Genomic DNA, 72089 nt, shown 5'->3' with positions numbered 1-72089 from the left:
CATTGTCGATAATGAACTATAGCAGAGTACCCTTTACCCACATCTGGGAGTGGAAGAGGTGCTCCTCCTCCTCTAGATATTTTGGTTCCTCCTTCTAGATCTTCATTGTGGCAACAGTGGCATTGGGCTCTGCATCAATAATCTGCTTCCCTTTGTCATTTCCCTTGTCAAGTTCTGGCTCAGAGTCAGAACAAGCATCTGATTCTGAAGCCTTCAGCTCGACCACTAGTGACTGCTTGGCCTGACACTCACTTGTGTTGTGAGTGGAGCTCTTATGGAACTCACTCCACTTTCCCGTGTCCTTCTTCGGTTTCGTGGTGTTGTTCTTTACTTATGGCTTTGGCAAGTTGTCCTAGGTTGCCCTGCCTTGGATTTGTCCTTTGTTCTGCGATTTGGGGGCAACTTTCCCTTACTTCGGATTCACAGATCCAAAGTCTCGATTCTTCTGTTTAAAATTCTTCTCGATCTTGACGGTGTATCGATACGCCGTGCCAAGCAAGGAGATGTCCAGGAACTCCATCTCGTCCTAGATGTACCTGTGTAGGTAACCACGATACTTGAGTACCAAATGTTTCTCAGAATCCTTGATACCCAACCTCGTGCGAAGGGTATGAAAAACATTGGTAAATTCTGGCACATCTTGGTCCCTTCCCTACCATAGCTTTGTCCACTTTATGTATTTATCCTCATAGCTCCCGAAATGGTAGTACTACTCCTTGGTGGCATCCTAGAATAAATTCCAGGTGAGTGCGGCTGAAAAAAGTGAGGTTGTACTTCATCCTTCTACTCACAGTAGGTTTCCCACCAGTCCTTGACGTGGGGGAGCAGATTTCAGAAGAGAAAAAGTAATCTTTTCTCGGCTGGAAAATGATGAGCAGGAAAATATATTTCTAGCATATTTTCCATTTATCTACGACGTTTGCATATATTTGGCCCTCAAATATGGGAATGTCAAATTTTACTTGTACCTTAAAAAGAGTTGAGCCTCTAGAGTGGCTGCTGGATGTGGACGCGCCGTCGTTGGGCAACCATTGAAGGATCTGGAAAAGTTATCCATCATCACGTTCCTTTGTTTATCAAGGGCCTCCTCGAACAATATCCTGCCCCCTAATTTTTCTTTTCTCCCCCCATGGGCAGTCGTCGGGATTTGCGAGGTTGATCTTGTAAAGGTTCAACCAAATCGAGCCCTAACTCCTTATATCTCGACCTCGTTGGGGACATGCAAAGAAAAACAAAGAAAGAGCAAACAACTCTGATACCACTAATCCATATTTAAACAAGAATGCAAAAAATTACAAATATAACCATAAATACAAAGATGCAATAGAAATAACACTTCATTTCATTAATCTCAAATACTGAAATATGCTTACAAGCAGAATGGAAATAAAACTAGCTCGGGCGATGGTAGCTTATCTCTGAAAAGGGATGTGGCAGCTACATGCCTCCAAACCATGTTACAATGAGGCTTAAAGGCCTATTTATTATTGAGAAACATTGGAAAACCCTAAACATCCAAAAACCTAACCCTAGGAGATGAAGCGCCAAACTATGGGCCCTGTTTGGGTAAATTGGTACATCAACTTCACGAGGTTGTAACTTTGGCATACGATCTTCGTTTGATGCGCACAATACCTTGTTAGAAAGATCTATCTGAGGACTACAACTTTTGAATGACCAACATTAGTGAATGACCCATGTTGGTCCCATTTTCCCCAAAAAACATCGTTTAGGGCCTCAAAACGGCTCTGGAAGTTCAAGACCCGAAAAACTGCCAAAAATAGTAAATTGTGCTACAAATATGGAAACTGAAAAACTGAAAGAAACAATGGTGGGGGTCCAAGTGGAATAGATGGGTGGCCACCAATATCCACCTGGATTAGGTGTAAAATTTTTCATTACTGTAATGAATGTTGCCTTGAATTTTATTAAGAAATATAATGGATATCCATCTATTAATCATCCCATGCTATCAACTGCATATAGTGATTGATCATATGTCATAAGCAACTTAACAATTGGAATTTTGAAAGCATCCTTGAGGTGGTTGTTGCATCTTACATTTTTTAGTAGCCCATGGATGAGATTGTTAGTATGACACAACCAAGAAGTTGGAGCCTATTGGACTTGACCCCTAAACCTGATAGGCGATGTCCCTGATTGGAGGTGGTGCCTCACCAAAATTCAAATTTTCCCAAGGATTTGATTGGGTGGGTGGAACTTTGTGAAGGTGGGTGTAACTTTGAAAGAACATCTAATCTAGTCATTTATGATTTGCGGCCAATGGAGCTCAAAATCTAACTAGAGGATTTTATTCGGGATTTGCTTATGATTTCATATAGATCATCCCTACAGTGATCAGAGATATTCCAAAATTTTATTGGTTTTCTTCCCATGTCCTATTTATTACTATGCCTTGACATCTCCATCTGCAGACTTCTAAGACAAAACGACACCTTATCGAGGACCTCGGATCTGACAACTCTACAAGTTGGTGCATGTCTCTAGGTCTTTTCTAAACGACTGCAGAGATGCCTTGATTGCTGGAGTCTGAAGTGGATTACAACATTGATCTTAACAATGTGGCACAAGTATTTCCATTGCATAAGCTGCAACTCGTGTGCTTCCTTATTGTTTAAGAATCCTTTCTTTATTATTTACTTCCTTATTCTGAAATATTGAAACTTGAACCAAACACGAAGTTGTTGATGTAGACTAGCAGATGATTGTATCTCATTCTTCTTTGATACTATACTTGTTCCTCTCCTTGAATTTCTCATGTTTAGATGCTTGAAATCGTAACTCCCTTTCATCATTCTCACAATATTACCATGGTGTAATTTCCTCAACCGTAGACTTATACTCTATCTTCTATGCTAACGATGATTTTGGATGTATAAAAAATTGTAGGATTTTCTTAATCAAAACTTAAACTTTTCCATATTCGATGTGTTTTTCCTGTTGGGCAGGCATTGAAAGAACTTGAACTAGGGACCTTTCAATTAGTTGCATCCATTGGGAATTTGGATGCCCCAGTTAATGACTCATTTTTTTATCAAGAGAACATTGACAACCTACTTCTAGTTGACGTCAAAGAACAACACCTCAGTAATTTGTTGTAGTCCATAATGATTGGCTCTTGTATTGCAGGTATGCCCTTGCTTGAAAAGATTCCTACTTCAGTCCCGAACAGAATGCTTCGGGGTTCAAGGGGACACATAGATGGAGGACATCAAAGTGCAGCAGGGTGGCACAACAAATCCCCCAAGAGAGGTTTCGCCACCTCATCCCCCCTTAGACAGACTTTCCTTAGTTCTACAGATTTAAAGATTAACCATTCATTTTTAGCTTAAACATGGATAATAATATTGTCACGATTTAACAACTTTTGCATTTTGGTAGGGCATGAAACTTTACTTTGTTATACATGTCACTTGTCAAGTAGCACCAAAATATGAAGAGTAAGCCTATTCAATAAAACCCAATCGAAATATTTTGAAAGAGCTTCTGCAGTTGTACTCTAGGTTGGTTTAAAGCAAATCAGGTCTTCAAACATTCAATACTTTGAGAAAAAAAAATGTCCACACCCAAACTGGATCAGGAAGTGTGGCAACCTCCAAATGTACTGTTAGTGTGTCTTTTAATCACTCATAAATTAAAAATCTTGGAGGCCACTTGATTCTTGAGGTATTCTATCACTTTTAAATTTGAAAATTATAAATGTTTGTCTTTGCTTATAAATTTGAAAATTGTAAATGCTTTGTCTGTGTAGTTGAAATTTTGTACAATTTTATTCACTTGACGACGCAAACTGGATCTAGATAGAACAATTGCGTACAGATCTGCACCTGGATTTGTTGCTTATAACATCTTATATAGATTTGAATAAGCATTTAAATAAGTTGGTGAACCACACAAGCGTGGGGGACATTGGAACAAGGAACATAATCTTTGTGACACAAGGTAGATAATGGAAGATCATATTGAACACTAAACAGTCACTCATATAGCACTCATGTCCACTTCTTTACCACTCTTTCCTGCCCTACACATAAATAAAAGTAATCCAAGCATAGCATAGTTTTTTCCTTTTAGGCCACAACTAGGGCAGTAATAAAGCAATGAAGAACAGCCTAGAGATGCCTAGAGATGAATATGCATCCCTGAAGGGCACTCCCGAAGGGCATCAATTTCTAATTAGCTTCAACAACGAATTCTACGGCCATGTCATGACAGTTGGTACCTGTCTTTCTTACATTTAAGGTATCTGGGTGAATTGAGGTTCTCCCCTACCCAACAAGCGAGAAAGCAATCGATTCCATCCTTCCTAACATGGAGAAACGTGTTGAGGTTTTCACACTGATCATTGTTTCTCCATTAGGTGATTCAACTTCTACAACAAATACATATACCATATTATTCCCCACATTTCGTTGTGTTTAGTTGATTTGTCTTGAAATTGCAAATCGGCAAGGACTACCACTACAACAGTCGCCCTTGTTGATAGTTGTATTCAAAAAATCAATACTATTATGACTTAAGATGTAATAACTTTTTCTTTAATCTTATTGGAAAATAATAAATCTTTTGAAAATTGAAATGATAGAAATAATTTAAATTTAAGAAGAAAATCAAATTAAATATACTTATATAAATAATTTATAATAATCTTTTTAATTTTTTATTAAAAAAATATTGTTTTGAGAATAAAAATTATAAAAATGATTTAAATTTAAAAAAAATATCAAATATGATATATTTACATAAATAATTATTATATTTAATCATATTTAGAAATTTAATAATATTTATTCATAATGTATGTTGATTTAAAATTTAAAATTTAAAAAATATATATATATAACAAAGAATATAATTTTCGGTCAAAAGATTAAACTTTCATAATTTTATAATCAAAATATGATATAAATATTTATAAATAAACATTAAAACTCTAATATATTCACTATTAATTTAATTTGTCACGTATAATTTTCTATTTCTTTCAACCATCTAACTAAATTCAAATTACATTAAAAAAACATTGTTTATATATATGTAAATTAAATTAAAAACAATTATTAAATAATATTTATATAATAATTTCTTATATTTCATATTTATTTTAAGTTTATATATATATATATATATATATATATATATATATATATATATTAATTAACCAATAAATAATATACAACATTTAAATATATTCTAAAAATTATATAATTTAATTAAAACTTTATCATTAATTAATTAATAATGTATGGTATCTAAGTATATTCTAAAAACACCCAACAATACAGTGTATCAATTATATTCCCAAAATATCATTGATTAATAACATGTGATATCTAAGTATATTCCAAAGATACTTTTCAATTTTGAACATTATGGAAGTCAGAAAAGAAAAGTTTTCCACTGTCGCTGGCCTCAACATAAGGGAGTATAAAATACACGTTCTCTAATAGGAGAAAGTAATTTGAAAATTGTAGACCTTATAATATCAAATAATGAATAAATAAACTATAACCCCAGATTATGGTTAAAGTTATTATAATGGTTTTTCAAGGGTTTTGATAACGTAATTGTTGGTAAAATAGGTTTGACATTCATCCATTCTCAATGTGCGGCGTCTCTCTCCTTCCTTGTTTGATGGTAACATGTTTGTTTCTATATTCCACGGTAACATGGTTGTCTCCCACGATCATATGCAAACCCTTCTATTTTTCTTTAATCAATTTCTTCTCCTCTATTTGCACTAATACAAAAACACATTTTAATTTAATCATTAGTCAACTTTCACTCATACCAATCATGGAGCATAGGAAAATCATTTTTTTAATTTAATCATTAGTCAATTTCCACTCATATCAATCATGGAGCATAGGAAAATCATTTTTTTTACCCCAGCATATGGGATGTAGTGTATTTGTGCAAAATATCAATTTTGGAGATTATGAAATATAATTTCTTGAAAGGAAAAAAAAAAGAGGGAACATGACTAAGACTATGTAAATTGCTTTCAAACATCAAAATAATGGACAAAAAAACAAAAACATGCTATTTTTCTTTATTTAAATAATAGTATATATAAATTTTATGTATATATTTTAGAAATATTTTTTCAAAAAAAAATATATATCTATAAAAGTTAGGTTTTGAGTACTAATATAGAAATGATATAATATTTAAACTTAGATATATTTTTGATGAATTATTTCAAAGTATATTCTCATTAATTATGCTTTTATAGTGGATTGTTTTTTCAATTCGTATTGTAAAGATTCATAATGAATACAAGGGAAGATATATTCATTGTTTCTAATTAAGATCAAAAAATGATGTTAATTATTAGCGAATATTCTAGTAATATTAGCAATCACTACCAATAACTAAGTGCAAATTTCTAACATATGATTTGTCATATTATGGATTTATCTGTAATAACTACCCATAACTAAGTACAAATTTCTATTGCATATAATTTTTCATATCATGAATTTATCTTTTCCCTTCTGGTTGCAGATGACTTCACTATGTGATCCAACACAGTGAAATCCCCCAAATGAACTTGGGCCACAATGATATCTCATTATAAAGTTTTTATTAGTATAGAATGGCTATTAAACGTGTTCTACCATATGAGATTGATCGAGGCATTTCCCATGTGAGGAACCAACCCATCGGATTTGTTACACACACCCCATAGGTACCTTATTGAGATATTTCCAACATCACATTAAAATGGTTGTATGCAAAACATAAGGTCCTTGGTAATGGGCAGACAAATTTAACTATGTGGGGCCCTAAAATTTATGCATGTTCAATGTTCAACTCTTAATGTAAGGGTTATTGCTTTGTGTGTGTGTGTGTTTTTTCCTCAAGAACAATTTATAGAGAAATTCAAGGGATCACTGTGCTTCTATAATAGGTACCTTATTGAGATATTTCCAACATCACATTAAAATGGTTGTATGCAAAACATAAGGTCCTTGGTAATGGGCAGACAAATTTAACTATGTGGGGCCCTAAAATTTATGCATGTTCAATGTTCAACTCTTAATGTAAGGGTTATTGCTTTGTGTGTGTGTGTTTTTTTTCCTCAAGAACAATTTATAGAGATATTCAAGGGATCAATTTATGTTTCTATATTCCATGGTAACATGTTTGTTTCTATATTCCATGGTAACATGTTTGTTTCTATATTCCATGGTTGTCTCCCACGATCATATGCAAACCCTTCTATTTTTCTTTAATCAATTTCTTCTCCTGGCTTTGCACTAATACAAAAACATATTTTAATTTAATCATTAGTCAACTTCCACTCATACCAATCATGGAGCATAGGAAAATCATTTTTTTTTGCCTCAGCACATGGGATGTAGTGTATTTGTGCAAAATATCAATTTTGGAGATTATGAAATATAATTTCTAGAGAGAAAAAAGAAAAGAGGGAACATGAGTAAGACTATGTAAATTGCTTTCAAACATCAAAATAATGGATAAAAAAACAAAAATATGCTATTTTTCTTTATTTAAATAATAGTATATATAAATTTTATGTATATATTTTAGAAATATTTTTTCAAAAAAAATTATATATCTATAAAATTTAGTTTTGAGTACTAATATAGAAATGATATAATATTTAAACTTAGATATATTTTTGATGAATTATTTTAAGGTATATTCTCATTAATTATGCTTTTATAGTGGATTGTTTTTTCAATTCGTAGTGTAAAGATTCATAATGAATACAAGGGAAGATATATTCATTGTTTCTAATTAAGATCAAAAAATGATGTTAATTATTAGCCAATATTCTAGTAATATTGGAAATAACTACCAATAACTAAGTGCAAATTTCTAACATATGATTTGTCATACTATGGATTTATCTGTAATAACTACCCATAACTAAGTACAAATTTCTATTGCATATGATTTTTCATATTATGAATTTATCTTTTCCCTTCTGGTTGTAGATGACTTCACTATGTGATCCAACACAATGAAATCCCCCAAATGAACTTGGGCCACAATGATATCTCATTATAAAGTTTTTTTAGTATAGAATGGCTATTAAACGTGTTCTACCATATGAGCTTGATCGAGGCATTTCCCACATGAGGAACCAACCCATCGGATTTGTTACACACACCCCATAGGTACCTTATTGAGATATTTCCAACATCACATTAAAATGGTTGTATGCAAAACATAAGGTCCTTGGTAATGGGCAGACAAATTTAACTTAATCATTAGTCAACTTCCACTCATACCAATCATGGAGCATAGGAAAATCATTTTTTTTTCCTCAGCACATGGGATGGGAAAATCATTTTTTTTTTCCTTAGCACATGGGATGTAGTGTATTTGTGCAAAATATCAATTTTGGAGATTATGAAATATAATTTCCAGAGAGAAAAAAAAAAAAAAAGAGGGAACATGAGTAAGACTATGTAAATTGCTTTCAAACATCAAAATAATGGACAAAAAGAACAAAGACATGCTATTTTTCTTTATTTAAATAATAGTATATATAAATTTTGTCTATATATTTTAGAAATATTTTTTCAAAAAAAATTATATATCTATAAAAGTTAGGTTTTGAGTACTAATATAGAAATGATATAATATTTAAACTTAGATATATTTTTATGAATTATTTTAAGGTATATTCTCATTAATTATGCTTTTATAGTAGATTGTTTTTTCAATTCGTATTGTAAAGGTTCATAATGAGTACGAGGGGAGATATATTCATTGTTTCCAATTAAAAAATAAATAAATGAATGATGTTAATTATTACCGAAATGTCTAGTAATATTGACAGTAGCAACCAATAACTGAGTGCTAAATTCTAACATATGATTTGTCATATTATGGTTTGTCTTTTCCTTTCTATTTGTAATAATTACCCATAACTAAGTACAAATTTCTATTGCATATGATTTTTCATATTATGAATTTTATCTTTTCCTTTCTGGTTGTAGATGACTTCACTATGTGATCCAACATTGTATCAGCGAAATCCCCCAAATGAACTTGGGCCACAATGATATCTCATTATATGGTTTTTATTAGTATAGAATGGCTATTAAACATGTTCTACCATATGAGCTTGATCCAGGTATTTCCCATGTGAGGAACCAACCCATCGGATTATGTTACACACACCCCATAGGTACCTTGTTCACATTAAAATGTTTGTATGCAAAACATAAGGTCCTTGGTAATGGTCACACAAATTTAATTATGTGGGGTCCTAAAATTTATATATGTTCAAATCTTAATGTAAGAGTTATTTCTTTGTGTGTGTGTGTGTTTTTTTTCCTCAAATCATTATATTTTTATTATAGATTTTTATTTATTTTTTCAATAACAATTTTGAAGGGAAATTTTTTATTATAGATTTTTATTTATTTTTTCAAAAACAATTTTAAAAGGAAATTCAAGGGATGTTTCTCTATATTTATGGATGTAATTTATAGTAAAATCATGAGCATAATTTATTGTGTCTAATAAAAATTTAGGTTATATTTATGCCCTTTAAAAAAGAAATAAAATTAAATATAGAATCATATTTTAAATAAATTTTAAGAAAAAATTGAATAAGTGGGGAATTTAGGTGAATGGTATAATTGAATGGTTAACACAATTAGGAAAAAAATAGGAAAATTAAGTTGATTGAGAAAATTAGTTAAATTGGGGCAAATAAAGGTAATTGGGAAAATTGGGGTAAATTCAACCAATTGAGAGGGTGAAGTAAGTACGGATGATTGAGAAAGTTAAAGAAGGTGAAGTTAATTAGGGATAATTTGTAATATTTTTGAATAATTGAGAAATTAAAGAAATATATGTTGATTGGAACTGTTTGAGGTAATTGAGTGAATTAGGAAAATTAATTCATGAGGAATAGTAGTTTTAATTAGGAAAATTGGGATAACTTTAAAAAAATGTTGAAATATGTGTGCTAGTTTGGATAAGTGGGAAAAACTAGGCCAATTTGGCAATTATGAAAATTGGGGAAAATAGGAAAATTGAAGCAATTGGGAAACATTAAGCTAATTTAAACAAATAAGGAAAATTGGGGAAAATTAGGGAGCTTGGGAAATTGAGGCAATTTGAGCTAATTAAAGTAGTGAAAATTTTGGGATAATTCATTTATTTAAGAGAAATAGGAAATTGGGGTGATTTGAAAGCTAATTGAGGTAAAATGGGGCTATTGTGTAAGTGGGGTTAATTTCACTAATAGAATAATTAGAGAAACCATGGAAAATTAAGGCATGCAGGAATAATCATGAAATTGTGCTAACGCTACTAATTAGGAAATTGATCTTAATTGGGATTATAGTGCATTTGAAAAAAATAGATATAATTGGTTTTAAATACAAAAAATAAGGTCACTGAGGAGGATTGATTAATTGAGAAAATTGAGAAAATATGAAATATGATATTTATATCATTCAACTTTAGAAACTATAAAAATTCCTTGTAGATTCAAACTGCTAATTGTAATTTACTAAAACAATAGACTTGAATCTACTCTATTCATCAGCGAAAAATAATTAATCGATCGAGAAATCACCAAGCATACAAGAGAAAGAATTCATTCAACACATTACACAATGATTTCCTAGGGAAAGCCACATATAAAAACCCATGCTATCTGTATATTGCATTAGTCAAAAAATATGAGAAGATTAGAATGCTTTGCTCAAGACCGAGTAACCTCTGCTCTATCTCTATTTGTCTCACTACTTCCTTGAAAAGCCTAGGCCAATACTTAACCAAATTTATGATTGCCCAAGTCCCTATTTCCTTGCATTGTTTCCTTGGGAATTAGCCCCCTATTAATTGGCAAAATTCCTCAATATGAATTCTAAAATCCTCATATGCACTCCTCTTACTACATGCACCACTTGTATAATTCAGATTATTAAATACAATTGATAATACATTGTCCCTGAACTCTAATCTCAACTGGGTAACTCTCAAATATGACATGCATGAGTTATTTATGAGTGATTCATCAGTTAACAGGTTGAACACATGAAGCAGCACACCATTGTCTAACCTCTTACTTGTTCCTCCATCAGTTGGAACTAATTTAATTGACTTTAACTTAGTTAAATTGAATTAATTAACTACAACTCAAAATAAACTCAACCAAGGCTCCTATAAAGTAGGGGACACTCTACATGACTCAAGTTAGGCCCTCAACTCGAATTAACTAAGTCAATTTAACTTATTTAACCCATACAAATTGTATTCTAATGTGGAATTACAATTTTCTTCCTTATTTAATTCAGGGACAAAATTAAATTAGGATTTTCTTGTTGCATTTTCAACACTCCCTCTCAACAAGAAAGGGATTATCAGATACCCAATATTGTTTCTATGGAACTTGATTTTGCCTCTTGATAATGCCTTAGTCAAGATGTTGCATCTTGTTCCTCTATAGGAATGTAATCTAGCAACATGATTCTCCTCTACACACAATCTCGTAGATGGTGATACCAGATGTTGATATGCTTGGACCGATCATGAAAAACTAGATTCTCGGAGAGTTTGATACAACTCTAATTGTCACAGTAAATCACTGTAGGATCCATCTGCTGACCAAATAACCTAACAAGGATCTTCCTCATTCAGATAGCCTCACAAGTTGCTTAACTAGCAGCCATGTACTCTGCTTTTGTCAAACTAAGTGCAATTGATCTCTACTTCATAATGTACTAAGAAATTGTTGCTAACCCAATATTGAAGATTCCCCCTGATGTGATTTCTTGTCGAATGGACTTCTTACCCAATATGCATCTGTGAAGCCTTGAAGCTTCACTCCCTCTCTTTGTCTGTACCAAAGACGAAACTAAGTGGTGCCTCTGACGTATCTGAATACACGTTTAGTTGCCTTCCAATAAAGTTTGGTTGGATTAACCATAGCTTGACAAAGTTGGTTAACTGCAAAACATATGTTTAGTCATGTGTTCACTAAATACATAAGAGAACCCACAAGCTTCCTATAAATAGTAGCCTCCACTACTTCACCTGAAGTAGCATCTTCTTTCCTCCAATTCCATGTTATAGGAGTCTCCATGGGTTTGTTGCTCTCCATGTGTAACTTCTTCAGTATCTCAATGGCATACTTTCCCTGAGAGACAAACAGTTCCTCATCTCCTTGTCATACTTGCATACCAAGGAAATAATGCATGAGCCCCAGGTCATTCATCTCGAATTCTCTTGTAAGGTCCTCTTTGCAAGATTTTACCAGCTTCTCATCACCTGTTAGAATTAAATCATCGACATATAATACTATAATAAACAGTTTAACTTCAACCACAATATGGTAAAGGTCCGCATCTACTTCACTTTTGGTGAAGCCTAACATGGTGAAATAGCTGCCAATCCTGGTGTACCAAGCACGGAGTGCTTGTTTCAGTCCATACAATGCTCACTTGAGTCTACACACATGTGAATCTTTGTTGAAGGTCTCAAATCCTTTTGGCTTCTCAATGTACACCTCTTCCATAATCACTCTATTGAGGAATGTTGTCTTCACATCCATCTAATGTCTCTTCCATCCTATATGCGTTGAAAGTGCTAGAATAGATCTAACTGAATACTACCTTGCTACTAGAGAAAAGGTCTCCTTGTAATCAATTCCCTCCACCTAAGAGAACCCTCTGCCCATAAATTTGGCCTTGTGTTTCTCCACACTCCAATCTGTTTCTTGCTTTACCTTGTAAAGCCATCTGGTACTAACCACTGACTTGTCTTCTGGTCTTGGGGCCACTTCCCAAACAGTGTTTTTGATAATGGAGTCATACTCCTTTACCATGGCATCAACCCATGTTGGGTGTTGCACTACTTTCTCAAATGAGGATGGCTCAATCTCTACACTCTCTCTTATCAGATCCATGTAGCCATTGTACTGATCTGGTGACCTTCTCTGCCTACATTGTGATGTGGGTGCTCCCACATTCTCTCTAGCATCATGCATCAATCTGTCAGCCTCTCTGGTGCGCTTCCTTCCATCTCTGGAAGTCTCTGCATGAGTGGGTGCTTCCACTCTCTGCTCCTCTACATGTGGCTACTCCACATCATCCTGAAGTTCTTCCTTTGGAGCTAAAAGCTCCTCATTTCCATGCAACTGAAGCTCCCTCTCAAGGGAAAATTTCATGGCCTTCTCTTCATCTAAATTCACATATCTATGAACCACTATCATCCTATGAGATGGAAGGTACACTCAATAGTTGTGAGGTGTATCAATGTACCCCACAAATATTCCCAACTCAGTTGTTAGCTCTAGCTTTTTTCTTGCGTCATTGGTAACATGACAGTAAATTGATGAATCAAAGATCTTGAAGTGTGGCACATCTGGTTTCTTGCCTAAAAGATTTTGTTCTGGTGTACTCATCTTGAGAATCTGTTAAGGACTTATGTTCTGCACATATATAGTTGTGTTGCATGCTTCAGCCCACAAGTGCAATGATAGGACCTGATCATGTAACATTGTCCATGCAACTCCCACAATACTTTTGTTCTTCCTTTCAACCACCACATTCTGGTGTGGGTTATGGGATGTTATTAATTCCTGTTGAATGCATTTTTATGTACAAAAGTTCTTGAATCCATTCAACACATATTCTCCACCATTATCGCTCCTAAGAGCCTTCACTTTCCTGCCAGTGTCTTTCTCAACAAGTGCTTTAAATTCACAAAATTTAGAGAACATCTGATCTTTCTTCTGCATGAAGAAAATCCAGCATTTACGTGAGAAATCATCTACAAATATTATATAATACATGTGCTTGGTCGTGGAGGTTGTCAAGAACGGTCCACACACATCTCAGTGAACTCTTTCAAGGATCGCTTGCTCTCGACTGTCATTATAATGAAAGGTAGATTTGGTGTACTTCCCCAATGTACACCCTTTGCATGTATCTCTCTGCTCTAGTGTACCCTTGGGAAGTCCTGTAGAAATATGTTACATGATATTCAAAGATCTATGGTGCAAGTGACCCAATCTTCTATGCCACAATTCATCGATGTCTCACTCTGCACCTTCTCCTCTTTTGTGCTCCAAGAAGCATAGTCTTCTACATCCAATTTGTAGAGGTTCTTCACTTGAACCTCGATCTACTTCACTTGTCCTGAGGCTACGTGACGAATGAAATCCTTTCCTTTACTAAATATCACATCGTAGCCACAGTCCTCCAACATAGCAATTAAAATGAAATTCTTCTTCAAACCCAAAACATACATGATATCTTTTAATGTGAGAGGAGAACTAGACTCCCTATGAAAAGTAACAATACCAATGTCGATCATGCTATACCTTCCATCATCTCCCATTTGGATGTACATCTGGAGGTCCTTATCCTCCAAGTCACTGAAGAATTCTTTATTGTTGTTCATATGGAATGAGGCTCCACTATACAGATACCACACACTACCCATCACAAATGTCACCATGCAAACGATAAGGGTGAAATCTAAGTCGAATTGTGAAGCAAGAGCTTCACCCCTTGCTCCTCCTAAGGGCTTCTTGTTGGCCTTCTTGTGAAGACACTTCGTGGCATAGTGTCCCAGTGCATGACAACAAAAACATTTAATCTTTGACATGTTCATCTTCTTGCTACCCTGACTGGAATTTGATTTGGAATAGGGTGACTTCCCTTTCCCTTTATTCTCCTTTCCAGCTGAGGCACAATTCTCCTCATGATCATGCTTGGATCAGGATCTATCTCTGGTGTTTCACTGAATCTCTTCTTGCACCAAGTTGGGCCACATTTATCGAATCCCGATAGCTATGTCAGCTCTTAAGAAGGCCTAGAAATGCTAAGCTGACCAAATCATCTTTAGCAACTGTAACACCAACACTTCCAAGATCATCCTGACATTGGATAAACTTGGTCAAGTTCTTTGGTATTAGAAAAAGATGGTTCATATTTTCCACAGTATAATTTTAATCTTGCCAACATTTCAAATCCCAAAGGGGATCCATCTTTAGGACAATGAATGAATGAAAGAAGAGTCAAACGGCCAAAAAGGAAGATGAATAAATAATAAATGAACAAAATTATTATTAAAAAGAATCGACTAAAACCCCAAATTAATAAACTATAAAAACTAAACTTAAATTAATGCATTGGAAATGAAAAATGACTAATAATAAATCAATAATAATAATTAATTGTTAATAATAATTTTATTTATTTTTAATAATTAATTAATTATTCATTATAAGAAATAAAAAAATATTATTATAAATAAATAATCATTAATAATTATAATTATTAACTAATTTATTTATTTATTTAATAACAATAATTATTAATAATAATTAATAAATTTATTAATTACTAACTAACAATTTGTAATAAATAAATAATTTTAATTTAAGAAATTTAGAAAAGGAATAAATTTAATAATTTGCTTATTAATAATAATTATTTATTCACTCGTTGATAATTAATTGTTTATTAACTTGTAATAAATAAATTATTGTTATTATTATTAAATAATCATTAATAATATTTTATTTATTTATTAAATATTCATAATAAATATTTAATAACTAAAATATATATAGAGTCTAAAGCTAAAGACTAATAATCCTAATTTAATCCAATATAATTTAATCTTAGAAATTTTAGATAAGGAAAAGGATAGAAAATTATACCTAGGATATTATACCTGGGAAGCAAAACTAGAAGAATTAATATATCTGATTAGAGGAAGCTAATTTCCACTAATCTCATTCCCCCATCCATGTCGAGATTATATGGATGCTTCATAATCTCAAGCGCTTCTCTAGTTTTTCTCTTTTGATAGTATTCTTCCCTGGCGATAATCTTGGCACTTTCTAAACGAACATGATGCTTGGTATTCGAGGAGTGCTCTGCCAGGGTTGAAGAGCGAGATCTTTCATTCTTAATATCAGCTTTGTGCTATTTTAGTCTCTTCTTCAATAAGCGTATCGTCTCTCCAATATTACTCCTACCACAAGAACAATCAATCTTATAAACCCCCTTCAGTTGTTGTTGATCGATGCTATCCTTGACAGACCTAATTCTTTGCTTAGTCGTTCTAAGTGTTGTAAAATGAGTGAATATGTACTTCTTCCTCAAAATATTTGTAATCTTATCTTTAAATCCTTTAATGAATGATATGAACACTTTATCACAATGAGCTTGAAGGCCTTTGGAGAGGACCTTTCCTTCAACCCTTCTTATAGCTTCTTATAGCCCTTCTTATAGCTTTCTTAATATCCTATACTCTTAAATACAGAGGTCTCTTCATTAAGGTGCTCAGAGTCACAAGCCTCAAAGATATGCATTAGTAATTCATCTTCGATAATTAGAGTAGAAGCCTCGGAGATATGCATTAGTAATTCATCTTCGGGGACTTGTGACAAGGATAATAAGAGCGTGAATAACATCAACAGTCTGGTTAATGATTTTATGACTTCAGATGACAAGGGCAGCGTTGTTTTCTCTAGAAAAAAATATCTGAAGGAATCGATTCTGGAGGCATTAATATTGAAAGAAGAAACGTTAACTCTGAAGGAATCAATTCTCGAGGAATTAATATTGAAAGCAGCAACGTTAACCTTGACAATGAACGTAAAAGCATCAAATGTATTAATTGGTTGGATAGCGGTTTAAAGACTTTGGATGTCAAGGACAATGTAGTCTCTGAGGGCATCGATTCTAAAGGCATTGATATTGGAAGTGGCAACGTCAACCTTGATATTGGATCAAACGACTTTGTTAATAAAAGCATCTCAAATATCAAGAAATTGGGTATCAGATTTAAGTCTTCTGAAGATGAGGGAAACATTGTTGTCTCGGATGAGGTAATCTCTGGAAGCATCCCTAGAGGCCTTGATTCTAGAGACAACGATTTTGAATGTAGCAGTGAAAGCCTTGATAATAATTTAATCAGCACTGACTTTGTCCATAATGAGTGCCAATTCAAGATCTATCGTAACATGGGTAATAGATTTAATGATTTAAGAATCGAAGGCAGCAACTCCAAGATCGATAAAAATGACAACAACTCCATAACGGTCAGTAGCGTTAATAAGTTTAAGATCTTGGATAATAAAGATAAGAAGGACATGAGTAGAGAAATAAGTGAGGTTTATGGACATGTTTGCAACAACTCCAAGATCGATAAAAATGACAACAACTCCATAATGGTCAGTAGCGTTAATAAGTTTAAGATCTTGGATAATAAAGATAAGAAGGACATGAGTAGAGAAATAAGTGAGGTTTATGGACATGTTTTCAGCATGGTTGTTGATGTTAATAAGGATAGCTCTAAAGCACCTCATTTTATGGACAACCTTGAGAAAAATGGAATCAACGTTAATAAGAAGGATTGTAAAATTGTCAACAATCGTGTTTCAAGAATTGAGCCTGAAAAGAAGGTGGTTAATCTTTCATCTCAATAATTGAGTTTTGAATCAATTAATATTCTCAACAAAGGCTTGGGGTTTGTGGTTGCTCCAAAGAACATTCCAACTGAAAATATCATTTGTAACATTAAGGATGGAATTCATGACCTTTCCCCTGAGGACAAAGAAGTATTAAGGTAGCAATATTCCCGCATAATGAGGAAAGTCAAACCCCCAAAGAGTAATTTAAATAAGGATGAACAAATTTCTCTTAAGTACATTCATAATAATGATAAGATTGTGTGGGATGGCAGGAGGGGGAGGGATTCTCATTAATCTCGAAGGAATCTATTAGCACATGATAAAGTTCGGCCAAATTTATGCTCCAACACGCTTAGTTTGGTATGTTAAACCATGAATTTTATGAGGTTTTTGTAAATATCTCCGAGTTATTTTTAAAAGGTTTTTATTTTAAATAAAATTCAATTTTATAAAATATATAATATTTTTATTTTTATAAAATTATTTATTTAAAATATTAAAACTTAGATTAAAAATAACAAAACCCAATATCTAAAATATAGAAACCTCATTTATTTATGGTATTATATACGTCAAATCACAAGTCAAATCCATAAATTCAAAGTACATTGTGTCTCGACGCCAAACTTAAATATTAAATCACCCTAATATTTCATGCCTTGAGATATGTGCAAAGTTAAATCAATGGTTATTGATATATTTCGGACCCCCAGCCCCTTGACATCTAACCAATGGGGGGGGGGGGGTTTCTAAAAAGCAGTTTCACATTAACTGCCTTTTACAGTTGTCATTCCCTCTTTCATTTTGAACGCCCCGCCTCCCCTAAACCATTTACTACATCCCCCCCTCCATATTAATTTGAATTTTATAGAATGTGGTGTGAAGGATATTTAGCTAAGATGTAAATTGTGTCTTGACGCCGAACTTAAATATTAAATCACCCTAATATTTCATGCCTTGATATATGTGCAAAGTTAAATCAATGCTTATTGATATATTTCGGACCCCTAGCCCCTTGACATCTAACCAATTGGGGGGGGGGGGTGGTGTTCCAAAAAGCAGTTTCACATTTACTGCCTTTTACAGTTGTCATTCCCTCTTTCATTTTGAACGCCCCGCCCCCCAAACCATTTACTACATCGCCCCCTCCATATTAATTTGAATTTTATAGAATGTGGTGTGAAGGATATTTAGCTAACCCCAAACCATTTACTACATCCCCCCTCCATATTAATTTGAATTTTATAGAATGTGGTGTGAAGGATATTTAGCTAAGTAAAATGTGACTGAGATAGATGAGATTTTTACATTTCGTATATTTGTGAAATTCATTTTGAACCCCCCTCCCCCCTCCTAAACCATTTAGGACATCCCCCCCTCCGTATTAATTTGAATTTTATAGAATGTGGTGTGAAGGAGATTTAGCTAAGTAAAATGTGACTGAGATAGATGAGATTTTTACATTTCATATATTTGTGAAATAAGTTTATAAATGGGAGGCTAAGTAAGAATGAGACTAAGGTAAAAAGGAGACTTCAGGTGTGAAATGAGGCTACGAGGCTAAGTAAGAATGAGACTGAGGTAAACAAAACAAAGGTAAAACAGAGTCTTATAAGTATAAAATTAGGCTACACGTGAAAGTAAAAGGAGGCTCAATAAAAATGGAATTTGACAAAAGGAATTGAACCAAAACAAAAATTTAGTTATGTTCATTTATTTTGAGATTGAAAATAATTTTAATTATTTTTTAAATCAAAACCATGGGAGCAAAACCAACAACAGTTTTACAGAGATGAGGAAAGAAAATGAATTATGAATGAAAAATGTACGGAAACATAAGATTTGGATTAATATTTATCCAAATATTTTACAAGGGAAAATGGCAAAGTAAAAACAAAAACACGTGGATAAACAACACATGGTTTTGGAAATCCATGGGAAGGCAAAACAATAGAGTTTAAAATCCATGAGAAGGAAAAACAAGGCATAGATTTAAAAGATTTCAAAACAAGACATAATTTCAAATATTGGATGGATTTATGGGATGCAATTATTTGAGGAGATATTTTCATAATTTCATTTAGTAAATTCATGAAAATAGAGAAATATGAAATTCATTTACAGAATATTTGAAAAACATTTATAAAATATTTCCTTCCAAAATATTTTATGACATTGGTGAAGCATTATCAAAACGTGACATAAAATCATTAGTCAATTCAAGCAATTGACAGATCTTCAAGAACAGCTTCATAAACCCCAGATTTTAAGGCACAAAATTATCAGTTGAAAGACAAATGGCAGAAAATTAACAACTCTAGATTTCAAGGGCATGAAGATATCATCAGTCTAAGACACCTAGTAGCAGAAGATCAGCAGATTGAGGATCATTTTGCAGATTTCCAGCATTCAGTGAACCAATTCCAGAGTTTAATGAATAGTTCAATATTTCTAGCAAATAAATTGGAGATATTATTTTATTTTTAGTTATTATTCAAGATTTTATTCCAGAATTATTGTAACAGTTTAGGAGAGTTTTATTCTATATATTGTTTCATTTGTAATAAACAAAGGGTTGGAACTTGTATGAAGAAAGCATACCTTTGATGTAAAGTTGTGTATTGAGCTAAAGTGATCATTTCATTAATACAGAAATTTGTTCCAAGATTCACGTGTTAGGAAAATTTGTGATGTTTTTCCTCTTGTGTAATTGTTATTTCTCTATTTTTCCATATGTTTTTCCTCTCTATATTGTTTAAAGAAAATTAAGGGTTGAACTTGTTTAATTACATTCTTCTCTAGCTTATAAACAATATATGTGTTTTCAAACTCAGATTGAATATAGAATTCATTCTAAAATGCTATATGTTTAATTGAATCTAAATCTTTTCCTCCCTTTCATTCCACAAAGTCTTTAAAGATCTAAAAGCCTGCCTACCTTGCCTTGTTACATCTGTTCTGCAATTCTTGTATTTTATCACCCAAGACTCATTGACTCCATGCCCAATGGACTATCCTTGCAGTTTCAACCAAACCTTTGAAAAAACCAAACTTAGAACTCAATAACTAGCATAATATCTTAAATCAACAAATCTAAATCATATAGAGAGATCCCTATTTGATGTTGGAAGGGCTAGATCCCAGCTTCCAAAGTGGTTTTGTGGTTACCTCTGGGTTTCTTTTACAACCTTGGGAAATTACAGAGTGATAATAGAATCATTGAAGATAAATATGTTTGGGGCTTGGGTAAGAAGACTAACAATCAAGTTGAAGCTTATGGTTTGTTTCTCTCTCTAATGTTGGCTCAAAAAAAGGACATCAAAAAGATCTAGGTCTTAGGATACTCAATGTTGATCATAAATCATATGAACTATATTTCATCATAAAAAAACATGAACCTAAATCAAATTGTTAAGAGATCCCAAGGGATGATTCCCTTCTTTGATTGTGTGTCCTTTTTTCATATCCTAAGAGGGAATAACCAAGAAGTAGATAAGCAAGAAAATTTGACTTGCCAGTTGAATGCAAAACTATATATAATGAACAAGGTCGAGGAAATGATATGCATTCCCTAATCTTATTAATGGGATTCAATTATTGGTCTGAGGATGGAATTATTGGCTCAACCAAGATCTTAGAAAGTATCAACAACTTGGATTACGCAAGGTCAGTCGCACCTAAGCTTTCCTAATCCCCTCTCCCCCCGCTCACCCCGCCCTGCCCCCTCGCTTCATTCTTTCTCTTTTTTCCACCCTTCCTCCCCCTTGCTTCATTCTTTCTCTTTTTGCCACCCTTCCTCCCCCTCCCCTCTTCTCCTTTAACACCTCTCCTCCATCACCTCTATCACCCTTCTCCCTCTCATCTTGCTAAACCTGACATTCTTATCGTTCCTCCTCTTCTCCATTTCGTTAGCCCTACCCCCTGTTTCTTTCATCCCTATCGCATCGTCTCATGCTTGGCCCGACCTATCCTTGTGCCTTGTGGCAAGGGTTATCTTAGTCTGTTACAGCAACGTGTTTGTGTCCTTCATATTGGTACTACACTTGGGCTTGGGAGATCAAACAATGTGAGAATCCAACCCCCACGGCATGGATTCTGTTGCAAAGGTCGGCGTTCCATCATAGGTGAAGGAAAGTTAATGGGAGATTGGGAGAAACATTTATTTCCTCTGCTCAGAATTGCTCTGGCTGCTCGTGGGAGGAAGGTGTGGGTGAGGATGAAGGACCAGGAGAAGAGCTGGGAAATTATGGTTGATAGTTGGGAAATTAAGGAGGACCATTGGGATCTCAACTCCATTAGTACCATTCTCCAGTACAACATCAATATCCAGACCTGCACCTTTTATTTAAGGAGTAATGATTTGATATGCTATTATGGTTTAAGGTTAATCTTTGCTTAGGTGGCCTCTGCAAAGGCCTAGTGGCTAAAGCTGGGGTCTCTAAGCATCTGTTTCAGGTTCTGGGTCAAAGCGTCAACGTTTAGGGGGGTCTCTGGAGGAGTTAGTTGTTGCAAAGGAAACATGTGTGTCGAATTATAGAGTGTCGATATTTTGATTGATGCCACGAACTATCAGGATAAGCAGAGTTGGGTGGGGGATCTAGAGAAAAACTTCGCGGGAATTCTGGAGTTGGGCATCTATGGTTTATTGGATTTGTGGTTTTGTTCTATATTGGAGCATCTTAGTTGGGTAGTTATAAGAGACTTAACAACAACCCCTCACCAAAGGTTATAAAAGACGTCAAGAAAGAAATTTTGGAGGCCAGTCTTGATTTGAAAACAACTAAACTTGCGAAGATTTGTTTTCTTTCCACTTTTTTCAGTTTCCAAGGAAGTTATTATGAGCAGATATCTGGAGTTGCAATGGGATCACCACTCTCACCAATTTTCTCTAATTTATATATGGATTACTTTGAGAAGAAAGCCCTTGAATCTTGCCCTTTAAAGCCAGCATGGTGGAAGCAATTTGTTGATGACACCAATGTAAAATGGACTCATGGTGGGGTAGAGCTTGATAAGTTTTTTAATCACTTTAACTCTCATCAAAAATTAAGTTTACTGTGGAGGTAGAAGATAACAGAAGCATCCCATTTTTATATGTTCTTTTTATGAGAAAGGAAGATGGTACTTTGGGACATCAAGTCTTTAGGAAGAAAACCCACACTGAAAGTTATCTTCATGTTGAATCTTACCATCATCCATCCCAAAAATTTGGTGTCCTTAACACTCTTTTTGTTAGGGATCTTAGAATATCTGACTCTAAGCACCTTAATGAAGAGATTAGACACTTAACCTCTATATTTAAGAGTATAGGATATAAAGATAAGGATATTAAGAAAGCTATAAAAAGGGTTGAAGGAAAGGTCCTCTCCAAAGGCCCTCAAGCTCATTATGGTAAAGTGTTCATACCATTCATTAAAGGAGTTATAAATAAGATTGCAAAGTTTTTGCGGAAAAAGAACATATTCACTCAGTTTACAACATCCAGAATGATTAAGCAAAGAATTAGGTCTTTCAAGGATAGCATCGATCAATGGTAACTTAAGGGGTTTTATAAGATTTATTTTTCTTGTGGTAGGAGTTATATTGGAGAGACAAGATGCTCATTGCATAAGAGACTAAAAGAGCATGGAGTTGATATTAAGAATGAAAGATTGTGCTCTTCAGCCCTAGCAGAGCACTCCTCGAAGACCAAGCATCATGTTTGTTTAGAAAGTGTCAAGATTATTTCCAAGGAAGAACATTGTCAAAAGAGAAAAATTAGGGAAGCTCTTGAGAATCCACACAATCTCAACAAGGATGGGGGGAACGAGATTAGTGGAAATTGGCTTCCTCTAATCATACATATTAATTTTTCCAGTTCTATCCAAGGTATTATTTTCTATCCTTTTCCTTATCTAAAATTTCTAAGATTAAATTATATTGGATTAAACTAGCATTATTAGTCTTTAGCTTTAGACTCTACATATTTTAGTAATTAAATATATATTATGAATGATTAATTAATAAATTTATAAATTAATTATTATTAATGATTATTTATGCATAATAACAATTAATTATATATTACAAGTTAATAAATAATTAATTATCAATGTTTGAATAAATAATTATTATTAATAAGTAAATTATTAAATTTATTGTTTTTCTAAATTTCTTAAATTAAAATTAATTATTTATTACAAATGTTTAGTTAGTAATTAATAAATTTATTAATTATCATTAATGATTATTGTTATTAAATAAATAAATACATTAGTTAATAATTAGTATTATTAATGATTATTTATTTATTATAATAAATAAATAAATAAAACTATTATTAATAATTAATTATTATTATTTAATTATTATTAGTCATTTTTCTTTTATAATGCATTAGTTTAGTTTTAGGTTTTATAATTTATTAATTTAGGATTTTACTCGGCTCTTTTTAATAATAATTTTGTTCATTTATATTTTATTTATCTTCCCTTTTGGCCATTTGACTCTTCTTTCATTCATTCATTGTCCTAAATATGGATCCCCTTTTGGATTTGAAACGTCGACAAGATTCAAATTATACTGTGGAAAATCCGAACCATCTTTTTCTAAACAAAGACCACATAAACTTGAAATCTAACATACTTTGGTATTGTGTCGCCCTTCTCCATCTCGATTTTCTTGAGCTTGTCCTTCAATGCCAGCTTCCTGTGGTCACTGTTGTTCTGAAACATGTTTGTCAAGGCCTTCCACATTGCATGTGAAGTCTCCTTCCCATGGAGGTTTGAGACAATATGATATCAAACTCCTTCTAATATGATCCTTCTTGCCTTTCCAACACATTTCTTCCACTCAACAGATCTTGAGCATCTATTGTTGGAGGCTTAGGAATATCAATGTCTATGAATTCCTTTAGCCCGTTGTCATCTGACACTGCCTCCATCCTTTCCTTCCAAGCAATATAGTTCAAACTACTCTCAAGGGCATATTTGAGTCTCAATTTGTAGAACGACATCCTGCTAGATCTAAAGAATGATACTGCTAATTCAACTTCACCTGCAAAAGACAAACTCGTATTCTCCTCTTTTAGAGTGATTTCTGCTCTAATACCATGTAGAAATTCCTTGTAGATTCAAACTGCTAATTGTAATTTACTAAAATAATATACTTGAATCTACTCTAATCATCAGCGGAAATAATTAATCGATCGAGAAATCACGAAGCATACAATAGAAAGAATTCAATCAACACATTACACAATGATCTCTTGTGGAAATCCACAACTAAAAAACCATGTTATTTGTATATTGCATTAGTCAGAAAATATGAGAAGATTACAATGCTTTTCTCAGGTTCGAGTAACCACTGCACTATCTCTATCTGTCTCACTGCTTCCTAGACAATCCTAGGCCAATACTTAACCAAATTTCTTCTTGCCCATGTCCATATTTCCTTGTGTTGTTTCCTTTGGAATTAGCCCCCTATTAATTAAGGGAATTCCTCAATATGAATTGTGCAATCCTCATAGGCCTTCTTCTGACTCCATGCACCACTTATATAGTTTGGATCATTATACAATTGATAGTACACTATCCCTGAACTCCAATCTCAACTGGGTAACTCTCAGGTCTAGCATGCATGAGTTATACGAGTGAATATTTAGTTAACTAGTTAAACACATGAAGTAGCACCCCATTGTCTGACCTCCTACTAGTTCCTCCATCAGTTGGAACTATTTTAACTGACTTTAACTCAATTAAACTGAATTAATTAATTACAGCTCAAAATAAACCCAACCATGGCTCCTATAAAGTAGGAGACACTCTACATCACTCAAGTTAGACCCTCAACTCAAATTAACTGAGCCAACTATGTCAATTTAACTTAGTTAACTCATACAAGTTGTCTTGTGATGTGGAATTACAATTTTATTCTAATTGAATTCAAGGATAAAATTAAATTAGGATTTTCTTGTTGCATTTTCAACAGAAACAGCCCTCATTTTTAAAATAGTAAATTAGGAAATTCTGGGTAGTATTTCCAAAAAAGGAAAGGAATATGTGTTCAATATTACACATTTATGTTTTCAAAATACTCCATCATGTTCGATATCTCAATAAAAGAACATGGATTGGTGAAGAAACTTAGAGGTTTGCATGGCCATACATAGGAAGAAAATGTAGCTTAAACATGCTAAAATCATAGATCAAGCACAAAATAAAGCTTTTTCAATTCTTTTGGCATGAAAAGGTGGAAGCAAAAATGTCAATAATAGACACAAAAAATGAAGGAAAGAAAGTTGCATCCATGGTAAAGAAGGGGAAAGCTTCTAACAAGTATTACAAACATGGTGATGTAGATGGACAAAAGTATTGGAATATAAATCTAGAACTATGTCTAAATGAACTCTAATAGAGGAATGACAACTACTAATATGGAAGGTCAAAAGATAGAATACAACTTCAATTTGATGAGAACCTCATCTATCTTATGTTGAAGGAGCCAAGGGAAACTAGTAGAAGGGATCCAATGTTTCATGTTAAGGTTTAGGTGAAGAAGGTAAGTTTCAATACAACCTAATTCACTTAGCTTTAATTGATAAAATTATAATGGAAACATATAAATACCCTTGACAACATTGTTCATTAGGCTAGTTGGAGAAGAATTTTGTTGTGGGAAGAATGCACATGACGTGATGTTTTAGAACCCTTATATGTGGGACATGGATGCACTCCATTACAAAAGAAAACATAATTGCATAGCCTAACATAATGGAACCTATTTCATCAAGGTGCATTAGGGTAAGGATAAAAGTGGTTAGGCAATAACTAATCAAGATTATCCAAAAGTAGTAATGTTAATAATTATGCAAGCAAAAAAATAAATGTGAAGTGGTGGAAAAGGCCTTAAGCCCATTTATCTTACTCATTGTATTAATCTCAAGTAATGAATTTATAATAGATCAACTGGACCATTCTAAATCTTGAATGAGTAATGACCCATCATTAAAGAAATTTTGAGGTCTAAAATGGGTCTCCTAAGGAATATTAATAAATAATAGTGGAAATAATAAAATAACGTTAGATTACATCATCATATTTTAAAGGGAAAAAAGGAAAAACAAATTTTTCAACTTGTATTTTCAACTTATCTCCCTACAATTTTACTCAAATTTTGTGTGGCAACACTCATTGCATGCAAAATTTAATTTCTCATCTAAGGAGTACGCATGTTGCATACTTTCGATGGACCTTGCTAAAAAAAAAAAAAAAAAAAAAACATGAAAAACATGATTGCAATCTTTTTGTTTAGCAAGGTCCATCAAAAGTATGCAACATGGGTACTCCTTGCATGAGGAATTAAATTCTACATCCAGCGAGTTCTCTTTCTCAAAATTTGAGTAAAACCTTAAGGAGATAAGTTGAAAAAATAGTTTTTTAACTTTTTTAATTTTTTAATCCAAAAATGGTGAATCATCCCCCATGGTTGGCATCATCATATTTAACCCTATTGGTTCTTATAAAGTTTATGTTGGTTGTACATTTTTGTTTTGAGGCCCATTTTCACCTCAAAATTTCTCTAATGCAGTGGTGTTGGATAATTTAGTAGAGGAGCTATTTAAACTTTTCTCCTCATCCTTAATAATTTCTTATGATATTTAATTAGGCTCTTCTTATTCTTTATTCTATTTTCTTCATCAAACAACAAGAGCATAAAACAATAAACACAATGGACACAAGAAGTAGGCTCCAAGCTAGGGCAAAACCCCCTCTAAGGGGAAAATCCAGAAAGAATCTCTTTTCTTCTTATATAATTTGCTTCAAATGAGAAAAATAAGACCCAAACACCTTGACCAAGACCCCCCTCCAATCACCAAGTCAACCCTCCAAAGAAACCCTTCCAAAAGGTCAAAAATCAACTCTATTCAACAAGAGTCAACCTTCTTCAAACCCTCTCCAAACCCTTTCCAAACATAGATTTCGATCTCCAGTTTCAAAACTTCACACCTGCAGTGGCTTCAGAATTTCAACATGTAACCTTCAACCTCATACAACATATCAGAAACCCTAATCCTCTCATACATGTGAATAGAAAATGTTAAAATTTCGTCTTCTCTCCTTCACTAGGGTTTGCTCCTTGAATTTTTGTCCTTCGCTCTTATTTTTCTTCTTGTTTCTATTCGAGGTCAAACTTTGATCCAAGTGGATATTAGTGGCCACCCACCAATTCCACTTGGACCCCCACCATTGTTTCTTTCAGTTTTTCAATTTCCTTATTTGTAGCACAATTTACTATTTTTGGCAGTCTTTCGGGTCCTACACTTCCAGAGTCGTTTTGAGGCCCTAAATGACTCTTTTTTGGAAAACTATGAGCAACATGGGTCCATGGATTGACGTTTCTCTTCCCAAAGTTGCAATCCTTAAATATATCTTTGTAACGAGGTATTGTGCACGTCAAAAGGAGATTGTATGCCAAAGTTATGACCCTAGGAAGTTGATGTACCAATTTACCCAAAATGGGGCCCATAGTTTGGTGCTTCATCTCCTAGGGTTAGGGTTTTGGATGTTTAGGGTTTTCCATTGTTTCTCAACAATAAATAGGCCTTCAAGCCTCATTGTAAGACAGTTCGTAGGCATGTAGCCACCACATCTCTCCTCAGAAATAAGCCACCATCGCCCGAGCTAGTTTATTTCCACTTCTGTTTGTAAGCATATTTCAGTATTTTACATTAATGAAATGAAGTATTATTTCTGTTGTATCTCCGAATTTATGGTTATCTCTTTAATTTTTTGCGTTCCTATTTAAATCCATATTAATGGTATCAGTGTGGTCTACTCTTTCTCTGTTTTTCTTTTCATGTCCCCAACGAGGTTGGGATACAAGGAGTTAGGGCTTGAACTGGTCGAACCTTTGCAAGACCAGCCTCGCAAATCCCGATGGCCTCCCATGGCGGATGAAAAGAAAGACAAGGGGGTAGGAGATCCTATCAAAATATTTCTTGAAGAGGCTCTCAAGCAACAAAGGAATGCGATGATGGACAACTTTTCCCAGATCCTTCAGTGGCTACCTAAGGGCAACACATCTACTTCCAGCAGCTACTCTAGAAGCACCACACCCTTTAAGGTACAAGTTAACTTTGACATTCCCATATTTGAGAGTCAGATAGATGCAAACATTGTAGATAAATGGTTAAATCTGCTAGAAGAGTATTTTTTTGCTCATGATTTTTCCGACCGGAAAAATATTACTTTCTCTCTTCTCAAAGCGCCCCCACGTCAAGCACTAGTGGGAAACCTACTACGAGTAGAAGGATGAAAGTACGACCTCACTTTTTTTAGCCGCACCCACTTGGAATTCATTCTGAAATGCCATCAACGAGAAGTACTACCCTTTCAAAATCTATAAGGATAAATAAATAAAGTGGACCACGCTGGGGCAGGGAAAGGAGCAAGACGTGCTGGAGTTTACCAATATTTTTCATACCCTTCACACAAACTTGGGTATCAAGGATTCTGAGCTACATTTGGTACTCAAATACCACAGCTACCTACACAAGTACATCCAGGATGAGGTGGAGTTCCTGGACATCTCCTTGCTCGGCACGGCATACCGATACGTTGTCAAGATCGAGCAGAAGTTTAAACAGAAGAAGCGAGACTTTGGACTACAAATCTGAAGCAAGGGAAAGGTAGCCCAAAACCGCTAAACAAACAACAAAGCCAAGGTGGGGTGGCCCAGGACAACCCATCGAAGCTGCAAGCAAAGAACAACACCGCGAAGCCGAAGAAGGACATGGGAAAGTGGTGTGAGTTCCATAAGAGCTCCACTCACAACACAAGTGAGTGTCGGGCCAATAAGTCACTGGTGGCCGAGCTAAAGTATTCATAATCATATGCAGGTTCAAACTCTAAGTCAGAACCTGATAAGGGGAATGAAAAAGTGAAGAATATTATCGATGCAAATCCCAATGCCAACGTTGCCACCACGAAGATACAAAAGGAGGAACCTGAAGATCCATAAGAGGAGGAGTGCCTCTTCCACTCCCAAATGTGGGTAAAGGAATCCCCACTATAGTTCATTATCGACAACGGGAGACAAAAGAACCTCATTTCGGTAGAGGTCATGAAGCAATTGGGCTTACCGACCACAACACATCCACATTCGTACACCATTGGGTGGCTTCACCAAGGATGGGATCTTCGCGTGAGCCAGTAGTTTCGCCTTCCATACAACATCAAGCCCTTCATGGATGAGGTATTGTCTGAAGTTGCTCCCCTTGATGTTTGTGATGTATTATTAGGCCAACTGTACTTGTGGAAGTGGCATGTTGTATACGAGTCAAGGCTTCATGTTGTTATTGTTACTTAAGAAAATAAGTTGTACAGGATAACGAAGGTAGCACTGCCTACCGTCATCTCTTTGGTTACTGTAAAACAATGCAGTAAGCTCATTTCCAAAACCAGGAAATTTGTTTTCCTGATGATACACCCTCAAGGAAAGAAGAAGACGGTGGACATCTTCACCTCCCCCGCAGGGGTTCCTCTACACTGTCAGGTCAAGCACTCAATCGATCTGACCCCAGGTGCACTGCTGCCCAATGGAACAACCTATCAACACTCCGTTCTGGAGAACGATGAAATTAAGAGGCAGATTTAGGAGCTGCTACAAAATGGTCACATCTGACCTAGTTCACCACCCTGTGGGAGCCTAATCATGTTGGTATAGAAGAAATATGGGACTTGGAGACTCTGCATTGACTATTGAGCGCTGAACATCACTGTCCGAAATAGGTACCTAATCCCACGGATTGATGACCTTCTGGACCAACTGAAGGGGGGAAAATATTTCAACAAGATCAATTTGAAGTTAGGATATCACCAGGTACCAATCGAACCCTTCGATGTGTGGAAGACTGCCTTCAAAGCCAAGGAGGGCTTTTTCAAATGGTTGGTTATGCCTTTCGGGTTGACGAATGCTCCTGCAACCTTCATAAGGCTAATGGATGACATCTTGTGGCCATTCACCAACTCATTTGTAGTGGCATACTTGGATGACATCCTGATCTTCAGCCAAAGTTGGGAAGAGCACCTCCACCACATCCGACAGGTTCTCCAAACACTCCAGCAACACAAGTTATGTGCCAATTTGGAGAAATGCACTTTTGGCATGACCCAAGTTAAGTATCTTGGATACATTATTGATGAACAGGGGGTGCATGTGGATCTAGCCAAGATCCAAGTCATTTTGGATTGGTCATCTCCAACCACTCTAGCAGAGCTTAGCAGCTTTTTGGGTCTTGCCAACTTCTACCACAAGTTCGTGTTGGGATTTTCTCATATCACTTGGCCCTCGAGTCAAGTCACCAAGGGAGGAGTGAAAGCAAAATTATTTTGGTCTGAATCTCAAAAGAAGGCATTCAAAGAGTTGAAACATCGCATCTACTCGGCACTAGTGCTCACATTACCAAACTTGAAACAACCATTTGAGATCGAGACAAATGCCTCTGACTATGCTATTGGAGCAGTCCTTACTCAACATGGGCATCCAGCGCATATCACAGTGAGACACTTTTAGACACAGTCCAGAAGTATCCCACTTATGAAAAAGAGATGTATTCCATCATGCAGGCCTACCGACAATGGAAGCATTACATTTTGGGGAAGGAAACGGTCATCCACATAGACCACTAACCCCTGCAGTTCATACATATGCAAGGGAAATTGTAGAATGAACGCCATCAGAAGTGGTCCACATACCTGCAACGGTTTCATTTGAATATCAAGTATAAGAAGGGCAGCACCAATAATGTTGCAAATTGCCTCAGTTGACCACCCATCATGGCTTTAACCACCATGCCCAACCCTGGTGGGCACGAGACTTTGGATTGGCCACTTCTCTACAAAAGCGACCCAGAATTTGGCCACACATACCAGACACTCTTGGAGGGTTAGCATGTTCTATATTTTCACCTCCAGGATGCCCTGTTATGCCACCTGGGTCACCTTTGTGTTCCTTTAAGCGAGCATGCCAAGATGATTTGGGAAGCACACTATAGTCGAGTTATTGGGCATTTCAAGGTCGAGAAAATAGTGGCTGTATTGCAGAAGTATTTCTATTGGCCGAATCTTCGATAGGATGTTCGAAAGTACATCAGGCCCTGCACTTCCTGCGTCATTTCTAAACCAACCATCAAGAAGCAAGGCCTCTATACTCCGATGCCTACCCCTAGTCGACCTTGGGAATCCATCTCCATAGATTACGTGTCGAGCCTTCCTTATACTATGTATGGAAATGATTGTGTTTTTGTGGTCTTTGACAGGTTCTCAAAGATGGCCATTATGGCAGCCTGCAAGAAGAATATCACAGCAAAAGCCACTGCTAAACTCTTCTTTGAATGAGTGTGGGTACACTTTTGGATCCAACAGTCTATCATCTCAGATGAGGATAACAGGCTCCTCTATACATTTTGGTCCAGTCTCTGGTCGATGTTGGACACCAAACTCACTAAGTCCATAGCTTACATCCCCGAACTGATGGCCAGACAGAGGTTGTCAATAGGATGATCCTACACATTCTGTGCATGTACAACTCAAAGCATCCACGCACATGGGATAAGGGCCTCCCCTATTTTCAACACAATTATAACCAGGCTCTCCACAGCTCGACTGGCCACAACCCTTTTCAGGGGGGCTTGGGACTCCATCCATTATGTCCCACTGATGTGGCCATGCCATTTGCATCTACTCAGGCAGATTTGGCTCATGTTCGGTCTAAAACAGATAAGACAAAAAAATTCATTAAGTACATCCAACATATCTGCCAGCAGGTCCACGACATTCTGGAGAAATCAAATGCCAAGTACAAGTAGTGACATGATCAACATCGGGTGCCACACAAGTTTCAGGTGGGCAACAAAGTTTGGTTGCATTTGCAAAAGGAATGCCTTACCGGAGCCTATCGGAAACTCATAGTACTCTGATATGGTCCTTACACCATTACCAAGCTTATGGGATACAATTCATTTGAGCTCAAAATTCCCCCATTCCTTGGCTTGCACCCAGTGTTCAATGTGGACCGCCTTCGGCCATACTTTCCACCATTACTAGACACGTCCGACATTGCAGAACAATTCACACCAACAGAGTTAAATCCCTATTGCATGTAACAAGCTGAAACTAATCGGATCATGGACACACAGATCAAGCACACTTTCCAGCAGAAGATCCAATTATATCGAGTTGCCAAAGTAGGCCAACTCCTTCACTAGCGCAAGTGGCTCACTAGGGACCAAGTTTAGTAGAAGTGTCCTCATCTCATGGAGGAACTCAACGCAATGGGGACCATTGCTTGCTAAGGGGGGAGGAATGATCTAGTTGGATTTTGGTGGCAACCCGCCAATTCCACTTGGACCCCCACCATTGTTTCTTTCAGTTTTTGGTTTCCTTATTTGTAGCACAATTTACTATTTTTGGCAATTTTTTGGGTCCTGAACTTCCAGAGCCATTTTGAGGCCCTAAACGATGTTTTTTGGGAAAACTTGGAGCAACATGGGTCCATGGATGGGTCTAACGAGGTATTGTGCACGTCAAACAGAGATCGTATGCCAAAGTTACGACCCCGGGAAGTTGATGTACCAATTTACCCAAAACGGGGCCCATAGTTTGGCGCTTCATCTCCTAGGGTTAGGGTTTTGGATGTTTAGGGTTTTCCATTGTTTCTCAACAATAAATAGGCCTTCGAGCCTCATTGTAAGATAGTTCAGAGGCATGTAGCCGCCACATCTCTCCTCAAAGATAAGCTATCATCACTCGAGCTAGTTTATTTCCATTTCTGTTTGTAAGCATATTTCAATATTTTACATTAATGAAATGAAGTATTATTTCTGTTGTATCTGTATTTATGGTTATCTCTGTAATTTGTTGCATTCCTGTTTAAATCCGGATCAAACTTGTTGCTGGTATATCAAATGAGGTTGAAGATGCCTCTATATATACCTTCTTCATGGGTTTGAATTAGCCCTCTTTGGGCTAACTTTGACTGGTAGGGACAACTTGGTCTTGGAAGGCGATTTTGACAATTTTAACACATAAATAATGTTTCTTTATCGATACAAATTATCCAATAGAGTCTTAAATAAATGATATTAACTCTCTTGATTGGGGACAATAATTCTTATGACATAAAAAACCATAGAAGCATGAAGAACATGCTTAGCCTAGATGAACAATGAAAAGAAGCATGAAACGCGTGCTTGAAAATAATGATAATAATAATAAATTCTTTCTTCTTTTGCTTATTACATAAGATATACTAATGGCACGAGTACAAAGACAATTATGAAGACTGAAACTAGTTACATTTTCCAATGATCCCTCTTAACTAGGGAGGTATTCATAATTGTACAACCAATATAAGGATATTCTCAAACTAAAGAGTTCTCATAAGAAGAGTTGGATTGGTAAGCCAACTTTAAGCATAAATATCATTATCAACATTGCTAACATAGTAAGGCCTTAACTTGATAGGCTCTTCTCATATTAGATCATAATGTTGGGAGGCTTTACGTGAGACACCACACTGCCTCTTCAAGGTACATGCCCCATCCAGTTGTTCACTAGGTATGTTCTTTTAGGTATATTCTTTTCTTGGATTTCCAATCCTCAAATAATATCATTCCTCTTCGACCATTCTTATCTTGGATACCTTTCCAACCCTCAAAGAGTGTCAGTAAACAAAAATACTACCTATCTTGGATTTTTTTTATCCTCGAGGAGTTTTAATATTAAATTCTTATCCAATCCTCCATTCTCCCTGTCATGGCCTTCACTTAGATGTATTGTTGGTATCCTTGGCCTAGTGCATGACACATGATAGAAGAGAATACAATCACTCCCTCTCAACTAGGGAGGCTATCCTCATTCCCTCTTAATTAGGGAATATATCCTTGCTCCTTTTTCAACATTTAAGGATACTTCTTACTCCCTCATAAGCATAGAGGAAATTCCTTCACTTCCTTTCAATTGGGAAATCATAACTACAAGCTCTTTAGCTTGTCTTGTGTTAGCTACTAGTTCTTCATGGAGATCTTCCAGTAGTAGTTGCACGGATCCTCCTTTATTTTTCATCTCATCATATTGAGCTTCTTTCTTTCATTATGTTATGGAGCCATTTTCTTCCTTTATTCTTGTGACATGGTTTAGGCCATCAACTTTACATATCACTTTCCTCCAGTCATCATCAATGAAGGAATTATATTGATCCTTATCAAACTCAAGCTAATCAAAGCTCCCTCTAAACATGAAAGTGATATTCTTTATTATATGAATATAAGGTTATCTTTTTGTACTACTACCTTTTAATCCTAATATGATGATGTAAAACATCTTGACTACAAAATCCTTTAAGGATTACCAAAACCATTCACTCAATCAATATGTTCTTTGAATCGATTTCAACACCAACAGTTGAACTTTCCTCAACTGTCATTATCCATTTCTGCAATATCCTTCCAGGTAGCAAAACAATATGTCAACTAGATAACCAATACCAAAATATTAATATCAGACTTACCTTATCATGATGGCCCTTTCATCAAAGTAATTAAATACTTTGAGATCAACATTCGTCTACATGGTCCACGTTCATATTGTGCAGGGTTCCTTCTCCATGATTTCAATTTTAATCAAGGTGCCCATGGATTGACTACATTAGATTCCTTAGAGTTGTTATTATTAACTCTCTTTCTTTCTTTTTCATAGACCATACCAAATGTTGACCAATATCATTATGTTCATAACATGATATCTTGTGATAGATACTTGATCTCTAGCCATTCCAAAGCATGTCAAATTTCTTCTTTTAGGCATCATGTAACCATATGGAAGACTTACCAAACACCCTTTCATAACCAACTCTTTATTGTAAAATTTGTATATGAATCCTACCCTAGAGAAGAGTTAATATAAAAATAATATGCATACCTTTGCTTCCATACAACCATCTAACCATAATTTCTTTGAATGAACTTTCTTCTTATACCTATCGAAGATAGGTTTCTTTTCCCAAGAGAAATACTTTAATTATTCCTTTCACACTGCAACTCGACTATCTACATTCCTTCATCCTTCAAGACTATTGTTTCCATAATAGATGGAATATATACTAGTCATAATACTTCTTCCAAGAACCTTCCTAAATGATGGTTCTTATTGGATCTTGATGATCCCTTTTTTCAAAGTGAATACCTCTAACATTATGTTATAAATTCTTGGATGAACAATAAAATGCAATATTTTCCCTATATTATTATTCTTGAAAGCTAGATGATTCCTACCAAAGCAACTTAATCAAGTAGACTCTAATCCATCTACTATCATATGCTTCTTTCTATGATGTCATGCTTTACCAAAACCAAGACTCTTCTAGAGAATACAACAATGAATTCTACTCTATTTTAATAAAAAAATTACAAATTTCATAAATAAGCTGATAGAGATGGAGCTTACTTCAATAGTAAATATCCTTGCATGGATCTTCTCCTTTCAGCTTCTTCTCAAGTTCTCCCTTTTATGCAACTATGTGAGCTTCACTTATTTCCATTCTTTTGTTGTTCTTATTGTTTGTACAATCCCTCTTAAAGTGCCCATACCCATTGCATTAAAAGCATTGAATCTTAGACATATCTAGATTTCTTTTAGATTTTCCAAACTTACCATTCTTCTTCTTCTTGGAATTTGCAATAAATGCTTCAGACCTTTCATTTGATTCAATGTCATCCTTTGTCTTTACCCTAGTTTCCTCCAAGATATATTGAGCCCATAACTCATCAAAAGGAGTAGTATCCTTATTTGAGTAGATACTGGTTGTGAAACTACTCCAATCAGGTGGCAAAGAATTTAACACACAAATAGTCATTTCTAGATCATAAACAACTTCTCCTAGCCCTTACAACTAGTCTCTTATTTGTGATATCTTCATGTAATAAGTGCTCATGTCTTGATCCTTTGACTTCCTTATTCTATACAATTAATTTCTCAAGGATATCTTCTGGCCTAATGTAGTTATAAAGTACAACTTTACCAACTTATCATACATTTCCTTGGATGTCTTCAAGTCAGCAATAAAGGGAACAAGATGACCCTTAATGGATTCAACAATGATCCTTTGTACCCTCGCTTCTCCCTTATTTTACTTTGGTAACTATTGAGTCTTCTCTTGATCTGGTACAACAAATTCATGAAGAACATATTCCATGACTTCATTTTCTATGAGAGCCAAGTCAATCCTCTTCTTCCATGCTAGGAAGTTTGTTGATCTAATGAGATTGTTTCTTTCCTTGAAAAATGTAGCCATATGACCTGTAGATTGAGACATAGAAGACAATATGACACTTAATTGTCAACCAAGATTCCTCCTTCTTTATGATGTCTCCTATTATCTTGATTCTTTCAAGACCTTCAAGGATACTTCAAATATTCCCTAGAATAATGACTTCTAGGATGCTTTCAACAATTGTGTCTTTGAACAACTTCAAAGAGTGAATGATGATCCCAAGATTTCTTGATACTTCCTCTTCTTCAAGATGGTGGAGTGTGCAAGAGCTTATCTTACTTCCTTCAATGAGAGATTGATCCTTCTAGGTCAATAGGTCTTCTATTATATCCTTGTATCCCTTTTTATGTCAACAAGATGATCACCAAGCTTCCTTCTCTTCCTTCACCTTAGCTCTGATACCATGTTATAGAATTTAGTAGGACATATATTCAAGTTTTTCTTGTTATCCTTAATAATTGCTTGTTACCTTAAATTAGGTTCTTATTATTCTTTGTTAGATTATCTCCATCAAACAATTATCAAGAGCATAAAACAATAAATGCAATGGAAACCATTAGAGAAATTATGAGGTCTAAAATGGGCCTCAAAACAAAAATGTACAATCAAAATCAAATTTATAAGAACCAGTGGGATTCAAGATGATGATGTCAACCATGGGAGATGATTCACCATTTTTGGAGTAAAAAAGTAAAATGATTAAATAATTAAAAAAAACTACTTTTTCAACTCGTATTTTCAACTTATCTCCCTACCTTTTTCCTCAAATTTCAAGTGTGAACACTCGTTTGATGTAGAATTCAATTCCTCATCCAAGGAGTACCCATGCTACATATTTTCAATGGACCTTGCTACATGAAAAGTATGAAACACATGAAAAACGTGATTGCAATCATGTTTTTTCATTTATTTCTCATTTTTTGTGTAGCAGAGTCCATTGAAAGTATGCAACATGGGAACTCCTTGGATAAGGAATTAAATTCCACATCCAACAAGTTCTCCCACTCAAAATTTGAGTAGAAATGTAGGGAGATAAGTTCAAAATACGAGTTGAAAAGGTAGTTTGCTATTTTTTCCCTCTAAAATTTGATGATGTAAACTAATCTTATTTTATTATTTCCACTATTATTTTATAATATTCCTTAGGAGGCCCATTTTAGACCTCAAAATTTGTTGAAAATTGCAGCAAGAATTTCTCAATTTGATTTTGCCTTAATTAAATTGAGAAAATTTGAATTTCCACATTAGCAGACAACTTGGATGCAGTTAACTTTTGTGACATGGCTTGTGTCACCCTGTTTACTCAGTAAATTCAAGTTGGAGGAGTTAAAGTTCAGTTAAGAATGTGTGATTGCTAATTTGTAGCAAAAAAGGGCAATTACTTCAAGTTTTTTTTAGTTAAATTGGTTCCGACTGTTGGAGGAACTAGTGTAAGGTCAGTTGTGCAGTGAGACTTTAGTTTAACTTAGTGATCATCTAGTTAACTGATTAATCAACCCAAAATAGCTAGTGCATGTAGAGAATTTGAGTTCCCCAGCTATGGTGGAGATTCTAAGGAAGTGTAACATTAATTGTAAACTAGTCCTAAGTGTGCAGGTGTTGCATGCAGTTAGATGATCAACCTTGGGAATTGCGCAATCCATTTTGGAGAAATTCCTAAATAATAGGGGCCAAATTTCTCAAGGAATTGTGCATGGAAATAGGGGCTCAAGTAGAGGTAGAAATTGACTAAGTCTGGGTTAGAGTTTCTCAGTGAACACATAAATAGGTTATTCACTTATAGGTTGTGTTCAGTTGATAAAATCAATTGCAATACATCTTTATTCATTAGATTAATGCAAGCAGACAGGGGATTTTAGTATATTGCTTTCCCCTAGAAAATATTGTGTGCATGTGTTTTATTTCTCATTGCATGTTTGTGACTGATGTTATAAATTGTGAATTTAATTTCACAAAGTAGTAGAGTAGGTTCGTGTCTTGTGATTTTGATTAAAATTTCATAAGCAGTTGCAAATCTACACCATAATTTCTATATGGTATCAGAGCAGGATTCACAATAGAATAGGAATTTTGAAGTTGTTTCTCAAGAGGTTCAAATTTGTAGCTTCATTGTAGCAGGATCTCTTCAGAGTTATGAGAATGGCCTTTAATGGACTGAGATTAGAGTATGTCTTGGAAGGAAGCTCAAATTTTATTGCATGAAGGATCGCAGGGAGGTGGTGCTTGATGACAATGGATTGCTAGAATACATCAAGAGAGATGTTGCAAAACCAGCAGAATCTGATACCCAGAACCCATCCCAATGGAAGAAATATGTAGCTAAGATGAGGAGAATAATCTTGGAGGGGGAGCAAGATCACTTTATCACAAATATCCATCGGAAAGAAACTCCTTATGAAATGTGTTAGGCACTAACATATCTGTTCTAGAATAACATTGACCATAGGAAACTAGTGCTCAAGGATAAATTTCGAAATATCAAGATGCAGAAGAATGGCACTATTAAGTATTATCTAAGCAGGTGCACACAAGTTCATGATGAGCTTGCAAGAGTTGGTGTTATTGTTTTAGATGATGACATACTAAGCCTAACCCTTCTAGGCCTTCCTAAGAGCTGGCCTAGCTACCAAGATTTGGTGAAAGGGAGGGAGAAACTACCGAATTGGGAACACTTATGGTCTAATTTTATACAAGAGGAAATAAGGCGGAATACCAAATATGGAAATTCATCCAAGGGAAAGGATGAAGAAATCTTTGCATTGGTTGGAAAGGATAAGAAGGGAAAAGGGAAGAAATCTCAAACCAAACTAGATTCCAGCCAAGGGGGAAAGAAGAAAGATTTGTTCAAAATTAAATGCTTCAATTGTTATGAATTTGGGAACTATTCCATGAAGTGTCCACACAAAAATTCAAGAAAAAATACCTTAGGAGGAGTAGCAGGTGAATCTTTGGCTTCAACTTTTGAGCTTGAATTCACTCTTATTGCATGCATGGCCAGCACAGTGATGGGGAGCACGTGGTACTTGGACTCTAGTGCCTCGTTCCACATGACAGGGTGCATAGACATTTTCAACGACCTGGAAGAGAAATATCTCCAGATGCACATCGATTTGGGGGATAACAGAAGGTATAATGCAACCGGGATTGTATAGTCACCTTTCAGAGGGAGTCGGGCTCCCCACTCAAACTCAAGGATGTCATGTTCATTTTGAGCCTAAAGAAAAATCTCATCTATGCTGCAATTTTGGAAGGTTGTGGTTATGATGTGATCTTCAACAAAGGAAAATCATTCCTAAGACACATAGCCATGGGAAAGGTGAAGCAGATCGAGTTTCATGTGAAGAACATGTATAAGCTAGATGTGGAAAATTGTTCTGCATTAAGCACTAAGGCAGAGAAAGTGCAGAGCCACAATGTCGTTGAACTACTTGGCCATTTGCATCATGGCACCTTGAATATATGTAGCAAATAACCACTGCCTCCCCAAAGGAGCACTTGAGTAGTAGGATGTATGCAAAGGATGTACTTTAGGGAAGTACACAAAATCCACATTCCACAATCGATACAACAAAGCACATGCATTCTTGGAAAGGATCCACTCTAATGTTTGTATACCTTTCTCGATAGTCTCTGGTACCAAACATAATATTTTTTCATTTTTATTGATGACTTCTCAAGGAAGTGTTGGCTCTTCTTCATGTGGAAGAAATATGATACATTCTCCAAGTTCGTAGAATTCAAGGGACTAGTTGAGAAAGAAATTGACAAGAAGGTGAAGGCTCTCAAGAGTGATAATGGAGGTGAGTATGTTTCGAATGAATTCAAAAATTTATGTGCGAAATAAGGTATTTGAAGAGAACTGACAACACCCCACAACCCACAGCAAAATGGGGTGGTTGAGAGTAAGAACCATAGCATTGTAGGAGCTGCAAGAGCTATGTTACATGACCAAGGCCTACCTCTACATTTGTGGGTTGAGGAATAAAACACAACAACCTGCTTGCAAAACCAGAGTCCTCATTGGATTCTTGGTATGATTACACCGGAGGAGGCTTTCTTGGGGAGGAATTAGATGTGTCACACTTCAAGATTTTTGGAGCTTCTATTTATTTCCATGTATCCAAAGAATCAAGGAATAAGCTTGAGCAGACAACAAAGTTGGGGGTATTTGTGGGTTACACAGAAACTCCTCACAACCTCTATGTAGAAATTTTGAATAATAAACACATATTCAACAGAGATTATCCCGATTATACACTATTGCGGAATACATGCATAATACATAACCTCCTCTACGTTGATCATCAATTTAGCAGCATCAAAAACAATGAAACATCAATCGCATGTGCACATTAACACAGTATGTAACCCGGGGAAAGCTTACAGCTGAAAACCCCACACTATCTGTATATTAATGATTGAGAACATGTAACATTACATAGTACAATACTCCTCACAAGTACTCAGTACTATCTCCACCTGTTACACACAATATAGCTCAGATCTGATCTCCAAATCTCCTCTGCTACTTGCATGCTTCCACTGCATAATACCTGCTGAGAATGAATGAATCCAAACTCGTTCCAAGTTCTATTTACCTTGGAAAATCACTCACACTGGAAATCACGTGAGCACAGGCTATATTACTGGGCATTCTCATGGGCATACTCAATACATTGCTTGTGCAAAGTCTCATGCACAACTATAGTCACAACTGATAGCAATCTCAACCTCTAACACCTGTCTCCACTGAACTGTACATGCACTGAGTTAACTGATGTATTCTTTAGTTGCATTATGAGTTAATAATTAGTGAATTAATTAATAACTAATTCACACAACTCATCACTTAGTCTATTGATCAGTTAGACTAAATACAACTAGTTCAACTAAGTCAAACTGAACACAACTCCATTAACTTCTCATCCAACTCCACAGAACTCAACCACAGGAGTTCTAACTGATGTCTTGCATGCAATAGCTCAACTGACCCACAAGAAAAGCACATTTCCTTCTGACAGCTGCATGTGCCACATCTGTAACTCAAACTGAAGTGCTCCAAGAGGATAAGATAAAGTTTATAGTCTAAATATTATTATGAGACAATAATATTTGACTTTTCTATTTTTGACTAGCAGTCTAAAAATAGACTCTGATCACTCTTGCTGTGATCACTCCTGCTGTGATCACTCCTACTGTGATCCAAAAATAGACTTTGCGCCATAATTTGCCTACGGGCCCACTTAGTGAAGGTGACTCCTGTCCACTAAGCTCCATCATCTTGTTGCATTCTCAACAAGCATTTCTTGTTGCACACTTTTCAACACTCTATGTGTACTTTCCATCCCTCATAATGATAGTGGTGCGAAGGGATGTGAATTTTAATGAGGAGAAAGTGATGCGGTGCTTTCTTGAGAGGGAACTTCAGATCCCACTAGAAGAGGGGATTTTAGCTCCAAAGCGGGAGTCTCAGGAAGTTGTGGAGTAGCCACAACTACAGGAGAAGAGATTGGAGACATCCACTCAAGCATAAACATCTAGAGAAAGAAAAAAAATAACTAGGTAAGTTGATAGACTTGTGCAGGATGTGAGGGAGAATGTGGGGGCTCCTTCAAATTTGCACAAGCAGAGAAGGTCACCTGAGAGGTACACTGGCTACATGGCTCTAATGACTAAGCTTGTAGATATTGAGTCATCCTCTTTCAAGGAATAAGTAGAGAAATTTGTATGGGTTGATGCAATGGTAGAGGAATACAAATCCATTGTAAAGAAAATTGTTTGGGAAGTGGTCCCAAAACCGAATATAAATTAGTTGTGGGTTTGATATGTATCCTCAAGGTTAAACATGCAGCAGACGGAAGCATAGAGAAGTAAAGGCTAGATTTGTGGCCAAAGGGTACTCTCATGTTGAGGGAATTAACTATGATGAGACCTTTGCTCCTGTAGCAAGGTATTCATCCATTAGAAAAATTCTTTCTTTGGTTATGCAAATCGGGTGGAAGATCCACCAGATGGATGTAAAAAGAACATTTCTCAATGGGTTTATTGAGGATGAGGTGTAGATCAAGCAAATAGAAGACTTTGAACATTTGATTGAGAGTATCATGTGCGTAGACTCAAGCGAGCATTGTAAGATCATAAACAAGCACCTCATGCTTTGTACACCAGGATCGACAGTTATCTCACTGGTTTGGGCTTCACCAAAATTAAAGTGGATAAAAACCTTTATCACATCTTGGTAAAAGGTAAATTTCTTATTATTTTCTTATATGTTGATAATTTAATTTTAACTGGTGATGAGAAGTTGATTAGATATTGCAAGGAGGACCTTGCAAGGGAGTTTGAAATGAAGGACATGGGTCTCTTGCACTACTTCATTGAGTTGGAAGTATGGAAAGGCGATGGGGAACTATTTGTGTCTCAAGGAAAGTATGCAAATGAGATACTACAGAGATTTTGCATGGAGAGTTGTAAACCCATGGAGACGCCTCTAGCGACCAACTAGAGGAAGAAGAATGCCACTTCAGGTGAGGAAGTGGATGCTACTATTTATCGATAGTTAGTGGGTTCACTAATGTATCTTGTGAACACACAACCATATATGTTCTATGAAGTCAAGCAACTGAGCCAAGCTATAGTTAGGGAAACCAAATTATTTTGGAAGGTAGCTAACCATGTTTTATGGTACCTCAGAGGCACTACCTAGTTTGGATATGGCACATACAGAAAAAGGGAGTGAATCTATGTGGCTTCACAAATGTAGATTAGGTGGGGATTCCATCTAACTGAAAGAGTACATCAGGTGAAATTTTCAGTGTTTGATTCATAGCAGTTTCTTCATACATTAGGAAGAAAATATTTGTGGCTCTAAGCTCCAAAGAAGCAGAATACATGGCTGCAAGTCAAGTAGCATGTGAGGCGATCTGGATGAAAAAGATACTTGTAGGAATATTTGGTGAGATGATGGATCTAACTATGAGAATCAGAGTTGCATCAAGCTCTCGTAGGAATATTTGGTGAGATGATGGATCTAATTGTGATAATTAGAGTTGCATCAAGCTCTCTAAGAATCCTATATTTTATAATTGATCCAACCATATAGATATATGGTATCATCATTTATGAGACGGTGTGTAGAGGCAAATAATGTTGCTAGAATACATTCCAACAGAGGAACAAGATGTTGACATTTTTAACAAAGGCCTTGTCAAGAGGGAAGTTCGAATTCCATAGGTGTAGGACAGGGGTGATTGATCATCCCTTTCTTGCTGAGAGGGAGTGTTGAAAAATGCAGCAAGAAATTCTCAATTTGATTTTCCCTTGATTAAATTAAGAAAATTTGAATTTCCACATCAGCAGACAACTTGGATGTAGTTAACTTGTGTGACATGGCTTGTGTCACCCAATTTACTTAGTAAATTTGAGTTGGAAGAGTTATAGTTCAGTTAATCATGTGTGATTGATATTTTGTAGCAATCAAGGTCAATTATTTCAAGTTGTTTTCAGTTAAATTAGTTCTAATTGTTGATAGAACTAATGGAAGTTCAGTTGTGCACTAGGACAACAGTCTAACTTAGTGATCATCCAAGTAACTAATCAATAAGCCCAAAATAGCTAGTGCATGCAAAAAAATTGAGTTCCCCAATTGTGGTGGATATTCCAAAGCAGTGTAACATCATTTATAGACTAGTCTTGAGTGTACAGTTGTTGCATGCAGTCAAATGATCAACCTTGGGAATTGCAGAATCCATTTTGGAGAAATTCCTAAATATTAGGGGCCTAATTTCTCAAGGAATTGTGCAAGTAAATAGGAGCTCAAGCAGAGGCAGAAATTGATTAAGTATGGGCCAGATCTTCTCAGTGAGAAAAGAGATAGTTTATTCTCTTGCAAGTTGTGCTCAGTTAAGCAAATAAATTGCAATACATCTCTATTCATTAGATTAATGCAAGCAAACATAGGGGTTTTTATGAATATTGCTTTCCCCTGGAAAAATACTGTGTGCAGGTGTGTTATTTCTCATTACATGTTATTTATTGATGTTCTAAATTGTTAATTGAATTCTATAGAGAGGTGGAGTAGGTTTGTGTCTTGTGAGTTTGATTAAAACTTCATGAGTAGTTGAAAATCTACACCATAATTTCTACAACATTTCTCTAATGAAGTAGGCTCCAAGCTAGGGAAAAGCTCCTCCAAGAGGAAAACCCAGAATGAATCTCTTCTCTTCTTATAGAATTTTCTTTAAATGAGAAAACCAAGACCTAATCACCTTGACCAAGACCCCCTCCAAGCACCAAGTCAACCCTCCAAAGAAGCCCTTCCAAAAGGTAAAAAATCAACTCTATTCAACAGAGTCAACCTTCTTCAAACCTGCTCCAAACTCATATTTCAGCCTCCAATTTCAGAACTTCAAACCTACAATGACTTCAAAATTTTGGCCCGCAACTTTTAACCTCCTACAATAGATTAGAAGGCATAATCCTCTCACACGTGTGAAAAAAAAATGTCAAAATTTTATATTCTCTTTTTCACTAGGGTTTGCTTATTGACTTTTTGTCCTTCTCTCGTATTTTTTCTTCTTGTTTCTATTGCAGATCGAACTTGTTTCTGGTATATCAAGTGAGGTCAAAGATTCCTCTATATATACCTTCTTCATGAGGTTGATTTAGTCGTCTTTTGGCCGACTTTGAATGGTAGGGCCGATTTGGTCTTAGAGGACAATTTTGACACATAAATAATGTTTCTTTCTTGATACAAATTTCCCAATAAGGTCTTATATAAATTATATTGACTCTTTTGACTCATGACAATAATTCTTATGACATGAAAAACCCTAGAAGCATGAAGAACATGCTTAACCTAAATGACCAATGAAAAGAAGCATGAAACAAAGGCTTGAAAATAATATATATATATATATATATATATATATATATATATATACATATACATATATATAGATATATGTATATGTATATGTATATGTATATGTATATGTGTGTGTGTACATACATACATACATACATACAGATATATATATATATATATATATATATATATATACTCTTCATTAGAAAATCTAATGATATGTTTATGAAATGGAAAAATGGAATGGTTTCGGAGATGGAGTGGATGCACAAGACTCGAACCTGCATAGAGGTGGGTTAGGGTTTCCTTCTAGGTTTCACTACATACCGACAAATCCGATCACGCCTTCTCCCCTATAACCTGACGACACCGGCGCCCCTTCCATAGTCTCTCTAGGGATTTCGTTTAGTACTGTTTACTAACCCGGTAGCTGGCGCAATTTCCTCACAGTCTGTCAGCTTACGGAAGCATGGAGACAGACCTAGTGGATTATTCAGAGGATCCCTTCACATCAGACCCCATCTAGACGACCACACCCCTTGATATTTGATGTGTCTTTGTCCTCACCTCCAGCTTCTCTTGACAGTTTCCCCTTGGCGGCCTCCATGCCATTTCTTTCAGACCCCGACCCCTCGTGTATGGTGGATCAACTACCCAATGTTTCCCTCCCCTAGCCATATTCTGTTACCCCTCCTCCCTCTCCGGCATCCATACACTTCCTGGCATCATGCATAGACCCAGATTCCTCGTTTTACCCACTGAGTTATTCCATTCCCCCCCTGTCGACGTTACTTCCCTCCCCTCTTCCTTCGTGTCGGCATCAAACCCTATGGTTATTCCCTCCAGACCATCCTCTGATCATCCGCATAACCTTGTGTCTAGCCCACCCTCTTTGGGGTTTTTTGAAGGGACTCCAACTTGTCTTATGGAATGAGATTCCGAACAGTGGGTGGAAGAACCGGAGCATCCTCCTGAACCCTTCCTGGGTGCTCAAGCTGGAAAGCAAGAGAAACAAGGGAGGAAATAAAAGTGTGTAAAGGCCAAAAATCAAGACGTATCTCTTCATTTTGGGGAAGGTATACAAATGGGGTAAGTTGTGGATATAGTAGATCAGTTCTTGGTTGGGCATGTTCGGGGGCATACCTATTCATATGCCAAGCTTCATAATGGATCTCAAAGATTTGGGGGCATATTTTAACTGAGCTACTAACTATTACTGCCCTGGCGAGATGCTGGTTTTCTCTTCACTTTCAGCGGGATGATTACACATCATGGGTGCTCTCCAAGTACTAGCACATCGAACTCACTCTGGTCCTGCTAAAGAGATGGAGCCCTTTGTTTGATCCGGAGCGGGAGCAACTGGGAGCCAGACCCCTCTAGGTGAGACTTCCTGGCCTGCCTTTACATTTCTGGTCTGAAGACATCTTCAAGCACATTGGCAATGCACTGGGCACATATTTGGATCATGATAAATCCTATATTTCATCTGGAAACATGTCTCTGGCTTGTATACTAGTTCACCTGGACACGCAGGAAGGGTTGGAGGAGAAAATTACCCTCTACTAGAAACACTTCACTCGCATATAGATTTTGGATTATGAAGGGGTACCCTTTCGGTGCCGATGCTGCCACAAAGTTGGGCATATTTTTAAGGAATGTCCCCTGGTAAAGAACTCCACCGCAGCTGAGCATTTGAATTTGGAATAGGAGATTGATTTGGAAGCGCAAGCTCATCTCACTCCTACGGCCTCTGTTCCCTTTTCTTCTGAAAAGGCACAAGAGAAGAAGTGCGTCACCTCTCAAATCCAACCTCCCTCACCAACTCTCACTAGGGCTCAATCAGAAGCTGATGTTGTGATTTCTTCAAGTAATTCCAATCTTTGCTCCTTTGTCAATTCCCTTACTTCTTTTGCATATGTGATTTTTTCCACTTCATCTCATTGTAGCTCTACATTTGCATCTTCTCCCCCCTCCTTGACCTGCCCCTTGAATCAACCCTCCCCCATCTTCTCTTGTACCCCCCCCATACTGAAGCACAACCTGAGGGCCACTCCCTTGGAGGCTTCAAACTCCTCTCTCCATTCCCATTCCTACAACCTTTGCTCCTTGAATCACCCTCTAGTTTAGGACCCCTGTGGAATTGGAATTATCTCCCCCCTTTCCATCTAAGCCTCCTCAGGGACGCCCATCCTCTATTTCGAAAGCTATTATACAAGTTGGTATTGATGTGGTTGTTGGTCAACAACTAGCTATTGATCGGGTTCTTAGAGCATAGAATACCCTGGTGTCTTCTCCCCCATGAAGTGGCTCTCCCTTAACTGTCGAGGGTTAGCTAGTCCCACTAAAAAACTAGCCTTTCGAAGACTCTTGGATTCAGAGAGGGTGGATATCATTTTTCTACAGGAGACACTCAAGCTTATTGATCATATTATTCCTACACTTGAATCACTGGTTCCCGGTTGGCATTTTCAAGCTCTGGATGTGTGTGGGAGATCGGGGGGCATCGCCTTTGGATATAATCCTAGACTGGTCAAGTTATCCAATATCTGGGGAGGGTATGGATACATTGGAGCGGACATATATTCTTCTGATCTCTGTTTAGATATCTGGTTGATCAATGTATATGGCCCCTGCCACAATAGGGCTATTTTCTGGGACCATCTCCTTAGATATGGTCCCCTTCAAGCTGATAACATCATTTTGGGTGGTGACCTTAATTTTTCAATTGGACATGTTGAATCTTGGGGTCACAATGCCCAGATTGACTCCCTATCTAATACATTTGAAACACTCCTTGAGGAGCATGGGTTCATTGATATACCCATGGCTCGTCTTCAGTTGACACAGAGGAACTGGGGGACTAGGGAAGCAATGTTGGCTTGCAGATTAGATCATTTCCTCATCAAGGAGAGACTCTTAGGGAACATTCGTAACTACAGACAGTGGGTTGGATCGGGGGGAGTTATCAGATCACTCTCCCATTTTTCTTGAAATTTGTGGCCTCGATCATAAACCCAAAGCACCTTTCAAATTCAATGCAACATGGTTGAAGGATCCTAAGTATCTTCGTATTGTATCTAACTTTTGGAAGGTTAATCCTCCTAGTATGGATCGATCTACCTTGGAGGGGTTCTCTCATAACCTCATTAACCTCAAGCATATTTCCATGAAATGGGCCCATACCAAAAGATTGCATGATGATAACTCTCTTCGTTCTATTGAGACTGAGATAGCTAGCTTGGAGGATGAGCATGGCAGAGGCTATCTGTCTGATGATTCTAAGTCTCATCTCATATACCTTGAATCTGAATGGGATAGAATCTTGAAGGATAGGGAGGAATCTTGGAGACTCCGGAGCAGAGCTATTTGGCTGAAAGAGGGTGATGATAATACTAAATTCTATCATAAATTTTCCAACAACCGTCATGCTATCAATACTATTTGGCAGATGACTAATGATCATGGACAGCGAGTCCAATCATTTCAGCAATTGGCTTCCCTAGGCTCATCTCACTTCAGGAATATTTACAGGGCTCCTCGCGATGCATCGTTGGCTGAAGTTATAAGAGTGGTTGGTTTATTTCCTCGCTATGTGGAACAAGAGGACATCGAGGATCTGCTTAAGCCTGTCTCGATGGGGGAGCTGGAGAGCACTCTTAAATGGTTTAAGAAGGATAAAATCCCAGGACCAGATGGCTGGCCTGTTGAGTTCTATATTGCTTTCTTTGACATTCTAGGGGAGGACCTTCTAAGCATTATTGAGGATTGTCATACTTCGGGGTGCATGTATGAAGCATTCAACTCCACCTTTATTGCTCTCATTCCGAAGACAAACTGTCCTGAATCCTTCAATGACTTTCGGCCTATATCCCTCTGCAATTGTATCTACAAAATAATGGCCAAAATCATTGCCAATCGTCTCTGCCCCATCCTCTCAGCTCATATTTCACCTGAGCAATTCGCATTCCTCAATAATCGCCAGATACATGATGTTATCGGTACTGCCCAAGAGGTTCTCCACTCTATCAAGACAAAGATATTGAAAGGTATGATTCTTAAGATTGATCTTACAAAAGCTTTTGATCATGCTAGCTGGCTATATCTAAGAATGCTATTAACACATTTGGGATTTCCTCTGGAGTTCATCAATTAGATAATGTGTTGTATCACTAAGGTTTCTTTCAGTGTACTCATAAATGGCTCTGCATCTCCTTTTTTTCATGTTGAAAGGGGCCTCAAACAAGGATGTCCTCTCTCTCCTCTGCTATTTATGCTTATTATGGAAGGCCTTAGTCGCCTCATCTCAGAAGAGTGTCGCTTGGGACACATACAGGGCATCAAGATTACCAATAATTGCACATTAACACACTTATTATTTGTAGATGATGTCCTTATATTTCTCAATGGAAGTATTGGGGATCTGACTGATTTATACTCAGTTATGCTACTTTTCAGTACAGCTACAGGCATGGAGACTAATGACAGAAAATCCACCATTACAACATCTGGATTCTCTCCCTATGAGATCCAATTTTCTCTCCACAGATTTCCCTTTACTATACAATATTTAGATGATGGTCTCAAGTACCTCGGATTTAGACTTAAGCCCTTACATTATAGAATAGCAGATTGGACCTGGCTGGTCGCAAATATTGAGCACAGACTCAATATTTGGCATCATAAATACCTCTCTAGGGTCGGTTGCCTTGTACTCATTAAATTTGTTTTGGAGGCAACCCTAATCTACTGGATGTCCATGGCATGGTGTTATAGACATTTTTGTGCCTTGCATCACTGAGCATGAAATGTCAATAATTAAGGGATCCAAAGTCCCTAAACATGTTGTTCCTACCCCTAGAGGAACAAGGCCAGCAAACCATAGCAGTTCACAAAAGTTCTCCACCTGAAAACACTCAAAAACAGGCCAATTCTGGATCATGTCAACTGCTCCACTGAGCATCTGTGCTGAATGTCAACTACTCCACTGTCTACCTGCGTTGAATGTCAACTGCAAAGAAGGCTACCTGCGCTGAGCGTAACTGGACAAGTGGCAGGTTCATTTCTCAAGGTGTCAATGCCCAGGAAGCTTCCAAAATGACACTTGGGTCAGGGAATTCGACTGGTGATGAGTAAGAGGTTCCAAATCTCCAAGTGGAAGCAAGAACCTCCAAGTGGACTCAAGAACTGAAGTGGGAGAGGACACTAGTCACTTCTCAAGCTGACTCATCCTCTCTCCAAAACTCCTGTATATAGATCTCTCTCCATGAGGTCAAGGGGGCTGGAATATTGTAATTGCAAAGAATTGTTGTTGGTTTGTGGTTAGATCATTGGGTGTTTATGCTTTGAAAGGGGCTGAAGAAGGAATTCCATTCTGCTGGGAAGGAGATGCTGGGTTGGAACCCTATGGGTTGTATCTCTTCCTAAACCTTGTTTATCAATCAATAAAGCTTCTTGGTTCTTTCCTATATGTTGGTGTTTATCATATGATTTGCATTAGTGTATTTGATTTACTTCTAATCCTGAATCATTTATGAATATGTATATTTGCCTTTGTGTTGTGTCCTTCTCTCGTTGCATGTAGCTGTTCTCTTATCACAAGTAGCTATTCTCTTGTGATCTCGTGAGAAGGCGAGTAGCTGTGGACACCCAAAGAGGAGAGGATCTAGATTGAGGGACAACCGGAGATAACGGTAAGTCTACCAATCTCCTCTCTTTCATATTTCATAAAGGAAGAAACCGAAGTAGCTGTATTCGTTTGTTGCTAAGGTACTGTCACACCTTAGGTGGATAGGATCGTCCTGCATAGGCATTTTTCCCCACAACAAATTGGCGACTCCGCTGGGGAAGAACTTTGTTTTAGTCATTTTGTTTGTTTGCATCATTGTTTACCTCATAGACTTAACAGCAACAATTGAACTGCTTTGCAAAGTAGAATGTTGCTGCTTTGATCCTTCACTGGGTTTTTGTCTATGATCTCAACAATGGACTCACAAATGACTTGATGATCCTTTGTGATAGTCTTTAGTACCCTCTCAAAGCATCCCTCTGTTTATACCTTGCTTGTGTTTTTGATTTGGCCTGAAACAGTTGATTTTTGAGCATTTTATGACCCGGAAACCAAGAGAAACGAGAGTTTCTCCTTTCAGTGCAGACACTGTGAAAGCAGTCTGCATTTCAACGCAGGTCCCGTGAAGGCTACCTGCGCTGAATGTCAAACTGACAGTGTTGTACCTGCGCTGAACCAGTGTGGCCTTGTGCAACTGGGGTTCCTTGCTGTCTTTTGCCCTGTTTGATCTCTGTTTTTGCAGCCTTTAACCAGCATAGGTACCACCTCTGATACCCCTTTTCTTTGCTTGAATTCCGCCTCATTTTTGTACAAAAAGACTGTAAGTGTTTTTATGTGTTTGTGGCGTCATTTACAGTTTTCCTTTGCATGAGCGAAATAGTCATCCTGTAGCCTTGATTCAGATCTGATTGATTGATTGATTGTGATCTTAGGAGAGAGTTCATTGGCTGTTTGCAGTTTGATTATCATTTGCTTTTGCTTATTGGTTCGAATTTGTCACTTTTAAGTGTCGAAACGAGTATTCCTTTCGAAAAATCGCAAAGTGATTGTAATCTCTTCTATCCTTGCTGATTTTGGAAAAAGTAAACTTGTTTATTTTCAGTCATTTAAAAGCAAATTCAAAGTTGTACAAAAAGCTTTCTTTGTAGGCATTTATACTAAGAAAGTGAAAACAAACACCTGCATTGTGCATTTTGCATTTTGATAAGTTTGCATGTGTGATTTAGGAAGAGTGCATTAGAGTGTGCTGATTGCTCTTTGAGAAAAGATAGTCGCTCTCTTTTCCCTTAGTAGCTAGGATTTTCAAAGTTGAAAGATTATAAAGCTTTCTTATCATCTTAGACTGCATTTAGGAATTTGTACCGATACATCTCGTGGTGATCCTGAAAGACAAACTTTAAAAAGATCAACTTAAAATATATTGAATGAACCTAACAACGCTTTGCAACATAACGCACAACATAGAGGTCTAGGTAGAGACGTGTTCCGGCGTCGTTAAACGTAGTGACTGTCGATCTCTACGAAGGTGGGTGATTCCTCCTGAGGGACGATAGCACTAATATGGACTTGTGCTCCCACGTACCGTCGCGTATATATTGGGAGACCCCTATAGGCATATATCCTTTATCCTTAGGAAGCCGTGTCGACCACCCTACTGATCGCAATGCAGTGAACACAGCATTCACGAAGATCGACCACCCGTACCATAAAATGTATTCTGTGGTTTTGCGAAAAGTTTGGCACACCCTCTGCCTAGATCTCCAGAGCAGTTTCTTTTGGCCTTTTTCAGACTCTATAACAGAAAAAGTCCATCCGAGCATTTGTCACTTCGGGCTCGTTAAAACATCGAAGGAGACTAGAGTCATCTTTAGCTTTTTCTCGACTCTTTAAAACTGAAAAAGCAAGTTGTGTCTAAAGCGTCGTTAACAATTTATTTTAAACGGAACAATCACCCTTATTCCCACGTTGATCTTTAGGTTGAAAAGATGGAGCACACCAAACAAGGAGTTCCCCTTGATGGAACTCCTAGTCCTTTCTCCTCTTGGGGAGATGTTGGTGCGCCCCACATGGCCACATTGTCGCTTCCAGGACTGACAATTGGCCTACCAGTATGGCTCTTTTCAACCAATGTCGTTCAGAATACCACCATTCCTGAACAGTCGAGTCAACAGTTAGATCAGACAAGAGTTGCCCACCAGCCTTCCACTTCATCTTCCTCTCCTCCTTCCTCTTCGCTTGATGGAACTGGTCGTTTAAAGAACCGGGTTCCTAAGGAGAAGAAGGAGAAGAAGAAGAAAGAAAAGAAGAAGAAGGAGCCTAAGGCGACTGGGGGCAAACAAGCGTCATCTAACAAAAATCCACACACAACACTCGTAAGGCCTAAATCGCCATGCGTCATATGCAGGGGAGGCCACTTCCATAGAGATTGTCCATGTATCCCCCGGATACTAAGACACTGGTCCCCCCGTTTGCACAATTCGGTAGCATCGACCTCTGATAGCCATGTCGATTGTTCACCATCAACTAGTGGGAGTGAAGCTCCAGGACAGAGCGGGAAAGCTAAATTTCCCTACAGACTGTGTGAAGGCGATCACGCCATCCACCGTTGTCCCTTCTTAGACGAGGCGAAAAGAGTTCTGGAAGATCACCCGATATTACGAGCGAATCTTCCTCCTGGATATCAAAAACTCTTGCCAAGTCCCTCGCTAGTTGAGAATCTGGTTGACCCGCCCAGGTGGTCAGCCGAAGCACCTATCATTGAAGATGAACCGTATGGATCCATACCTGACGAAAGTCTAAAGGTTGAAATGGCAGTTGACAGGGTTTTGCCTTCAGAGGCTCTATCTTCGAATGACACCATCACAGAGGAGAATAAAGACGACACCGTCCAAATTCTCTTCATCAGCACTGACTCTGATGATCAAGGGGGCAATGCCACCATTCCTTTATCGTAGGAAGGAAGTTCATCAGAGCGCTATCCGGCCGTTTACTCGGTCCCACCACCAAGCAACCTGGTTGTGTCCTTTGACTGGAACCAACTAGGCAGACCCTGCTTGCCAGCTAGCATACCATTCAGAATTATTGTCCAAATGTACAGAATGGTAATGGCTGGTACAGTTATTGATGAAGGGGCATCTGTGAGTATCCTTTCCTCTATTGCTTGGAAAGCGCTTGGTTCGCCTGCGCTTTTGCCTGAAATGAGAAATCTATCAGGCTTTGATAAGGGAACCAGTCGACCTTTAGGGATCCTCCCCAATGTGCCAATAACATTGAAAGGGAAGACCGTTCAAATGAACGTGATGGTCGTTCAAGGACCCTTGGATTATAACCTACTCCTTGGACGAGACTATATATATTGCATGGGAGCGATAGTCTCCTCACTCTTTAGAGTAATGTGTTTTCCGCATGAAGGAAGAATGGTCAAGCTCGTGGACCAACTTTCGTTTCCCGGATCACACATCGCAAATAGTCATATACCATCCCTAAATGGTCTATTCACGAAAGAAGTGTCTCAACCCACAGTCGATCCTCCTGATGAGCGCGAGTAATCCGGGAGGATATGACTGGAACCCAGGGGGCATGCGTCCTGGTCTGCTTCGGCAAAGAACTTTGGGTTTAAGGTAGGTTTCCACGAGAGAATATGACTAGTCCATACCCCGTCCGTCTAGGAAAGAGGGTTGTTCTAGAATAAGGTTCTTTTGTCAAAGTTATGTGAGAGGATGGGACCCGTCGCTCACCTTTGTCTATTTCGGTAGGCATTGCCGAGGAAGTGTTTTGTTTAACGAGACAATCTTTAGGTAACCTGAAAAAGGTAGGCCAAGGAAGTGTTTTGTCTAATGAGACAATCTTTGGGTAACCAGAAAGAGGTAGGCCTCCCCCCAGTAAAACAAATGTTTTATCTTTGAGTAGTGTTCTTCTCTTGTCGCAAGTAGCTGCTCTCTTGTCGCAAGTAGCTGTTCTCTTGCGATCTTGAAAAAATCTATTGAAAGTTGGACTAACGAGAAGACAAGTAGCTGCTCTCTTGTGACCTCGTATAGACCCGTTGAAACTGAATTAGCAAGACGACAAGTAGCTGTGAACACCCAAAGAAAAGCAGAGGTGAGAAGAAGGAGAGGAAACCTTGAAATTGTATTTTATACCTGGGGGCATGCAAACCTTTTGGAGTCCAAGCAAAGAGCAGTTATTTACCTGTTTTTTTGGGTTAGCCGTTTCCGAACTTGCATAAAGAAAGGATACGGAGCAAAGCGTGGTGAGATGAAGCTCCATAAAAAATAGCGATCTCCAATGAGACACTCTTATCATATGACTGGTATTATCGAGCAGTTTTACCGTGGAATTTATGCTTGTTAAAAAATAGAAAAGCGAAGATCCGAGCAGTTTTAGCACATAGTTCATGCTCGTTAAAAAATAAACATAAGATTGAGCAGTGTTTTGGCGCATTCAAGCTCGTTAAAAAATGAACCCATCCCAGTAAATAACCATTGAAGTATGTAACCTGATCAACCATAAAAGCCTTGGTCGTGTTTGTGCACCGTCACCTCCACTTTTCATTTGGCCGATCGTTTACCTCCATATGATTGTTTACCCATTTTGAGGAACAGCTTCGAAGAGTGATTTCACCTAGCCATCCTTGTGACACTGCCGTGATTGGAAAATTCCAACCTGTACCTGGAATCAGCTGCTATCCCTGTTCATCACTCGTTCCTCAGAAGACGAGTCTTCTTTAAGCTCTTTTCAACTGACTCATAAAATATGAAAAGATTGCCGAGTTTTGGCCTTCCAACTCGTTAAACGACCGGAAGAGCTATCCCTCCTCTAGATTTTAATCTTTTTGGACCTGAGGGATTATTGCACAAAAAGATCGAGCGCTTGTTTTGTTTGGCTCGTTAAAACTATCGAAAACTCATCCCTTCTGTATTGTTTTATACTTTTTCGGACTTAAGGGATTAGATGACGAAAAAGGAATTTTGGAGTTAACTTTATGCACCTTTTCAGACTCTCTAAAAATGAAAAGGGTCGAGTTTTCTTTGTCGTTAGACTCGTTAAAATCACTAAATAGCGACAAACTTGTCTTTAGACGAGAACGAGTTTCACTATCGCTAAGCTTGTTAAAACATGGCGATAGGCTTGCCCGAAGGGCAGGTTATAGAACAAGCATATGTTATCCTCCTCAAGCTTGACAAAAATAAAGAGGTACTGGTCAGCAATGACTGGGGAAAAATTGGGAAAAATCAAGAAGTCTTTGATGGTAGCAAGTCGCTCTTGAACATGACACTTTTCCGCCGTACCACATCAGGTTGGGTTGTTTCATTCACCGGTCACATCACCATGGTCTTTGCCACACCATCCATACTTGGGGTAATGCTACCAATCCATCGCATCAGTGTCGCCATATGTTCAAGAGAAGTCGTTCAGAAAGAGTCAACCAGGTCCCATCCACTGCCATACATTATCCTTCATCCATTTCATGACCGCCACCCTGAATCATATGTTACAGATCGTTTTCACCTCCATTAAAATCATTAGCTCCGTTCCGTGTCACTGATGTGGGATTCATTAAGGCCCTCCTTTGACGGATCGCTTCTTGTCGACATCAGCTCATTATCCAAGAAGTTGGTCTAGGAACAACCCCTTCAGTACTTTGAAGCTTGCATGCCTCAATGGCAAGTTTCTCACTTCCGGCGACAGGTATACATCAATGACCTTCGACCAGAAGATTTTGTGTGGTGTTCAACGCCAAGTCCTTTATTCACACCACATGAATTGTACTGCAGTACCTTGAGGGTCATTATCATTATCGGTGATTCCTCTCGCGCTTGTTAACGGTTTACATCATTGACCGGTAATCAAGCGATGTCTTTCCATGTTCGACTTCAGCACAATTCTCAAATGGATCGACTTGTACTTAGAGTGAAGATCGAATGAGTTTGAGGACCCCGGATCTAGTTTCATCCATCCAGGCTGCGATATATATTCAGGAAATATAAAGACATTTGACATGTACATCATTGCAGCAGATGATCATCCTACTCAAAGGATGATAGTTTCGCCAGAATTATCAGTCTACCATCAGATGATCGTCTGTTTTATGTACCAAAATGTATTTATAAAGCTGAGCATGGGAATGCCCGCCTCAGCTAGATCATGAAAACTGAATGAATCATAATGTATTGTATTGTATCTTATTACAGGTCTCCTCCCAGCAAATGGATGAACTTCGGACTCCCCTGGATAAAGCATTTCACCCGATAAACGACCTCATACTTTAGGGGGCAACTGTTATAGACATTTTTGTGCCTTGCATCACTGAGCATGAAATGTCAATAATTAAGGGATCCAAAGTCCCTAAACATGTTGTTCCTACCCCTAGAGGAACAAGGCCAGCAAACCACAGCAGTTCACAAAAGTTCTCCACCTGAAAACACTCAAAAACAGGCCAATTCTGGATCATGTCAACTGCTCCACTGAGCATCTGCGCTGAATGTCAACTGCTCCACTGTCTACCTGCATTGAATTTCAACTACAAAGAAGGCTACCTGCGCTGAGCGTAACTGGACAAGTGGCAGGTTCATTTCTCAAGGTGTCAATGCCCAGGAAGCTTCCAAAATGACACTTGGGTCAGGGAATTCGACTGGTGATGAGTAAGAGGTTCCAAATCTCCAAGTGGAAGCAAGAACCTCCAAGTGGACTCAAGAACTGAAGTGGGAGAGGACACTAGTCACTTCTCAAGCTGACTCATCCTCTCTCCAAAACTCCTATATATAGATCTCTCTCCATGAGGTCAAGGGGGCTGGAATATTGTAATTGCAAAGAATTGTTGTTGGTTTGTGGTTAGATCATTGGGTGTTTATGCTTTGAAAGGGGCTGAAGAAGGAATTCCATTCTGCTGGGAAGGAGATGCTGGGTTGGAACCCTATGGGTTGTATCTCTTCCTGAACCTTGTTTATCAATCAATAAAGCTTCTTGGTTCTTTCCTATATGCTGGTGTTTATCGTATGATTTGCATTAGTGTATTTGATTTACTTCTAATCCTGAATCATTTATGAATATGTATATTTGCCTTTGTGTTGTGTCCTTCTCTCGTTGCATGTAGTTGTTCTCTTGTCACAGGTAGCTGTTCTCTTGTGATCTCGTGAGAAGGCGAGTAGCTGTGGACACCCAAAGAGGAGAGGATCTAGATCGAGGGACAACCGGAGATAACGATAAGTCTACCAATCTCCTCTCTTTCATATTTCATAAAGGAAGAAACCGAAGTAGCTGTATTCGTTTGTTGCTAAGGTACTGTCACACCTTAGGTGGATAGGATCGTCCTGCATAGGCATTTTTCCCCACAACACATGGATACCTAAGGGTATTCTTATGAGAATTCAAAAACTATGTTGCAGATTTATTTGGAAGGGAAGATAGGATGGTCGGATTTATGCATGGGTCCAATGGGAATTGATAGCCCTCTCAAAGAAATGGGGAGGGTGGGGATAAAAAAAGTTGGTTCATTTCTACACAACCCTGCTAGCCAAAATGGGGTGGAAGACCCTTATTGTACATAGTCTGTGAAGTGACGTTGTATTTCATAAATACATTTGGCCCCTTCATACTTTGGATTGGATTCGGTTACCCTCATGGAACAGGACAGGCATCTCAGTGATCTAGAAAGCAGTTATAAATTCTATTTCATTTATACGTGATGGACTGACCTGGAGGATTAGGTTAGGCACCTCTGTTCGGGTGGGACTGGACCCTTGGACAGGCAGTGGTAATGCATATCATCTTCCACAAGATCTGATCACCTTCTTATCAAATGTGGGCATCTCTCATCTTGATCATATCGCAGATCCTGGGAACACCAACCTTTTCTCCCAAGCTTGGAAATCTGCTACCCATATTGGAATACCAGATATATGGCATCATGATTGGCTTAACTATATCAATGCACTTACTGAATCTCATGTCAGGATCATTGATGGGGATGATGAATTGATATGGGCAAAGGAAAAGCATGGGATATACACCCCCAAGGACAGCTACCCTGTTATTTTTTCTGCTCATTGACCACCTGTAATAGAGTGGTGGTGGAGCATCCTATGGAAGATGAAAGCTCCCCCTCGCTCTAGACTATTCATGTGGACTATTCTATAGAACAAAGCACCCACAAGAGACAACCTCATGAAGCGATCTTTCAATGGACCTACATGGTGTTGTTTATGTCATCAAGACTCTAAATCCATTGATCATCTCTTTCTGCATTGTCCTATTACAAAGGATTTCTAGGGGCTGATCCTTTCCTCTCTCCCCTTACCTACCTGTTTGTTATAGACATTTTTGTGCCTTACAGCATGAAGCATGAAATGTCCATAATCAAAGGGATCCAAAGTCCCTAAACATGTTGTTCTTACCCCTAGAGGAACAAGGTCAGCAAACCACAGCACTTCAAATTAGTTCTCCACCTGAAAACGCTCAAAAACAAGGCAATTCTGGATCATGTCAACTGCTACACTGGCTACCTGCACTGAATGTCAACTGCTACACTGGCTACCTGCACTGAATGTCAACTGCTACACTGGCTACCTGCGCTGAATGTCAACTCCAACACTAGCTACCTGCGCTGAACGTGTTTGGACAAGTGGCAGGCTCATTTCTCAAGGTGTCAATGCCCAGGAAGCTTCCAAAATGACACTTGGATCAGGGAATTCGCCCAGTGATGAGTAAGAGGTTCTTAAACTCCAAGTAGAAGCAAGGATCTCCAAGTGGACTCAAGAACTGAAGTATAACTGAAGTGGGAGAGGACACTAGTCAGCTTGAAGCCAGCCTCAAGCTGACTCATCCTTTCTCCAAATCTCCTATATATAGAGCTCTTCTATGAGGTCTAAGGAGGCTGGAATTTTGTGTAAAGCAAGGAGGTGCTGTTGGATTACAGTTAGAGCTATTGGGTGATTGTTTTACTAGAGGTGAAGAGGAGAGTTCTTGCTGCTGGGGAGGTGCTGCTGGATTGGAACCATCATTGGTTGTAACCTTCTCAGAACCCTGTTACTTCTATCAATAAAGTTTTGCATGTTCTCCTATATACTTGTATTACATTGATGGATTGTATTTACTTGTATATTTGATTCACTCTAATCCATGCATCAGTTATGAGTACTTGTATCTTGTAGTTTCCTCTCTTGTTTTGTGCAGGATCTGTGTGTAGCTGGACCGGCAAAGAGAGCAAGGAGCTGGGAACAAGAGACAAAGAGAGAGGACAAGGATCGACTAAGCGAAAGACACCAGGTTGGTTGACCTTTCTCCATTCTCTCTGTACTTTCATAAAGGAAATCATCAAAACTTTACTTTCAGTTGTTGCTAAAGACTGTCACCTTTAGAGTAGGGATAGGGTCATCCACATCGGATACTTTTCCCCACAACACTGTTGGCAAGGAAACTCTATCTAGGAGGCTTGGCAATCTTGGTGGTCTTTGGTAAGGCCACTTAAGGCTCAGAATATTCCTATTCTAGTCTGTTGGGCTATTTGGCTTGCTAGGAATAAACTCATATTTAGTAACATTTCACCACTCTGGAATCTTTTATCCGCTTGTGTTCTGGCCATCTACTCCTTAATTCCAAACGAAGATAAACCTGTCACCCAGCATACTATCATCCCTGAAGTAATTGATAAAAGTATTCCCTGGGCCTATTTTGATGGCTCTGCACAAGATATGGGATGTGGGGGGGAGCCATATTATATCTTTCTGACACTCACCTCTTCAAAATCCAGATGGGGTTGGGAAATGGGACAAATAATTTTGCTGAATTGATCACCCTCAAACATCTTCTACAATTTTCATTAGAGAAACAGTGTAGGCATCTGCAAATATATGGGGACTCCAAAATCATTATAAATTGGTTCAACAACATATCTATCTATCATGCATTCTCTCTGAGACACATATGGATGATGCACTTCGTTTAAGGGCCCAATTTGATTCCATTGTTTGTCACCATATTTACAGGGAACACAATCAAGTTTCCGACCAACTTTCCAAGGAGGCTGCAGTCAGGCCTCGGGGTACATGGCTGATTCTGGAGCAGTTGGACGGGGAACATTACTAGTACTACCATAGGCCATATATTGACATCAGAGTACAGGGGCCTGGAGGGCCTGTGAATTTTGTTTTTTTTTTTTTTTTCTATCTTGTATATATCTTGACTAAACACTATGTTGTCTATAAATATTTCGACATGTAAATATGTTATCATTATCAACACCCCCTATGGGGGTTTTTTTTACTTGTATTTTTGAAGGGTGAGTCACCCCAACCTACTGCATATGCTTCCTTAAGCATCTACAACATGTAATTTTCAAATATTAATGGAAATTACAATTTTTCCTTAGGGGAAATATATATATATTTCTTTCTTTCTTTCTTTCTTTCTTTCTTTCTTTCTTCTTTTGCTTGTTACACAAGATATACATAATGACATGAGTACAAAGAAAATTATGAAGACTGAAACTAGTTACATTTTCCAAAGAGTGAATCATGATAACACCTCATTAAGGGTCAGGTTTAGAAATCATGTCTAAGTGGTCTCATGTTTTGTGATTGTCTAGGGAATTACACTCTAACATTCCCCCCTCCCCCCTCAATCACAAGTCTGAATGCTTTTATCAATAAAACTTGTCATCCTTAATCTAAAATGGGTGAAGTGATCTTCAATGAAGATATACCTAATAAAGCACCAATATTTGGAAGTGAAAAACTACTATGTCTAAACATTCCCAATCAATCATTGAAATAATTATTAAGGAGATCATTTTCCATGATAGTATTCCCAAACATTAATTGAATTTTGATTGACTTCAAATATTGAAGTCTCATATATGATATTTCCCCCTATCATGTGCAAGGTGAGAAGTTTTTCAATATTTCTTTCTTGAAAGGATCCAAGATGGGGCTTTGGATTCTTTAGGTGTTGGTTTTGTTGGTTGACCACAAAACTCCAATTCATTTGGTGGTATTTTTGGTTGACCACTAACCATTTTCCATGGATAATAGTGGTTTATGATTTACCACTAAATAGTCTACTGTGAATTGTGTGGTGGTTTCTGAATGAACACTAAACAATATCATTATAATGTGGTGCTTTTTATATGACCACTAACCAATCTACTTTGAAAAATGTGGTGGTTTTGATCCATATTTATGCATGAAAAAAATGAAATGAAGATTCAAATAGAAACACATAGCTACATTGAAAAATTGAACTTCAATTCATTAATAACAAATACTAAAAATTGTTTACATGAAGAATGAAAATAAACTAGCTCAGGCAATGGTAGCTTATCTGTAAGAAGAGATGTGGTGGCTACATGCTTCTGAATTGTGTTACAATGAGGCTCAAATACATTTTTATTATTGAGAAACAAGGTAAAACCATAAACATCCAAAAATCTAACCCTAGAAGATGAAGCGTCAAAAGTTTGTGGGCCCAGTTGGGGTTAGTTGGTAAATCAACTTCTCAGAGTCATAACTTTGGCATACGATCTCCGTTTGACGTGTATGATACCTCATTAGAAAGATATATCCTAGGAATAAAAATTTCAATTAGCATTATTTAATAGTTTTCTCATTTAAAAAAAATGATTTAGGGCCTCAAAATGGCTCCAGAAGTTCAAGACCCAAAAAACTGCCAAAAATAGTAAATTGTGATACAATTAAGGAAACAAAAAGAAACAATGTTGGGTGTCCAAGTGGAATAAGTGGGTGGCTACCAATATCTACTTGGATCACGTGTCCCCCCTTAGGAAGCAATGATCCCCATTTCCTTGAGTGCCTCCATGAGATGGGGAAGCTTTTGTTGAACTTGGTTCCTAGTGAGCCACTTTCCCTAGTGTAGGAGCTGACCAACTTTGACAACACAATACAGTTGGATCTTCTGCTTATGAGTGTTCTTGATTTGTGTTTCCATGATTCAATCAATTATTGCATGCTCAATAGAGTCTGGATTGAGCTTTGTTGGTTTCAACTGCTCAACAATATCTGATGTGTCCAACAATGGTGGAAAGTATGGATGACGACAGTCCACATTGAATATTGTGTGCAAGCTAAGGAATGGGGGGATACTAAACTTGAAATAATTGTATCTCACAACCTTGGTGATAGTATAAGACCTGTATCAAAGTGCTCGAAGCTTCTGATGTGCCCCGATAAGGCATTCCTTCTACAGATGTAACCAAACATTGTCACCCACCTAAAACTTATGTGTCACTTTATCTTGATCATGTTGTTGTTTATACTTGGAATTGGCTTTGTCCAAGATTTCATGAACCTACTGGAATATGTGTTTAATGTGCTCAATAAACCCGATGGCTTTATTAGCTTCATATTAAACATGGGAATATTCTTCCTGGGTAGTTGCAAAAGGTAGTGCAACATCAAGGGGACATAATGGTTGAAATATCAAGCCCAATTCAAACGGGATATGGCCAGTCGAGCTATGGAGAGTTTTGTTATATCTATGTTGGACATAGGGAAGAATCTCATCCCATGTTCGTGTATTCTTGTAGTTGTACATGTGAAATATGTGAGCGATCATCCTATTGATGACCTCTATCTAGTCATTATTCTAGGGGTGGAAGGCAGTCGACTTCGTGAGATTAGTGTCCAATACTGACCAAAGGCTAGACCAAAATATGCTTAGGAACTTGCTATCCTGATATGATATAATGGTCTATGGGGTCCCAAAATGTACCCACACTCGTTTAAAGAAGAGTTTTTCAGTGACTTCTATAGTGATACTCTATTTATAGGTAGCTAATATGGCTATCTTATAAAATTTATCAACCATAAATACACAGTCGTTTCCATTCTTGGTAGAAGGAAGTTCAGACATATATTCCATGGAGATGGATTCCTAGTGCCAACTAGGAGTATGTGGTGAAGTATAAAGGCCTTGCTTCTAAATGGTTGGCTTGGTGATGGCACATACCATGCAGTATCTGATGTATTTTGCAACATCCTATCAGAGGTTTGACCAACAAAAATACTTTTGTAGTATGACCATAGTTTTCTCCATGCCAAAGTGTCCTGCGACCCACCTGTAGTGCGCCTCCCAAATCAAATTGGAATGTTTGCTTCAAGGAACACAAAGGTGGCCTAGGTAGCATAATAATGCATCATGGAGGTGGAAGTCTGGAACTTGCTTTCCATCCACTAGCATATGGTATGTGGTGGTGAACTCTGGATCATTTTTATATAGTTGTGGACATCCAGAGGTCTCGTGGCCATAAGACTTGAGAATAGTGGTCAATGTTGCAAATAGGGGATGACTAAGAAAATCTGCAACATGATCAGTGCTATCCTTCTTGTATTTAATATTGAAATTGAATTGTTAGAGATATGTGGACCACTTCTGATAGCGATCATTCTGCAACTTCTGTTGTGTCTGTATAAACTGAAGAGGTCAGTGATTTGTGTGGATGTCCATCTCCTTCCCTATAATTTAATGTTTCCATTTTTAGCAAGATTGGACAATGGAATACATCTCTTTATTGTAGGTGGGGTACTTTTGAATTGTATCAAAAAGTGTCTCACTATGATAGGACACGGGATGCCCTTGCTAGGTGAGAAATGCACCAATAGCATAGTCGGAGGTGGCTGTCTCAATATTAAGTGGTTGTTGTAGGTTTGGAAATGTGAGTACTAGTGCAGAGTATAGGTGGTGCTTCAACTCAACGAACACCTTCAGTTGGGACTCAGACAAAATAAACTTTCCTTTTTATCTACCCTTGGTAACTTGACTCAAATGCTAAGTGATGTGAGATAATCCCAACATGAACCTTCGATAAAAATTAGCAAGGCCCAAAAAGTTGTGAAGCTCTGCTAGTGTGGTCGGGACTGGCCAATCCCAAATGACTTGGATCTTAGCTAGATCCACATGCACGCCTTACTCATCAATGATGTAACCTAGATATTGGACCTAGCTCATGTCGAAGGTGCATTTCTCTAAGTTGGCACATAATTTGTGTTGTTGCGGGCTTTCAAGGACCTGCCGAATGTGTTTCTGAATGTGTTTTAAGTGCTCTTCCCAATCCTTGCTAAAGATGAGGATGTTGTCCAGATATACAACCATGAACGAGTTGGTAAAGGGTCACAAGATGTCATTCATTAGCCTCATAAAATTTGCAAGGGAATTTGTTAACCCGAAAGACATGACCGACCACTCAAAAAGGCCCTCCTTATATTTGAAGGTGGTCTTCCACACATCTTTGGGTTCTATTAGAACTTAGTGATAACTAGAATTGAAGTCAATCTTGCTGAAGTACTTGGCCCCCTTGAGCTGGTCAAGAAGGTCATTAATTTGTGGGATTGGGTATATGTTCTTGACAATGATTTTATTTAGTTCCCGATAGTCAATGTTGAGTCTCCGGGTCCCATCCTTCTTACATACAAGTACAATTAGGTTCCCACAAGGTGAGGAACTTGGTCATATGTTCCCTTTTGTAGCAACTCCTAAATCTGCTTCTTGATTTCTTCATTTTCCATAATAGAGTGGCGATATATCGTTCCATTGGGTAGAGGTGCTCTAGCGGTCAAATCGATCAAATGCTTGACCTAACAGTGCAGAGGTACCCTTATGGGTGAGGAGAAGATGTCCTTGTATTCTTCCATGAACTTATCCACCTGCTTCTGCTGCATGGAGGAACTCTTCCTTGGGGCCATGGGTGTGGCCACAATTTTCCCCTTATTTTGAGAGTGAATCAAAAATAAAACAAATTTCCCAGTCCAGGAGATGATATTAATTCATTTCTTAGAAAAGATCAAAGAAATGGAAGTAGGTGGGGCTACCTCTGGTATCCTATATAGCTTATTTCCCAAAGTAATAATAACAGTGCAAGGCCTCGACACATACATAGCATGATGCTTCCACAAGTATGGTTGGCATAATAATACATCACAAATTTTAAGAGGGGAAACATCACACAATACCTCATCCGTGAAGGGTTTGATGTTATAGAGTAGGCATCACTACTGGATGGCACGAAGATCCCACCCTTTTATGGAGCCATATGATGGTGTACGACTGCAGATGTGATGTTGTCGATAGGTCCAACTGCTTCACAACCTCAATTGAGATGAGGTTATTTTTGCTTTCGTTGTCAACAATTAACTGCAATAAAGAACCATTCACTGACATTTGTAAGTGGAAGAGATGCCCCCCCTCCCATGGATCTTCAGGCTCAATTTTCTGGACCTTGGTGGTGGCCATAGTGGAGTTGGGCTCTACATTGATAATCTACTTCCCCTTATCAGTCCCCTTTTCATGTTCTAACTCAAAGTCAGAACATGCATCTGCCTCTGAATCTTTCATCTTGGCCATCAGTGACTACTTGGCGTGACACTCATTTTTGTTATGAGTGGGCTCTTGTGGAACTCACACCACTTTCTTGTGTCCTTCTTTATCTTTGTGGTGTTGTTCTTTTCTTACAGCCTCTATGGGTTTTCCTAGATAATCCCACCTTAGCTCTATCTTTTGTTCTATGGTTTGGAGGTGCCTTTTCCTTGCTTTAGATTCACAGATCCAAATTCTTGCTTCATCTGTTTAAATTTCTACTCAATCTTGATGGTATATCGATATGTAGTGCCAAGTGAGGAGATTTCTAGGAACTACATCTCATCCTGGATGTATTTGTGTAGAAAATCATGGTGCTTGAGTACCAAATGCTTCTTGTAATCCTTGATACCGAACTACATGTGAAGGGTATGAAAAATGTTTGTGAACTCTGACAAGTCTTGGTCCCTTCCTTGCTGCAGTGTGGTCCATTTTATGTACTTATCTTCATAGCTCTTGACTGGGTAATATTGTTCTTTGATGGTGTATCAAAAATAATTCTAAATGGTTGTGTCTGAAAATAGTGAGGGTTCATTCACATCCCTTTTCTCACAGTAGGTTTCCCACCAATCCATGATGAGGGGGGTGGCCTTAAGGAGTGAGAAGTAACATTTTCCCTATCGGAAAAATTATGGATGGAAAAATATCCTTCCAGCAGATTCAACCATTTATCTATGACATATGCATCTATCTAGCCTTTAAATATAGGAATTTTGAAGTTAACTTGTACGTTAAAGGGGGTGGCACCTGCTAGTGGTTTTCAGATGAAGATATGTGGCCCACTGATACCCATCGAAGGATCTGGGAAAAGTTATCCATCATCTCCCTCCTTTGACACTCGAAGGATTCTTTGAGCAACATTTTGAAAGGATATTCTTCTCCCTCATCTTTATTTTCATCCACCATGGGAGGTCGTTGGGGTCGGCGAGGCCAGTCTTACAAAGGTTCAACCAGTTCAAGTCCTAACTCCTTATACCCTGACCTCGTTGGGGACATGCACAGAAAAACAGAGAAAGAGCATACCTCTCTAATACCATTGATCCAAATTTATACAAGAAAAAAATTAAATACAGATTCAAATAGAAACACAGAGCTACAATGAAAAATTAAACTTCCACTCATTAATAACAAATACTGAAAATAGTTTACATGCATAATGAAAATAAACTAGCTTGGGTGATGGTAGGTTATCTTTGAGAAGAGATGTGGCAGCGACATGCTTCTGAACTGTGCTACAATGAGACACAAAGGAATTTTTATTATCTAGAAATAAAGGAAAGCGCTAAACATCCAAAAACCTAACCCTAAGAGATGAAGCACCAAAATTTTGTGGGCCCCATTGGGGTTAGTTGGTACATCAACTTCCAAGGGTCATAACTTTGGCATACGATCTCCATTTGACGTGTACAATACGTCATTATAAATATATATTTGAGGGCTACAGCTCTTGACTAAAAACCTCTACCATAGGGTATTATTTTACCCATTTAAAAAAAAATGTTGTTTTGGCCTCAAAACGACTCTAGAAGTTCAAGACTCGAAAAATTGCCCAAAATAGTAAATTGTGATACAGTTAATGAAACAAAAAGAAACAGTGTTGGGATTCCAATGGAATAGGCGAGTGGATGCCAATATCCACCTGGATCACATTTTTAGTTTACCAGTAACCTTCATCACTTTATCAATTTACTACCTTCCTCAAAGGTGTATGTGAGTTTCTTTTATCATTATTCTCCACCCTTAAGGTGTGAAGAGTATTGTCTTTGACTTTAGAGAATATATAGAGTTGGATCCATGTATTTCCCAAAATCATATAGAACATTTTCTTGATAGCTTTTTTATTTTTCCATCTTTTTTTATGTGTCTTTATCTCTAACTTGACTAGGAAGTAAGAGTGACACAACTTCTTTACTTGTATATTCTATCTCCAAGAATTTATCCATCCATAATTAATTGTCTTCTTATCCTTCTTCTACTTTCAATAAAAATTTTATAAGTGATTTTTCTTCCCATGGTGAAGACAAGGATGGAGATCAAAATAGTGAATCTCCATGTTACCAACTCTTTGATAATGTTGGAATTTGTATTCATTATGATGGACGGCTTCAAGAAATATTGCACTCACAAACTGAATTGGTTTGGAGTATTTTGGAATATACAAGATATTTCCTTTGTCATATCCCATGCCATATCAATTTTTGTTGAATGATATATCTTTTCCTAAGGTCAAAAAAACATTTGGGAAATCTCTTAATGTTGTTATTTTTATTCTTCACATTTTCTTTCACTACTACTGTTATTTTCATTATGTCCTTGTGACTCATCTCCATTCATTATTTCCATCACAAATTTTCTACCATTTGGTCCTCTTTATCACAATGAGCATCCACCATTTGAAAATACAATGTGTTTCACATGATGCATCAAACTTTTGGATAAGATTCTCTGTATCATTTGTTGCATCAATATTCTCTCTTAGCTCCTCTATATCATAACTTGCATCAATATATTGGATGAGTTCATTTGTATCACAAAGTGCATTACTTTTCTTTATGAGTTCCACTATTTCACAAGTTTCATCTATCTTATTTGTAGATGTTGAAATAAGTATATTATCAAGTTTGTCTTTCTTTTATCCTAATTTTATCTAAAGTGCATCAATCAATTTATCTTTCATATCTATGTCACTTTGAAGATAACTTTTCAACTATAATGTATGAACCATGTGATAAATGATGCTTTGTTTTTGTTCTAGGTCCCACTTAAGTGCTTTAATTCAATTTTGGAATTCATGGATGTACTCACACAAATCCTTGATTTTCTTATAGACATTTTATAATTGCTTTTCTCCTTTACCCATTTTTCTCACACTCAGTTGTCACGCTTGTTTGTACTCTCTCTCTTGATTATATGCTTATGTTTCACACACTTCTTATGTATATTCATCATGCTCGCTTGATATCATGTCATTTTAGGGTGTTAAGTACAACTGATCATGCACCCCAAAGTGTGATTTTTATAATGGCTTGATTTTGAACTCCTTATACAATTTTAGGCAGGTCACAATTGATTTATTGATGTATCCTTTAATTGTAAAATGCAATGATCAATTTAATGCTTCAAAGGAATATTGCATTTGATGTTTTGCCAATGTTTCAAGAAAATTTCTATCTTATTGTTTATTATATTTTTATGTCTTGTTACTCCATATGTATCATGACAACTTGCAAATAAATGCTAAAATTATATAAACCTCGAAAAAAATTTCACGGCCACAGATGTCCATAAACCTCTTTATTCAATTTTTGTATAGGTATAGGAATCATAAACGAAAATTAAAATATTTTTATTATGATTTCCTTTTATTGGCTAAAATATTGTGCCTAAGTACAGATAAAAGGATCATTAATTTGTATTCCTTCAAGATACTTTGGCTTTCAAATCTTTACATTAAATTTATGATGCTATATCTCTTTTTACAAAAAAGAAACCAAACTTCTTTTTGAAAATATCTCAACATCTTCTATGAACTCTTTTTTTTTAATACTTTACTTTCCCAACAAAGATGATTATTGATGCTATATTTTCATTGAAAGAAAGGGTGGGATGAAGTCATTATGAAATCTGTAAATTCTTGCAAATTATGGATAATGATAAATTGCCAGCCAAATTTAGAAATATGTTAAACAAGCAATTGAAAAAATATGAGTGAGAAGGGAAAATTGGCTAAGGTGAAAAGTTTGTTTCAGCTATTTTATGAATTTAATAACCAAAAGAAATCATAATTAAAAATACTAGTAAGAAAATTTCTTCTTGAATGAACCTATGATCTATTCAACCAAATTTAGGTCTTGAAAATAAGCTTCCACTAGTTTGTATAGAGAAATTGTACCATTGAAGTTCTTCAAGTGGATCAAAATCTCTCCAATATCAATGATGTTATTTTTGAAGATGTGCACAAGCAATCTAAGGAAGTATACTCACTATACCTTGAAACTTGTGGATATGAAATATCACTCTGAGGTGAGTGACATCACTAGATAGAACATCCTTAGATGGACTTGACTGTTGAATCATGTTTTGTAAAGCTAGGACACAATCCTCAAATTTAATTATTGATATGTTAATTGACATTAGGATGTATATCGATTCACTACTCCATGCTTAGACTCCTTATGTTATAATTCTTATTTGGAGGTGTAGAGTGTTAATTCAAGCACAAAAAAATCAAAGCTCTCACATTTCATAAAGAAATGTTATGCAATATCAAATATTTATTGATGCCTTACCTATCTCTATGGAAAGGAATTTCTTCAACTCGCTAAACATAGTGTCTAGGTTTAAGGAAACATCAAGCCTAATTGAACTATAAGTAACTCTCAATTTAGAATTTGGAAGAAGCTTCAATGTAGAATCAACATTAGGATCTCTCTTCTAAACCATCAATCTACCAGGTTTGATCTCTCATTCTATGGATTTTGTATCATTCTTCATTGGGTTGATTGATGTAAGCAGTAACCCAGTACAAACCAACAAGAAGGTTAATGATATCTCCATGCTTTATAGGTTGATGATTAGTGTCTATGAAAGCACAATGGTTGGATTCCTCATGGAATATAAGAATCACCCCAAATATTCTCAAAAAAAATTCTTCGAATTGCGATATCTCAGAGTCTGATACTTTTTTATTGAACAAGGATAGACCAATTCCTTAGAGTTTTAATTATTAGCTACCAATGGAAATATATTTCCATGATACAAGTACTAGATAGATCACAACCTTTGTAAATAGCAAACATTAACCAATCTCCATGCAACATTAAATGAAATTATCCCTATTTATATGAGTAGGATTGTGACAAGAAAAGTTCTCATGCAAAGAGAGGAATACACTTTTGCCTCATTTTTATTTTATATGATAGATATAGACACCCAATGTCAATAAAAATAATTCAAACAAGAATGTATATTCCCATAGATGCTAAATCAATTTTACATGTTCATTAGGGACATATTTATCATAATAGATATAACGTGCATTCATAGAGAAACAATGATTAAATTTACAAAAATGAGATGAAAAGTGTTCTTCTGCATGCAATAAGCAACCATAAAAGATGGAAAATATCCTAGAGTCCATGATATCTTAGAAAAGCACAACATTCATAATCGAAAAGACATAAAATTTAATATGTAAAATTTGCATTTTCATAAATGAAATTTCTTCACTAGGATCACAATAAGATCTACTATGATCACAATTAGATTTGGATTCTATCTTCAACAATATTGAAGTTGTAAATTTTTTATAATCGTATTCTCTCTAAAAAAATAGATTTGAACCATTTTTATAATATCAAGAAAATCACTTTAATACCTAGTATATTACTTGTATTAAGATCGATTAGTAGATGCCCTTATTTTCCTTATGGGGTTAAAAGATTGTATATCTTGTAGGAAACACATCTTCTTCTCCTCATTTTGGACTCCACTAGTTTGAGAAAAAAATTCTTGTTGTGAGCCTTTCT

Source organism: Pinus tabuliformis, chromosome 8 (genome assembly GCF_031772625.1).
Source record: "Pinus tabuliformis cultivar Carrire ecotype Pingquan chromosome 8, CPIR1, whole genome shotgun sequence".
Lineage (NCBI taxonomy): Eukaryota > Viridiplantae > Streptophyta > Pinopsida > Pinales > Pinaceae > Pinus > Pinus tabuliformis.
The sequence above is the reverse complement of the archived record's forward strand: the minus strand, read 5'-3'. Positions refer to the sequence as shown.